This window comes from Schistocerca americana, chromosome 4 (genome assembly GCF_021461395.2).
Source record: "Schistocerca americana isolate TAMUIC-IGC-003095 chromosome 4, iqSchAmer2.1, whole genome shotgun sequence".
In the NCBI taxonomy this organism is placed as follows: Eukaryota; Metazoa; Arthropoda; class Insecta; order Orthoptera; family Acrididae; genus Schistocerca; species Schistocerca americana.
Genome location: NC_060122.1, coordinates 493,618,872 through 493,679,819, shown reverse-complemented (window position 1 = coordinate 493,679,819; position 60,948 = coordinate 493,618,872). Strand labels below are relative to the sequence as shown.

The 60,948-nt window shown below is 41.7% G+C and overlaps 1 protein-coding gene across 1 annotated transcript; it reads left to right on the top strand.

Annotated features, from left to right (window-relative positions):
- Window positions 1-346: 346 nt before the first annotated feature.
- LOC124613006 (aurora kinase C-like) lies at window positions 347-23,535 on the top strand. The gene is made up of 7 exons (XM_047141560.1): window positions 347-626; window positions 718-810; window positions 1,657-1,848; window positions 1,921-2,055; window positions 2,166-2,324; window positions 15,045-15,276; window positions 23,138-23,535. The coding sequence occupies exons 1-7, from the start codon at window positions 541-543 to the stop codon at window positions 23,234-23,236; spliced, it is 996 nt and encodes a 331-aa protein (XP_046997516.1). The 5' UTR covers window positions 347-540; the 3' UTR covers window positions 23,237-23,535.
- The last annotated feature ends 37,413 nt before the right edge of the window (window positions 23,536-60,948 follow it).

Here is a 60,948-nt window from a genome sequence, read left to right as displayed (position 1 = left end):
CAGAGGGGTTTTGCCTGTAGCGTCGTAACAGTTGGATACAGGCTTCACGTAGTGAGTGTGATTGAACCCAATCATCATCTCCTGCTTGAACACGAAGGATCGATGTGCTAGAACCTCCAGGGTGGTCATCGTCTTCAACGTCTTCTCGAGTCTCGACCCTCTTTGAAAGTTTGAAACGTTTATACAAGTAAACTCTTGTGTTAGGCCGCGATAGACACAGTTGTTAGACTGTGGTTCGACCATAGGTTCGACTTGTTGCATTGGGTACCTTGCGGTAGCCAATTAGGTGTGTATAGACAAATGACTGTTGCGACACAGAGCCAATAGCAAACAGGCGCAGTTTCCCTTTAAATGCATCTGGGTTTAAAACACTCTTCTGTCAGATACATGTGGTGATTGTAGAATAGTAAGTTTCGAAGTATTTGGCGCGTTTTGTAAAAGCTGGTACCGTGTAAGAAGTTGCATGATTTAAAGGTACGCAGAGCACGTGTGCTTGTCGAAACAATTCAGTTTTAAGTGTTAAGTAGGACTTACCGTGAAATGTCAACAACAGTGAAAGAAACGCGTAAGAAAGTTATTAAGATCCTGGACATCAAAACTTCTGAAAAATTACGGAATCCACGAACGTAAATATTTTACTGAAATAATTACTTTCTTTTTCAATATAACTATAATCATAAGGAGCAATATCAGAGGTACACTTGGTCATGTTTTCAGTGAGAAGCCGGAAAAGGCAGCTGGAACGGCTACTCAGAAGGCGCCTAATGTAAAACTTAAAGAAGAAGCTGCAAAAGATGCGCGGGCCAGCAGGTAATTTTTTTTCCCTGCATAACCTCCCATTGTTTACGTAAACAACTATTTATGTATTTATTTAATGAAATCGTGGGTTACGTTTATGCTACATTGTTTGTACACTTGAGAAGAATTTCTTGATTCCTAAATATGATAATGGTTTTTATATTAATTTAGTTAGTGTTAAGGCATATGGATAAGGAGAACCCTGTACATTTGTGTATTTTAGATTTCTTAACAGTAGCGTTATTCGAATGCCTTTTATTTCACCGCATTTCTGGGACCAGATTCTTTTTTTAAAAACCTTATGTTGGGTCATTATTTATGTTCTTAGAGGGGTAGTTATTGGTGCTATAGATAGGTGATAACAACAAATATCACAGTCATTATAATTACAATTCCTAGACTTGCACCCTGTAGTAGGCCCATATATGCAACCATGAAAGTTTTCTTATATGGAACATGTTAATCATATAATTACACTGTAAAAATTCCTTGTCAAATATCTTTTAGAAAAGAATGGTTATAAACTATTTGATGGTACCTATACTGTGGTATTTCTTTATAACCTTCATAAAGTGTTTCTAGCTTTTATTATTAAAAAAAAAAAGGTTGGCGAAGTACTTTTCCAGTGCAATACGGGTCATATGGTGTCAAAAATAGTATTAATGACCAGTCCCATTTTGAAACTGTCAGTAGTATGGTAATAAAGGGTTGACGGCTACTTAGACATTTTAGGAACATTGACTGTTCAAATGTGACAACTTTCATATTACTTCGACTTTTTGATTCCTTTGTTGACCTTAGCAAATTTCTTTCTCTATATAAAACTATTAATAGAGTAAATGATAAAATTTATTTCAGCAAGAGCTGGACGTTGTCTGATTTTGAAATTGGGAGAGCACTGGGGAAAGGGAAGTTTGGGAAGGTTTACCTCGCTAGAGAAAAAAATTCGAAATATGTAATTGCACTTAAAGTTCTAGTCAAATCCCAGCTGGAAAGTGCGAATGTTCAGCACCAGCTAAGAAGAGAAATTGAAATACAGTCACACTTAAGGTAAGTTGCAATGACTATACTCTGCAGTTGCAGCATAAATACTTACTTCATAATGTTTCTCAAAATTTGCAGGCATCCAAACATTTTGAAAATGTATGGTTATTTCCATGATAAAGCAAGAGTATATCTTATTTTGGAATATGCTCCTAAAGGAGAACTTTTCAAGGAAATAAAATCTCAGCCACAACAAAGGCTAGATGAAGGAAGGTAAAATTCAGTGGAGGGTTAATGTACACAGATGCAGATTATTTTGTAAGAACTGAAATTAAATGTGTTGTTCTGCAACTTTTTCTGAAAATACCAAAAATAATTTTCAGAACAGCTACCTACATAGCACAGTTGGCTGATGCTCTTCTGTATTGCCACAGTAAAAGGGTGATTCATAGGGACATCAAACCAGAAAACTTGCTTATTGGTGCTAAAGGTGAACTGAAAATTGCAGACTTTGGCTGGTCAGTCCGTTCACCCCATTCAAGGTGTGTATAGAACATGATTCTAGAGTTAATTTTAGCTATCTAGCATAACTGAATCATATTTATTTAACAAAGTAATTTACAATCTATAATTTTGTATCAGCAGCTGACAGTTTTGCAATAAGTTTTGTCATCGTGTCTGCTTGCATTTGGTCTATATGCTCCTCCGCAGTGACTTGGGTTGATTTCCCCATTCCCTGCTCCCCTCCTAATTGTAAAGTGATGTCAACCCTTGCAGCCATTTGTCCTAGAAAAGTGAGTTGTCATTTTATGTACTATAAGATGCACCACAATTTTTAAGCAACTTTTCTTAAATGGAAAAACATTTTTACAATTTTTATTATTAGATTGCAAAGCCACCTAAAAGCTTCCAGTTTACAAAACCGCACTGACCTTTAAAACCCTTTAAATTTGCTGTCTGAACTTCCATCATCCACCTCTTCATATATAAGGCGATCTTCATTGCCATGGAGACTATTACTTAAGATGCACTTCTTGGGGAATTTAACAGGGTCTGTCCTCACTGTAGACCATGACTATTTTTTTACACACACACACACACACACACACACACACACACACACACACACAGATATATATATATATATATATATATATATATATATATATATATATATATATATATATATATATATATATATATATATATATATATATATATATATATATAAAAATGACTAGGACATTTTAAAGCTCCCTTCAGTGTGAATTCATGTTGGGTTTCATCCATTATCTGCTTGTTCCCCTCCCCTCCATGAACCATGGACCTTGATGCTGGTGCGGGAGGCTTGCATGTCTCACCGATACAGATAGCCGTACAGTAGGTGCAACCACAATGGAGGCATATCTGTTGAGAAGCCAGACAAACATGTGGTTCCCCAAAGAGGGGCGGTGGCCTTTCCAGTAGTTGCAGGGACAACAGTCTGGATGATTGGCTGATCAGGCCTTGTAGCATTAATCAAAACTACCTTTCTGTGCTGGTACTTCAAACAGCTGAAAGCAAAGGGAAACTACAGCCATAATTTTTCCCAAGGACGTCCAGCTTTACTGTGTGGTTAAATGATGATGACGTCCTTCTGGGTAAAATATTCTGGAGGTAAAATAGTCCTCCTTTCTTATATCTAGGTGGGGACTACTCAGGAGGACGTCTTTATCGGAAGAAAGAAAACTGGTGTTCTATGGATTGGAGCATGGAATGTCAGATCCCTTAAGGGGGGACGGAAGGCAAGTGGGCTTCAAAAACTCGATTTTTAGATTTTAGCATATTTGAAATGCCTGGTCTTTCCTGTGTGAAACAGTTTTTCTTTTATATAAATACGACATTTTTGTGACATGTAATGGTTTTCCTGACACTCTGTGCAATCTGACATTTAAATGCCACACCTTCCTTTTTGCGCCATGCGGAGATAATGCACAGCATTCTTATACTCCTTGTATATTATTTCATGCTTCTATTGTTTTATCGCTTCAATGTTTCCTACTCTGTATCTACTATCAATACTAATTTTTTCTGATAGTGTTTGTTATTGTTTTCAAGCGTCAATCATTGTACTTAGTGAAGTTTGTTGTGAGTGAAGTACTTGTTGATTTGTGTTTTCTTTGGTTCTGCATGTTTTCATAAAAATGCTACGAATAAAGAAATTCTCGTCTAAATTAAAATTCAGAGGAAATAAATCCGTAAAGGTAAATGAGGATAGTGGGTCAAAGGACACAAGACTATCAGACATGAAGAAAATCGAGAAAGAAATTGCAGTGTCTTCAAGGCATTTCCTCCCAGTCAGCTCGTGGAGATGAACTTTCGTTTGGAAATATTATGATGAACCTTAGAATGATCTGGGATTTCATTTCCAAAAATACTGTCTGCAGAATATGTGGTGGTGACTGTGAGGTAACGGCCAAATTGTGGCGCCCCGAAAATATTCTAAATTCAGAGTTCGCATGTGCCGCATGGCGGACCGGCTGCGTGGTGCCGGAGTAAGAGTGGTCCAGCACAAGTGCGTGGCCGGGAATTCCATGGTGACGCTGTGTTGATGAAAGATACTTGTATGCCAAGAGTGCCAAAGATGGCGGACTTTGTGAAACCATCGTGGCACAGTTTGTATAGAAATTAATAGTAGCCAGATGAATCGTGATACCTAAAAAGGAAACATGTACATTACTATTATTTGCACAATGCTTCTGATGGTGTAATCAGATTTTCAATATCTTTATTAGTTTAAAGTTTAGTGTCTGACGGTAACACCTGGCAACAAATTTTTAAAATCTAAACGGTTCATCAGATTTCGTCGGTCAACATGTCTTTAGAAAGCTGTTAGTGTAAACCTAAATTAGTATAAATTGCAGGCATGTAACTTGAATAGTACATGAGTTGTTGGAGGACAAAGTAGCAGATTACTATCAATCGCGTCAGGCCATAAGTACTCCGCAGTTACACGAAAAAATGGTAACAGCATGCTTATAAATATAATTATTAATCTATGTCTTTGTTTATAACTGGCCGGTGTGGCCGTGTGGTTCTAGGCACTTCAGTCTGGAACCGCGTGACCGCTACGGTCGCAGGTTCGAATCCTGCCTCGGGCATGGATGTGTGTGCTGTCCTTAGGTTAGTTAGGTTTAATTAGTTCTAAGTTCTAGGCGACTGATGACCTCCGAAGTTAAGTCACATAGTGCTCAGAGCCATTTGAACCATTTTGTCTTTGTTTATATCAGATACATCCTATTCATAAAGAAATTGGTTAAATATTTACTTTGTTGTAGAATGCAGAGACATTAGACTACTGGCCTACCTTGCTTGCTGTTCCTTTGATAAATGTTTGTTTAATTTGTTTATGTATGTAATGTGTGTGTTAGTGTGTTTATGGTCCAGCCGTAGGAATATTTATTTAATTTCAAGTTATTTAAATGTGAATCCAGTGTTTCGAATGTGTTTCTCAATGTGCGTTGGCTTGAAGACATGGTGGGAGCGCTCGAGCCAATTGCAGCACTCATGAATGGGAAGGCTGGCTGGAAGTGGGAGAACAGTACGGGAGAGGTCACAGAGAGTCCGGGACGGTAAGGCACGATGGACGCACGGTCGTGAGAAAGACTTGGAGAATGTGGAGCAGTTTGTGCGTGGTCGCGGCAGATAGAAATATTTCAAGAGTGCCGACTTGTGCACTTGTGAGATTTCTGTGGCTTCTACAGTGAAGACGTGGTGTGTGTTTAGAAGTGAATGTCCCGTGAACTATGTCGTTCATAACTAATTACGTGCCGTAGGAATCTATTGTTTCCCTATTGTTCAACTTATATTTTATTTAATTGCTGGACCATCAACACCAATAAGTGTTCTACAGTAATAAAGGGCATTCTTAAAGGTACTTCTGCTATTGTACCTATCATTTAAAGTTGTTAAAATAGTACCTGAAGAATTTCTTTAATTGCAATCTTTCATTTATAAATTCCTACATTACAGTAGCAATTGCTGAGTGATAGGGACCTTTGACCATTCGACTCGTGTGTATTCTTATAATACAGGGTGTTACAAAAAGGTGCGGCCAAACTTTCAGGAATCATTCCTCACACACAAAGAAAGAAAATATGTTATGTGGACATGTGTCCGGAAACGCTTACGTTCCATGTTACAGCTCATTTTATTACTTCTCTTCAAATCACATTAATCATGGAATGGAAACACACAGCAACAGAACGTACCAGCGTGACTTCAAACACTTTGTTACAGCAAATGTTCAAAATGCCCTCCGTTAGCGAGGATACATGCATCCACCCTCCGTCGCATGGTATCCCTGATGCAGCCCTGGAGAATGGCGTATTGTATCACAGCCGTCCACAATACGAGCACGAAGAGTCTCTACATTTGGTACCGGGGTTGCGTAGACAAGAGCTTTCAAATGCCCCCATAAATGAAAGTCAAGAGGGTTGAGGTCAGGAGAGTGTGTAGGCCATGGAATTGGTCCGTCTCTACCACTCCATCTGTCACCAAATCTGTTGTTGAGAAGCGTACGAACACTTCGACTGAAATGTGCAGGAGCTCCATTGTGCATGAAGCACATGTTCTAGCAGCACAGGTAGAGTATCCCGTATGAAATCATGGCGGTGAATCGAGGAAGTACAGTACATACTGGCGAAACTAAAATGAGCTCTAACATGGAAATTAAGCGTTTCCGGACACATGTCCACATAACATCTTTTCTTTATTTGTGTGTGAGGAATGTTTCTTGAAAGTTTGGCCGTACCTTTTTGTAACACCCTGTATACTGTAGACTCAGCAGTATTTGGCTTGTAATGTGGCAACTATGTATCCCACCCCTAGACAACGAAACCAGCCAAAACTTTTAATATTTCAACACTGAGTCAAAGTATACGTAGTTGAGGTCCACCACACCATTCCATCATTTTATTTGAAAGCCCACATGACGTATCTTCGGGTGAGAGTTGGTGTCTTTGTAAACAGGATTTTGTCAAACTTGACATAGAGTTGCAAAAAATGTGGTGCAGTTGTTACGATGACATCAAAAATGGCAAATAATAATTTATATGAGAACAACATACGGCTAGTTTATGGTCTCAGATCTATTGCAACAGAACATACCCACGTGCATTACCTGACTTTCCAAATCCTGCAACATTTATGACTTAAAACAATGTTACTGAAGTTTGTGACGTCTCAATGAAGGAAGCAGTTGAAGAAGCACTCAAGAAAAGTAATGACAGTGAAAGTGGTGATATTTGTGCATGTTTTGATGGCAGCTGGTGGAAACATGGACAACAGTTCACTAAATGGTGTTGTGACAGCTACATCATTTGATACTGGCAAGGTAATTGCTGTAGATATTCTAAGCAAGTACTGTGAAACCTGTGGCAGTGAACTGAGAAAGAGCATGAACATAACTGTCAGATGAATTATACTGGTCCAAGTGGTGGCATGGAAGTAGCAAGAGTTCTCAGGATTTTTAATCATTCAGTGGCAAACAGAGGTGTCAGATACACAGCATTTAGGGGATGGTGACAGCAAGGCTTATGACCGGTTATGTGCAGAACAACCCTATGGTCCTAATGTCACAATTTCTAAATTAGTGCATTGGGCATGTCCAGAAGAGAATGGGGTCGAGGTTGAGAAGATTCTTGAAAGAAAGGTCAAAAATAGTATTGGGAGATGGTAAGAAGACATGCGGTAAAGGTCACCTGACAAATGTTGAAATAGATAGATTACAGAATTATTATGGCTTGGCCATAAGAAGAAATGTAGGGAATTTCGAAAACATCAGTAAAGCTGTATGGGCTATCTTTTCCCATAAGCTTTCCAGAAATGAATATACAGTGCATGGTCTTTGCCTGAATGATTCTGACACTTGGTGCAAGTACAGGAGAAGTGCCAGATATGACCACAAACATTCTTTACCTGCAGCAGTAATGAATGAAATTAAACCGATATTTAAAGACCTTTGTAAAGGAGAAAATATAAAAATACAGTAAATGAAGTAGGCAAAAAGGAATGGAAATGTCTCAAAAATGAGATCAACAGGAGGTGCAAAATGGCTAAGCAGGGATGGCTAGAGGACAAATGTAAGGATTTAGAGGCATATATCACTATACAGAAAAATTAAGAGACTTTCGGAGAAAACAGAAAGACTTGTATGAAAATCAAGAGCTCAGATGGGAAACCAGTTCTAAGCAAAGAATGGGAAGCAGAAAGGTGGAAGGAGTATATAGAGGGCTATACAAGGGTGATGTACCTAACAGCGATATTACAGAAATGGAAGAGGATGTAGATGAAGATAAAATGGGAGATAGGATACTGTGTGAAGAATTTGACAGAGCACGGAAAGACCTGAGTCGAAACAAGCTCCCAGGAGTAGACAACATTCCATTAGAACTACTGATAGCCTTGTGAGAGCAAGCTCTGTCAAAACTCTACCATTTGGTGACCAAGATGCATGAGACAGGCAAAATACGCTCAGACTTCACGAAGAATATAATGATTCTAATCCCAAAGAAAGCAGGTGTTGACAGGTGTGAAAATTAATAAACTATCAGTTTAATAAGTCACGGCTGCAAAATAGTAACATAAATTGTTTACTGACGAATAGAAAACCTGGTAGATGCCGACCTCGAGGAGGATCAGTTTGGATTCTGTAGAAATGTTGGAACACGCGAGGCAATACTGACCCTATGACTTATCTTGGAAGATATATTAGGGAAAGTCAAACCTACATTTCTAGCATTTGTAGACTTAGATAAGGCTTTTGACAATGTTGACAGGTATACACTCTTTCAAATTCTGAAGATGGCAGGGTAAAATAAAGGGAGTGAAAGGCTATTCACAATTTGTACAGAAACCAGATGGCAGTTATGAGTCGAGGGGCATGAAAGGGAAGCAGTGGTTGAGATGGGAGGTAGACAGGGTTGTAGCCTATCCCCGATGTTATTCAATATGTGTACTGAGCAAGCAGTAAAGGAAACAAAAGTTTGCAGTAGGAATTAAAATCCATGGAGAAGAATAAAAACTTTGAAGTTTGCTGATGACATTGTAATTTTGTCTGAGACAACAAAGGACCTATAAGAGCAGTTGAACGGAATGGACGGTGTCTTGAAAGGAGGATATAACATGAACATCAACAAAAGAAAAACGAGGATAATGGAATGTAGTTGTATTAAATCAGGTGATGCCAAGGGAATTATAGGAAATGAGATACTTAAAGTAGTAGATGAGTTTTGCTATATAGGGAGCAAAATAACTGATGATCAAAGTAGAGAGGATATAAAATGCAGACTGGCAATGGCAAAGAAAATGTTTCTGAAGAAGAGAAATTTGTTAACATCGATTATAGATTTGTCAGAAAGCCATTACTGAAAGTATTTGTATGGAGTGTAGCCATGTATGGAAATGAAACATGGACGATAAATAGTTTAGGCAAGAAGAGAAAAGCAGCTTTCAAACTGTGATGCTACAGAAGAATGCTGAAAATTAGATGGGTAGATCACGTAACTACTGAAGAGGTACTGAATAGAATTGGGGAGAAGAGGAATTTGTGGCACAACTTGACTAGAAGAAGGGATTGGTTGGTAGGACATGTTCTGCGCTATCAAGGGATCACCGATTCAGTATTGCAGGGCAGTGTGGAGGGTAAAAACCATAGAGGGAGACAGAGATGAATACACTAAGCAGATTCAGAAGGATGTAGGTTGCAGTAGTTACTTGGAGATGCAGATGCTAATGCAGGATAGATTAGCTTGGAAGCATCCATCAAAGCCATATCTGGACTGAAAACAACAACAACAAAAACTACTACTACTACTACTACTACTACTACTTGTTCCATTCCTGTGTCATATAAACTTTAAATTATTTATTTATCGAGACTTCAAGAGGTTGCAATTGTGATGCAAGTCCTCCCGTAATAACAACAAATTATGTATTTCCCTGTCTTCTCTTTCAAAGAATTTTACAAATGTCTACTAAACTGATCTATCACAAGAAAATAACTCTCCTATACTCTGTTAAGCCAATAATTATATGGTGATGTTTTGAGTACAAATAGATGTAGAAATTAGTTAGCAATATGAAAATTAAAATGAATCGTTGCAGATTATGACAGTTTATCATGCAAAACAATCCATGGAACATGAAACTAATTAACTCCATAGTTTCACACCGGGCTCTTCCATGCAACCCTTGTTATACATGATCAACACCACCTGGCGGTATTTCAGAAAGTATTGGCATTGTCTTGCACTTAAAAATTATCATTGGATTAAGTTTAGCACCGGGAGCACAATATTAAAGGACAGCAGTATCGCTACAGTTATAGCAACTTTAATGGAAACTGTTCTGTTACTCGACATATTCACTATTTGACTTTGTTCCACACTGGTTTTCTTTTGATGTTGAGTAATAAAGTTATGGAAAGGTAATAATTTCTCTTCATACTCCTGTAGCATTTCACAAGCCTGTAGCACCAGCCAACCCCTCCCTTAATGTCTGTTAAAGTTTCACTGTAGCACTAGCTTAAGGGCATGTATTTGAATCATTTTTGTATTAATTCTGATGCCATTTTGATGGTGTCTTTCAATCCATTTCAATACACCATCTTCTAGTTCTGGCCATTTTGCGTTCAGTTCTCTATTTCCACATTCTTCCTCATTTCTTTCTAAGTTCTTCTTTACTGACCTGCCAATAACAAATGGCTTTCTGTTGTTGGAGGGCCAAAACTCCACCATGTTGTTCTGCATATGCTATTACTTTAAGTTTATAGCTCGCATCATATGAATACCTTTCACTGGCACCGTAGACAGCAATGATGCATCATAGGCTATACAATGTTCTGGGTTCCAATGGGGAGGGGGGGGGGGGGTGCAAGAGGCAAGAGGGAGACAGTGTTAGCAAGCTTATGAATCCCCACAACTCATGTTTGTCTCATCGATGCAGTGTTGCTGCCAGTTGAATCCAGTGTTAAATAAGGATAGCTTTCCCAAGGCATCAAATATATGGCTACTTTTAAAACTGGTGGTTGGATTTTTAAATCACACTGGACATTTTATATTAATTTAAAGTAAAAGGAGCGCCAGAATTTTGGAGGCAGTTTTTTGAAGAAAGTGTTTTATAGTCTGTAAAATATGGTGGTAATTCGTAGGATTGTTCTTTGTATTTGGAGAAATTTCACTGTTTAATCTTTGAAGTTCCTGGAATGCTGAAGCCAGGACAGTATATTCTGAAAAAGCAGTGGATGAGGCTGCTGTTGGCACAATGCTGCTTCTTGGTTTAAACAGGTGTCTTGTTGTCAATTTCTTGTTCTAAGAGTTCCTGGGCCAGTGTGCATCTGTGACCTATTATGTGGAAGTTCTCAGCTTTAGCTTTATAGTCTACATTTTAAAGATCAGCTAAAGTCCATTTATGATGGTAAGCAGGTGTTCCACTGCGTGCTGCTGATGTCAGTTTTTTTCTATTGATTATAGCCAATGAGCTTTAAAATATAGTAGTCAGTGAAAACTGCTGATTCTAATGACTTGTTGTGGTGGAAGATACAAATTGATTACTTTTGTTTGCAACTTGGATAGCTAGATATTGATGATTGTTGATCTGGCAAATATGGATTATAAGATTGGTTAGTAGTTTTCATATTTGCTTCATGAATTGTACATTTCTCAGAATGTGACAGTACTACCTTGCATATTGTTTCATATTCCATTGTTTCATTGGTTATGAGTAGAAGTCAATATATGTGAGTGCAAGAAAATTGTGCTGATGGAATGATCTTTCCACAAACTTTGTGGGATATATTCAGAATCTCCAGATTTCTGAAGTGATGTTTAGGTTGGAACCTAAGAGCACAGTTTATATTTTAAGAAATATTCTGTTCTATAAAAACAGCATTCTGCACAAGAAGTATCCCATTTCTCTGCCATGTAATTTCATACAATCATTATGACTTTTGTCTAACACTAGTTCCTATCTAATCATCATTCATAAGTTGTCATGTTCACTTCCCATGATGCATCTTCAGTTATCAACTGCAGCACAGAATGGAAAAGTTGGTCTGTAGATTCCTATTGTTTTTGCCTGCAGCAGTTAGTGCTTCACAGGTAGAAGCTATGAGCAGTCAGGGATTGTCTTACGCCACCTCCACTATAGTCTTAAGAACTTCTTACAAAATGATGTTACAATGACCATAGTTAAAAATTACATTGTTTTTCTTGAAACTAAACATACTGAAATAACACCCCCCCTCCCCCGCTCTCTCCCCTGCTGATCATGCTGGTCACTTACCAAACCTACAAGACATTCCAACATAGCTATTGTATTAAGCATTAATGATAACATATGGTGCAATCATGCACAAATGTCATATAAAAACATAGCAATTTCCTGCTTGTTTGCATGATGTTCTTGGTTTCTATGTATTGGACACCACTTTTGAATTACAGCCAATTTAATTTGTGGCCTGCCTCAAATTGCATAACACTTAATTTGCAGTAGGAATTTCATGTACATGTAAGCACAGAAGCATTTGGGACAAGTTAAAGCCATCGGGCAACACTTGCTGACATAATTTGTGGTTGTAGAGTATATTTAGTTCTGTTCTAAATAATTGGTTTTAATCAAAATTGTTGTTGCTCTGGATCAAATTTGAGACAAAATGTAATTTGTGTTAATTTTGTAGTTCCATTCCATTCTGACTAATTGTTTATGGATGTGACAGCTTCATTATCTAAAGTATTTTTACATAACCGGTTTATGAAAACTGCTGTCAATTAAACTAGTTTCACAACATTCTGTAATGCTACATTGAACTTGGGAATGCGAGACACACAATTTGATATCCTCATTCACTACATTGTTCTAGTGGATTCAGTCTTAGTAATTTTCTATGAAATATCTCCAAGTGATATTCCATAACCACAAAAGGACACCTTGGAAGCTAGCCATGTGTTTGTAGATGCTGCAAGCACCAGCATCCTTTCAGGGAATTCCAGCCACTGCCTACAGCCACCTGCCTAGGTACTCAGTGCTCTGCTATGCCCAGGCTTACAAAACTTCACCTCACTGTTGCGCTACATTCCCAGGTCAAACCAAGAATCAGCCATGCTTATAAATTTAAGAGGCCAATCTTCATATATTGGATTTAGCTTATCCTAAGCTACTTTAGCTGTAGAGTAAGAGGTATTCTGCAGCTGAATTGATGCCTACAGATAGATGGAGATTATATTTTGGCTCTTACTGTGGACACTTTAATTCCATCGGTTAATTTGTCACAGACACAATCTCACTGTCGGTTTTCCACGTATGATTACACATCAAATCGTCACTTACTGTTCAGTGTCAAAAGACCGTAGCACCAGTTCTCAAACAACATAATGTTCCACAACATAAGCTGTAAGATTATGATTTCTGTAAGAGAATGAATGTGTGATATCACTGCTGTACAAGTAAATGGCATTAGAGCACCGTAAAAACATTTTTTTTCTCTCTCTCTTCAAAATGATCAGCTAACCAACCAAATTCCCATGTTGTTTACAACACTGTGAAACTGTACTAAAAACCAGGTTAAATTTTACTTTGAATAACGCAGGGATATAAAACACTAGACTTACAGTGTGAGATGTGGAGTCTACTGTCAGTGTTTTACTTGGGGCAGATAAGATTAACTTCAGTATTCTGCTTCATGTTTGTTTGAAACCAGAAGTAAACCAAACGTAATTGCCATCTTACTGCTGGAAAAACTCCTAAGTGGCTTATTGGTTGTAGTCTTGCCTGCTGTCTGAATTAAAAGTGGCTCCCAAAACTGTCTGTGGCTGGAAGGATTTGTTTACTTCATTACAGTCACTAGTAGCACGCCTTAAGCGGTACTACATCAGTAGTGATACGATGTAGTCTTTGTAGTTGGTAAATGTGATGATTAAATAAACGTTTGCAATGTATACTTATTGTATTACTTATTTCCCATATTTTTCTATGCTTAGGATTGCTGTTGACATGTTATTAGCTTTTCAGTTAATTAATGTGAGAGAGAAATCTTCTGGTAAAGAAGTGGAGAGGTCCTAGGTGTTACGTTTCGAATTTCCCGTATCTGTGTCTTCTCTTGTCTTCATTATGACAGTGGTTCCCTCTCAACTTGGCACTTGAATGAACTGTCCTTCAGACCTATCCATCTTTCATGTCTGAGGAAGAAACTAAGTTTTGAAAGCTGGGAATAGCTTTTTCACTTACAAATGTGTCTATCGGCTGTACTGAAATTTCCCTCCTGCTCTGATCTGTGTTTCTATTGCTTCTAATGGAAATTCAATCTTCTACAAGTATTGGCCAGTTCCTTAGTGATTTAAAATCTGTTGATACAGTTACTCCCCAAGTGAGTGTTGTGTGACTGCTGATGGATCAAACTTGATACAATCAAGGGGGCCAAAACAGAAAATCCAAAGAGTAAACAAATAAGACAAAGAATAAATCTAAAACATAATGTGAAAGACCAAGGTTTAAAGATGTTTGGAAAAGTGAAGTCTATGGAAATGGTGCCCATTCGAAACCCACAGAGGCAAGCACAACTAGAAATTTTGAGTGCCATCTTGTGACAGGTGGAAGATTTTGGTCATAGATGGAATAGAATCATAATGGTATGTTTCTTTAAATTGATATTCATATGTATGTATAGTTTGAATAAACGTACATGTTGTTTGACACTTCAAACCTTGAAACTGAGTTCCTGCAATCTCGTCTCTCAATACCACACACAAACTTCCAGCAATTGATAATGTGCCTGTACAAAATGCCAGTTAACCAGCAATGTTACTGTAATGATCAGCAGCTTACCTGGTACAGTATCACTTACAAAATGGGCTGGCCACGACTGGTTATAGCTGACTCCAGCGTGAAACAGTATTGGCATCTGTACTTGTCTGTCTGAGCTTCCGCTGTAGGACAGTTGGGAGATGTAATCCAACAAGTCATTTCAAATGCAATATGGTCTGCAAACTTAGCTATTTTAGAACTTTGAATACCCTACATTCTGGTTTCTAATATGTGCTGATAAAATCGTGAAAGGCCAAAGCAGTAGGTTCTTCTGGACAACGGAAGAACGCCATTTGGTGTTTCAAGGGACACAGTAATATTGAGATAATTAATCATGATTTCATTGTGCCTTTAAGTGTGTTCATATTTGTTAGTTTGCACCTTGTTTGTGGCACATGAATTCCTGACATCTTCACTTTCAGGAGGACTACATTATGTGGGACGCTGGATTATCTCTCTCCTGAAATGATCAAAGATCATCCTCATGATGAAAATGTTGATCTGTGGAGCCTTGGAGTCCTTTGCTACGAATGTTTAGTTGGCAAGCCGCCATTTGAATCTGCTGTTTATGATGATATGTGTCGCCAAATAAGCAGAGCTCAGTATTCATTCCCACCATTTGTTTCAAATGATGCAAGGGATCTTATTGCAAAGGTGACCTTATTTCATAATTATATTAAATAATTCATTATATTAAATAAGAAATGTTGGTATAATAAAGAATACACATTAAGTTGCAGACATGCACAGTACCAGCACCTCAGGCCGGAATGCATTCCGGCTCGAGATGCTGGAGGTGGCGGTAATGTATGCATGAGGTGTGCGTGCTTGTGTGTATGAATGGTGTGCGTTTCTCTTTTGCTGATATAGACTGTGGCTGAAAGCTTTATGTAAGTGTCTTCTCAGTTGCAGTGTCTTCTTTACGGTAAGTAGCAATTTATCTTTTCCTACATTGTTGATATTTCTACATGAAGTTCTCATTGTTTGAAATGTTACAGAACAGAGAGAAATTTTTCAAATTCTTATGAATTCAAACTTAGCTTCATGACAAATGTGAAGCACCAATACCTTTGTTCTCACACAGACAGTATTTTATTTGAAACAGTAACATTCCGTACATTCCATTATGAGGGGATGTTTATACAAATTTGAAACTTAAGGTGAAACAAAAATAAAAATTTTAAACTATGAAATCTGTCAATTAGTTGAAGTATTTTAACTCTTGTTGTTTAACAGCTGTGTTGTCAGAATATTAGTAGGATTCCCATTGCTGTTTAAGTAATGTTTTTTCCTCTTTTTTTCCAGTAGTGTGCCACAATTCTGTTTTGTTTGGATAAACAGATATATTTACAGTTGAGCGACTTTCGAATTATTTTAGTGAGGGGGGAGCAAAACGGTTGGCAATGATAGCTTTATGAAAGGTGGTTGTACTATTACACGAAAGTAGTATAAAGCACCTGGATTGACAGTTGACGTATTGGTAGAATAGCCATTTGAAACAGTACCTAAGCCAATAATGTGGAGATTACATAAAATTAAGAGCGTGCAACAAACATAAGACAGCTTGAACTTTATTTTGTCAGTTATAACTGATTTGCTTTACGTGCTTAATTGTTCTTGGTAGCTGGAGTCTCTCCTTTTGGTCATTGTGACAGGCTGAAAACTGTTAGTGCAGAAGGATAATCCCAGTAATGTAGCCCACACAGTATGTAATGCCAAATTTTATCACTCTTAACAACACATTAGAAGTATTAGCAATTGACAGCCAGTTGAGATTTCATAGTTCTTCTTTAAATGCTATTAAAGAAATGTTACATACTGCGGTTAGTCACAGTTCTTTCTATCTGATTATAGTGCAGTAGACCTACACTTGACAAAAGAATCAGCAATTGTCTAGCGTGGCAAAATACAGTCAATATGTCACAATATTAGTAACTATGTTGGGTGACCGAATACTTTAACAGGTGTAACACACTATTTTTTTCCCCCCCAGGGGGTCCACAACTCTTTTGTGGATACGTGCGTATCGAGCACGGGACCCCGAGCTAATGTGGCCCTCCTTCCTTTCCGGGCTGCATACCCTCCCTTTCCGCATCCTTCCCCGTCCCCCATCTTCGCCCCCCCCCCCCCCCCTCACCCCTGGCTCTTTCTCCCCCTCTGGGAGTATGGTTTGTGCCTAAGTCCGGAGACGGACGCTCGAAACTGTTGCAAGTGTAGAAAGCAAGGAATTTGTAAGTCTTCGTCCTTCCTCTGTCCTTCTCTTTTCCTTCCCTCTTCTCTTTGCCCTTTTCTCCGCTGCGGCATTTGAGACCCCTCTTCTTTCCTTTCCCTTTCTCTTTTTTTCCTCCCTGTGTGTGTCTGAAGGCCGACCCACGCACTTCCATGCGTAGCCGGTGACGGGGTAACGCGTAATTCCCCGCCCCGGGTAGACAGGTAGGACACGTACGTACCCCCTGGTAACGGCCAGGCCCAGGGAGGGGTGATTACCCGAGCTAATACCTTCCGAAAGTGCCGATTGGTCCCTCCGTCCGTTTGTTGGGAGGTGTGACCTGAGGTGTGAACAATCACCTAAGGTGGGAGTGCCCTCAGAGAGGGCCCCCACAAGGGAGGAGCGCGCCATCGGAGACGCCGGTAATCTTGGGGGATTCTTCCGCAATGGTTTCTTCACTATCCACTATGTCTGCTCACAAGCGTAAGTTCACTGAGTCTCAGCCACAGACAGTTCTTCCATCGTTGCCACAGTTCCTTGTTGTTTCACGGTCTGACGAAGGTCACGACTTCTCCACGGTCAAACCTTTCATTATTCAGAAAGGTGTCGACGCAATTGCAGGTCCTGTAAAGTCTTGTTCCAGATTACGGAATGGCACGCTGTTGTTGGAAACAGTCAGTGCCCTCCAGGCACAAAAATTGCTGCGTACCTCACTACTACACACCTTCCCTGTCCGGGTGGAACCGCACCGTACTTTAAATTCCTCACGTGGAGTCGTTTATACACGCTCCCTCGATGGATTGTCTGACGAAGAAATTCAGCACTACCTGTCTGACCAGGGCGTAACGGCTGTTCATAGGGTTATGAAAAGGGTTGACACGAACATCATTCCAACCTGCACTGTCTTCTTGACATTTGACAAAGTTCAACTCCCATCGAAAATCAAAGCAGGCTATGAGATAATTTCCGTTCGCCCTTACGTCCCAAACCCTACGCGTTGCTATCGGTGTCAGCGGTTCAATCGCACCAGCCAGTCCTGTTCCAATCCGGCCAAATGTGTTACGTGTGGCAAGGATGCCCATGAGGGTGCGTGTCCACCTCCATCCCCTCGCTGCATCAACTGTATGGGTGACCACGCTGCTTCCTCTCGAGATTGCCCCGTTTTTAAGGACGAAAAGCTCATCCAGGAAATCAGAGTGAAGGAAAAGGTGTCGACCTTTGCTGCTCGAAAATTATTCGCCAGTCGACAGCCCACCGTGCCTCAGACAGGAAAGTACAGCACTGTCCTTGCTTCTCCTCGGCCAACAAAGGAGGCGGCCACGCAGACTTGCGACCTCACCTTTAGTGCCACGGTCGTCAGATCGGCCAGCGCAAAGATCGCCCGTTCAACCTCACCACTTTCGCCTGCCCACTCTCTGGCTCACCCTTCGTCGAGTTCTGCTAAATCTCGAGCCCAAAAGTCAGACACCAAGACTTCGAAAAAGAGCATACTCGTGAAGAGTTTTTACGTACCGCAACTTCCCAACCATCGGTTCCTCCTTCCTCTAAACATCATACTTCCAAGAAGGCTACAAAGAAACCCAGTTCCTCTCCTTCTCCGCCAAGGCATGTCCCATCTACAGCACCACCTGGCGGAAATCGCCCTCGGCCGTCTTCTGTGTCGCCAAGGCGCATTGCTGGCGGCCGATCGCTGGTGGCAGGAGCTGCTCCTGACCAACCTATGGATCAGGATCTTCTGCCTTCGGCTGAATGCCATTCCATGCTGTCGGTCACAAGCTCTGACCAGTCGTTGAGTTGACAGCGACCTTGGTCACAGTCCTCCATTTTCTGTTCACACTATGTCCATTATCCACTGGAATATCCGCGGTATTCGAGCTAATCGAGATGAATTGTCGATCCTCTTAAGATCCTACTCGCCGGTCATCTTCTGTCTTCAGGAAACAAAGCTGCGTCCCCATGACCGCTTTGTTCTCCCTCATTTTCAGTCTGTCCGATATGATCTCCCCTCTGTTGAAGGCACTCCAGCACATGGAGGACTCATGATTCTTCTCCATGAAACTCTCCATTATCACCCAATCCATTTAAACACTTCCTTCCAAGCTGTCGCCACCCGTCTTTCTCTTTCCGGATACACGTTCTCTCTTTGTACTGTATACATTCCATCTTCCACACCAATGGCACGAGCTGATCTCCTTCATCTTCTTGGTCAGCTTCCACCCCCATATTTGCTGGTTGGGGACTTCAATGCCCACCACCCGCTTTGGGGATCTCCACATTCTTGTCAACGTGGCTCACTATTGCTAGACGTCTTCCACCAAGCAGATCTAGTTTGCCTCAACACTGGGGTCCCTACATTTTTGTTTGCCTCCACGACAAATTTATCTCATTTGGACCTTGCGCTCGGTACTGTTCCGCTAGCTCGGCGCTTCGAATGGTTCGCCCTTGATGATACACACTCGAGTGACCACTTTCCATGTGTCCTTAGACTGCAGCCTCAACTGCCCTACATGTGCCCGCAACGCTGGGAAGTTTGCCCAAGCTGATTGGACACTTTTCGTCTCTAGCGACATTCGATGACCGTCACTTTCCCAGCGTCGACGATGAGGTCACACATATTACAGACGTTATTCTTACCGCTGCGGAACATTCAATACCACGGACCTCCGAATTGCCCCGGCGCCCCCCAGTTCCTTGGTGGAACGAGGCATGCCGTGATGCAATACGTGAGCGGCGACGTGCTCTCCGCGTTTTCCGCCACCACCCTACTTTGGCCAACTGTATCCGCTATAAGCAGTTCCGAGCGCGATGCCGTCGTGTGATCCGCGATAGCAAGAAGGCGAGCTGGAAATTCTTTATTAGCTCATTTAACACCTTCACTCCCTCCTCGGAAGTTTGGAGTCGGCTTCGACGGTTCTCAGGTGCGCCTAGTTTCTCCCCGGTCTCTGGGCTCACTGTTGCGCATGACACATTAGTGGACCCCGTCGCAATTTCTAACTCGTTGGGTCAGCACTTTGCTGAGATTTCGAGCTCTTCAAATTACCCACCAGCATTTCTCCCGAAGAAACGTGCAGCGGAAGTGCGACCTCTTGTTTTCTCCTCTCAAAATCGCGAAAGCTACAATACTGTTTTCTCCATGCGGGAACTCCAACATGCACTCTCTTCTTCTCGCTCCTCCGCCCCAGGACCGGATGGTATCCACGTCCAAATGTTGCTGCATTTATCAACCCATAGTCTGCGTTACCTCCTTCGCCTTTGTAATCTAATTTGGACAGACAGTACTTTTCCCAGACGATGGCGGGAAGCTATCGTCGTTCCTATTCCGAAACCTGGAAAGGACAAACATCTCCCCTCTAGCTATCGCCCCATTTCTCTCACGAGTAGTGTCTGTAAGGTTTTGGAGCATATGGTGAATTACCGTTTAGCGTGGTGGCTGGAATCCCGCAGTCTTTTAACACCTGCCCAATGCGGATTCCGAAAGCATCGTTCTGCAGTTGACCATCTTGTTGCTCTCTCCACTTATATCATGAACAATTTTCTACTACAGCTCTCAACGGACCAGCCTTCTTGAACGACGTCTTCAAGGATGTCTCGATCGCCTCCACTCTTGGAGCATCGAAACTGGCTTCCGTTTTTCTCCCAGTAAGACAGTTTGTGTTAATTTTTGGCGACGTAAGGAGTTTCTTCTGCCCTCCTTACATCTAGGTCCTGTCAACCTTCCGTTTTCAAATGTCGCTAAATTCTTGGATCTTATGTTTGACAGAAAACTGTGCTGGTCCTCCCACGTTTCCTATCTTTCGGCTCGCTGTCTGCGATCCCGTAACACCCTCCGTGTCCTGAATGGTACCTCCTGGGGAGCGGGCCGAGTGGTCCTTCTCCGCCTCTATCGCGCCTTAGTGCGCTCAAAATTGGACTATGGAAGCATAGTCTACTCCTCTGCTCGGCCGTCTATTCTTCGGCGTCTCGACTCTATCCACCACCGTGGATTACGTTTAGTGTCTGGAGCTTTTTACACCAGCCCTGTGGAAAGCCTTTATGCTGAGACTGCTGAACCTCCGCTGTCCAATCAGCGAGCAGTCCTTTTGAGTCGTTATGCTAGCCATCTGTCTTCCATGCCTGCTAATCCAGCCTATGATCTTTTTTTCGACGCCTCCTTTGATGTAGGGTATGCAGGTCGCCCCTCCTCCCTACTACCACCGGGAGTCCGCTTCCGTCAACTGCTCCATTCTCTTTCCTTCCGCTTTCCTAAAACCTTCTTGACAACTTGGGGTACAGCACCGCCTTGGCTCCGTCCCCGGATCTGCCTGCTCCGTGACCTTTGTCGATTTCCCAAGGATGGTACCCCTTCACTTGTTTATCGTCGGGCATTTGCTGCTCTATGTGCACAAATGACGGACGCCACATTTATTTACACTGACGGCTCGAAAACATCGTTAGGTGTGGGGAGTGCCTATATTGTTGGCGACACCCCAAATCACTTTCGGCTTCCCGACCAGTGTTCGGTTTATACTGCGGAGCTTTACGCTGTTCTCCAGGCTGTCCACTACATCCGCCGCCATCAGCGGATACAGTACGTTATCTGCTCAGATTCTCTCAGGTCTCTCCTCAGTCTCCAAGCTCTTTATCCTGTGCACCCTCTGGTCCACCGGATTCAGGACTGTGCGCTTGCTCCACCTGGGGGGCGTCTCAGTGGCGTTCCTCTGGCTCCCGGGACACGTTGGTATCTGTGGAAATGAGGCGGCCGATATTGCAGCCAAGGCTGCAGTCTCTCTTCCTCGGCCAGCTATTCAGTCGATTCCCTTCGCCGATCTACGGAGCGTTTTATGTCGACGTGTTGTTCATTTATGGCACACGCATTGGTCAACACTTACCCATAATAAATTGCGGGACGTGAAAGCTCTTCCTTGTGCTTGGACCTCTTCCTCCCGAACGCGGCGTCGGGAGGAGGTAATTTTAACTAGACTCCGGATAGGGCACTGTCTTTTTAGCCATCGACATCTTTTAAGCGGCGATCATCAAAGTGAATGCAAATTTACAGTGTGAAGTAATTGCAAGATACCGTCATTGAGTTAATAAATGACAGAATATAATATTTGACTTGAACACATTACATTTTATGAGTTGTTATGACTGTAGTGAACTTTCCTGCACGGACTGACATAGTAATTTCTTCTATGCTTTCTGGCCACTGCCCCCTTTCAAATAGGTGATACACATTACATATTTGAAGCTGGTCTGGTGATTTTAGGGTTGGGTGGACTATTTAAAGAATGGCATGCAAATATTTGTTGTGAGGAACTACATAATGTTTCAACAATCGGTTAGGTTAGATTTTGGATGGATTATAGGATTTCAGTTACCAGGTTTACGAAAAATGTTGAAGGCTTGTAAAGTGTAAAAGTAAAATTGTTATGCTTCTATGTTGGGAATACTGTAACTAGAAGTATGACATCCAGCTTGAAAGTAATTTTACGTTATGATAAATCATGCAAAATTTTTGTTAATGACCTCATCAATTAATAATGGGGTATCATCTGACTTAGAAAAAATATAGTAAGAAAGTACAGTGTCGAAGTACACTGCACTGAGGCAAAATGGGCAACTGAAATTATGAAGGTTTGAACTTTTGATGTCAGGTGTTTTTTTTTGTTTTTTTTTTAGTTCCAGGTAATTAAAGTATACTGGCAAGAAGAGTGAATTGTCAACTTTCAAAGGAATGGTAACACCTTTTAAGATTATGCCTATCATGTCACAATGTTTGTTTTTTGCTATGTGCTGTTTTATAATTGTCAATTTGTTTTAACTTTTAATTATGTGAACATGTAAAACTAATTGCATCATTGTAATGGGGAAGATCAATATAGTGAACTAGTCAATACATTGAAATAGAACTTTGCCTAAATAACAATTTTACACTTTCATGTACACATTACATAGAACATATGCAACTGCACTAAAAATAGAAAAAAAATTATGCATGACAGTAAAACATAACAGATGGAAGAGTTCCAACATTTTACCTATCACAAAGAACTGAGTATAAGCTTTAATTAAAGTCGATGAGATGAATATTGTCTTGCAGTAATGTGTGATATGCTATGTGTCAGAAATAGCTATTCATTGGGTTATTATATAAATCAGCTGATGATTGGCAACCTTCTCTCATTCTGATCAGTCTGACATGTCTTAGTTTGCCTCATGTAAATTTTTTAAATTTTGATATTTTTATATTTTATTTCTATTGGAATTGAATGGTTTACTGGCTGTAGGTTAACATCTGAGCTAACAAAGTTCATCTCTTCTTTGCAGCTACTTGTGGTTGTGCCACAGAACAGACTACCTCTGCAAGAAGTATTGAAACACCAATGGATTCTTAAAAATGCTGTTACAGAAAAGAATGTAAAATAAGATTTATGCTGTTGGTGCAACAAGTGAAAGGCACATGAATCAGTTACCTGTGAACAGTACAGTCTAGATACTGAATGGATCTAGAACACTGAAACTGCACTGAATTACTGTGATTAACAACAAATCCCTTTTTATGTGATTTATTGATTGTTTACTTAATAACTTTGTAATTTTCTGACTTTTGTTTTTATTAATAATATTTGGATGTGATGTTGATCCCAATTTTGTTTGTTTTCCTACAGAGGTAATAGTTTCTTCAGTTCACCAGATTAACTTCCTACTGTCGAAAGATTTTAACTTTCAAGCTGATTTTTTTTTTTTTTTTTTTTTTTTTTTTTAAAAAAATCATGTATACAAATGTAAGATATCAATTAAATGTAAATTTTGTTAAAAGTATTTATTGAATTATTCATTGTGCAGATGTTGGTTTTAAGTTTGATTTGTAATTTATTGAATTCATTGTATTAAAAAAATCTAACATTTTGCTGGAATGATTTAATTCATGAAGTCTTCCCTGCTGTCCCAACTGCTCCTTCCCACTAAACTCTGGAAAGCTTTTCATTTCATTTCATTTTATTATCTTCCTGTAAATCATTTACATGATGTAGGAATTGTCACAACAAAGTTATCATACTAGTACTACACACATAATAATGGAATATCACTTTCAAGGCATTTTTAAAAGTACAAATTTAGACATATAAATTAACATTTTTTGGCAATAAATTTACACACAAAGTACTCATCTACGTCATAGAAAGTTTTGCTTAAAAGTTAAAATTTAAGACTGAGCTTAAAAATTACTTCATCTATTATTGCCTTCATGTACACTGGCAGAGCATTGTAGAGTTTTATTCCAAAATAACTTACATGCTTTTGGGTTTGTGTTGCCCTTACCCTTTCTACATACAAATTCTTACGAGTTCTACTATTATAATTATGGCAGTCCTCATTTGTACGTAGATTTTTCACATGTGCTGTTGTACACAGAATGCTTTTAAAAATATACAGTGATGGTATTGAGTATTTGCAGTTCTTTGAAAAGGGGCCTACAATGAGTTCTTGGAGAGTTACGTGTTATGATTCGTATAACTCTTTTCTGAAATTTGAAGATATCTGTTAAGCTTGATTTAGTTTTACCCCAGAACACTATGCCGTAAGACACGATGGACTGAAAGTAAGCAAAAGTCTAGTACAGTCTGTGCTGCATACTCTAGATAATATCCTCAATGCAAAACATGCCGAATTGAGCCTGTGGGATAAGTTCTTGAGATGGTCTTTCCAGCTTAAGTTTGATCAATGTGCATGCCCAAAAACTTTGTGGATTGTACACTCTCTATCTTCTTATCCATTAGTTTTAACTGGAGGTCCATATCTTGAGTTGCTTTGCCATACTGTATATAATTTGTTTTACTTAGATTGTTAACTCATTAGCATTAAACCAATGTTCAATATATTTCAGGACTATATCAGTTGTGGTGGTCAATGATTTTTTTATCATCACTCACAATAATGCTAGTGTCATCTGCGAACAACATTATTTTGGTAGAAATATTAGGATTTTTTATGTCATTTGTATAAAGCAAGAATAATAAGGGACCAAGAACACTGCCCTGTGGGACACCTATTTCCAGTTTCTTTGCATCTTGAGACCCACTTGATTATCCGATTTTTATGTTCTGCGATGATTTCTACCACCTGAGTTCTATCTTGAAGGTAAGATTCAAACCACTGCTTCACAACACCCCTTACACCTATTGCCTCCATCTTGTTTAACAGAATTTTGTGATTTACTGTATCAAAAGCTTTAGATAAATCTAAGTTAATTCCCACTACACATATTTTAGTGTCGAGACTCCTGACAGTCTCTTTGGTATAGGCATGGATAGCTGATTCTGTGCTGTGGCCCGAGTGAAAGCCATGTTGATTGCAGTTTAGAAGTTTGTGAGCATCTAAGTAATTTATGAGTTTGGTATTCATTAATTTCTCTAGAATTTTTGAAAATGGTTGGAGAAGGGATATTGGTCTATAATTTTCTACCTTGTTTGGATCTCCTTTTTTAAACAGAGGTCTAACCTTAGAGATTTTCAACCCCAGGAAACACACCTTCGCTGAAAGACAAATCGGCAATATGTACCAGGGGCTTTATAATTTGTTGGGCAACTTTTTTTTATTATTGAAACAGGCACATCATCCACACCTGCAGACATTTTTGATTTTAGACCCTTTATCACCTTTAATATTTCATTATCATTTGTGGGAGTTAACAACATACTACTGTCTACTTTTGGGGCTGTTAATTTCTCATGTTTAGTAAAGTTTTTACTTAATGACACTGGTACACTTAAAAAGTAATTATTAATGTAATTTGCCAGAGTTTCATCTTTTAATTCAATATTTTCACTATTTTTGAGTACTATTTCCTGATCCTTGAGGCCCTTACCTGTTTCCCTTTTCACAATTTCCCAAATAGTTTTTGATTTATTGCCTGATTTTCTTATTAATTTATCATTACTTAGTAATTTTGCTTTTGTAATTACTTTTCTATATATTTTTTTGTAATTTGTTACATATTCTTTAAACTTTGGGTCAGTCCAACTTTTCAGTCTATAGTTAAGCATTTTCATGGTCCTGGAGGAATTTCTAATACCTGTTGTGATCCAGGAGTTAGAATGTGTATGCCCGTATGTGTTTGTTTTGACAAGTTTCTTAGGAAAACACATTTCAAAATTCAACATAAACAGGGAAGAAAAAACATTATATGCAGTGTTTGTGCTAGTTTGTAACAGTACTTCTGCCCATGATTGGTTAGTCAGTGTATTTATGAAGTGACTGCAACTATTTGTGGAGAAGGTTCTTTTGTACATTTGGTATGAACTATTTTTGGTCATCTACATCTACATTTATACTCCGCAAGCCACCCAACGATGTGTGGCGGAGGGCACTTTACGTGCCACTGTCATTACCTCCCTTTCCTGTTCCAGTTGCGTATGGTTCGCAGGAAGAACGACTGTCTGAAAGCATCAGTGAGCGCTCGAATCTCTCTAATTTTACATTCGTGATCTCCTCGGGAGGTATAAGTAGGGGGAAGCAATATATTCGATACCTCATCCAGAAACGCACCCTCTCGAAACCTGGCGAGCAAGCTACACCGCGATGCAGAGCGCCTCTCTTGCAGAGTCTGCCACTTGAGTTTGTTAAACATCTCTGTAATGCTATCACGGTTACCAAATAACCCTGTGACGAAACGCGCCGCTCTTCTTTGGATCTTCTCTATCTCCTCCGTCAACCCGACCTGGTACGGATCCCACACTGATGGGCAATACTCAAGTATAGGTCGAACGAGTGTTTTGTAAGCCACCTCCTTTGTTGATGGACTACATTTTCTAAGCACTCTCCCAATGAATCTCAACCTGGTACCCGCCTTACCAACAATTAATTTTATATGATCATTCCACTTCAAATCGTTCCGTACGCATACTCCCAGATATTTTACGGAAGTAACTGCTACCAGTGTTTGTTCCGCTATCATATAATCATACAATAAAGGATCCTTCTTTCTATGTATTCGCAATACATTACATTTGTCTATGTTAAGGGTCAGTTGCCACTCCCTGCACCAAGTGCCTATCCGCTGCAGATCTTCCCGCATTTCGCTACAATTTTCTAATGCTGCAACTTCTCTGTATACTACAGCATCATCCGCAAAAAGCCGCGTGGGACTTCCGACACTACCTATTAGGTCATTTATATATATTGTGAAAAGCAATGGTCCCATAACACTCCCCTGTGGCACGCCAGAGGTTACTTTAACGTCTGTAGACGTCTCTCCATTGATAACAACATGCTGTGTTCTGTTTGCTAAAAACTCTTTAATCCAGCCACACAGCTGGTCTGATATTCCGTAGGCTTTTACTTTGTTTATCAGGTGACAGTGCGGAACTGTGTCGAACGCCTACCAGAAGTCAAGAAAAATAGCATCTACCTGGGAGCCTGTATCTAATATTTTCTGGGTCTCGTGAACAAATAAAGCGAGTTGGGTCTCACACGATCGCTGTTTCCGGAATCCATGTTGATTCCTACGTAGTAGATTCTGGGTTTCCGAAAACGACATGATACTCGAGCAAAAAACATGTTCTGAAATTCTACAACAGATCGATGTCAGAGATATAGGTCTATAGTTTTGCATATCTGCTCGACGACCCTTCTTGAAGACTGGGACTACCTGTGCTCTTTTCCAATCATTTGGAACCTTCCGTTCCACTAGAGACTTGCGGTACACGGCTGTTAGAAGGGGGGCAAGTTCTTTCGCGTACTCTGTGTAGAATCGAACTGGTATCCCGTCAGGTCCAGTGGACTTTCCTCTGTTGAGTGATTCCAGTTGCTTTTCTATTCCTTGGACACTATGGGCTATGGGAAATTTAAGGATAAGTGCATTGTGATCAGATATTCCTAGTTCAACATTTATTACATCTATATCTATGGCATCTATATTTGTGAAGATATTATCTATGAGACTTTTTGAAGAGTTTGTTATTCTTGTAGGGTTAGTTATATGTGGATACAAATTGAAGCTGTGCAAAACATTCAGGAACTGATCTTTGGATGCACCTTCAGTCAATAAGTTGACATTAAAATCGCCACTTATAATTATTGTTGATTTTGAGCAATGCCTCTAACTTATTTCTAAAAATTTCAGGATCACCACATTGTGATCTGTACACTGACATTATTATTGCATTAATCTTCGGGAAAGCGATGAATGTTATGGCGGAAGTAATAGTTTTGTGGTGCAAAGTGAAGTGTCACCTGCCTTTTGTCATAAAGGCATCAGCTGTATGGTGTCAATGTAATTTTACACTTCAGTCCAATGTTGCAGACACGGTATTTAAATGCATGAGAAAAGGCAAAACTGATAGAATTAGATAAAGGATGATTACTGCACATAATGTTCTTGATAACAGATTGTCAAGTAGACCAAAATAATTGCCCTGGAGTAATGCAGAATTTAAATACAATTTCAGCATTATTAAATCCTTCCTCCCGGCCTGCAAATTAGTTTGCACTCATTTAATAATTCTCTCTTCAACGTAAATTGGCTGTAAACACCAGCACTTTCTTCTCATTGTATAAAAGTAAAATGTAATTCTTGACACATTCCACCTTCATCATACCAAGTCACACACCTACTCACGTTCAAATGCAGTCGTGTATTCATATATAAATAGTCTCTGCAAATTTAATCACATCTCCATACATACTTCATAACTAATCAGCAGATACAAATTTCAATGAATCATTTACATGGAGAAAATGGGTATGTAGGGATGTAACTCGGTGGAGTTGCCCAGAACTCTTCCCTGAGGTAACTTGACTAACCTCTCTGGACCTGCAGCTAGTTCGTTCTGATCGATGTTTGTGATACAATGCTTTGTACCTTGTTGGACAATAAAACATTTATATGGAATCGTATGACCTGCTAGTTGTTGCATATAACAACTATGAGTACTGTACTTCCTACAGTGGAGACCCTGAAATTTTAACCATTTAAAATGAAAAATCTCTTGCACCAGTCCATTGCCCTGCAATGTCACAGCTACCTCCAGCTCAACTGTTTCCTGCTCCAAGTGACATTGACCTCACCTCTTTGCCAACGCCTGTGAATGCTGAGTGACTGCCTAGCAATTCTGCTAAAACAAAAGTGATTCTGGGCAAACATTGGCTTCCTGTCACCCTATTTATCAGTACACGTAGTGCTCTGAGCTTACAAGTGGGAAGTAATGACACTTATTCCCATGGACACTTCTTTAGTGCCAGTGAATCTACATGCATTAACATTCCTTGTGTTTTGCAAAACTATAAAGATACCCACCAGATTACTGCAATAGTGGGTCAACAGTGGCCCTGTGAGACTATCCTCAAACCATTTTCAACTACTTACTACCTCCTGGACAAAATTAAGATGGGTTACAGTGATCTTTCTGGACATAAAAGGAATCTGTCTGACGTGGATTATGTGGTTGTGCAGCATTTGCCCATATCATCATCATTGCGACTGCCCCGATGCCACCTTAGTGACTTCACATTTGTGCCACCTGCCCCGAGTTCGCTTGCAGCTGCAACCACTACGCACAACGCGCACAGACTGCAACTTCTCCATGCGTGTCTAATGTCTGGATTCAGCATCTGGCAGCTCCCGTGGACCAGCACGACTTACCACATACTGCTGGTCATGCCCACCTTCATGCTCGGCTCATGTCTAAAGCGCTGCACATACCTTCATCACACACCACAGTAGGCATGGAAGCATCGGAATGCAATGCTTCCATGTCTACCGTGCTGTGTTTCTCTTCAATGCTTTACAACGCACTGCTACCCCATGCTTCCATGCGGGCCACGCCTACCATACTGCATATCTCTTGGTCGCTTTACAACATACCATTCCGCAACACCTCCACTTGAGTGACGCCTCTGCTTCTGCTGCATCTACTGTACCAGGCAATACTCGCCTAATGATGGTGCCAGCCTCACATAACCATGGCTCTTACCACTCCACATGTCCTTAGCTGAAACTCCCTCTGTAGAACATGAACTGGCCTATGCTACTGTTTACGCTTAGGGAATGCATAATGCAGACCACTGGCATCACTTAGAACAACTACAAATTTGCAGTGCTTCTCAACCACATTGATGATAACGTTGATCTCAATAGCGACTTGCTGTTTGATGTGTGCACTTAAACAAGTATGAAACTCTCAAGACACTCCTACTTAAGTGCCTGTCACACTCACCAGAGCAACAGCTTCATCTAGTGATAAGTGAAACCTCACTTGGTCACAGCATGCTTTCCGCCCTGTGGCCTACTCCTGGATTGTGCCCTGTGGACTTTGTGGCTATTAAAACTTCAGAGAGCATTCAACAGTGATGCTTGCATACAAGGATGCTCCAGTAGATTTCAAACTATGCCTGGTTGACAGAATATTAGAGCTCGCACAGCACTGCTCATTGGTTAATTCTCATCATGACCATGCTACAGCTGACAGCATCCCCACCTACATCGCCGACATCACACAAGCCTAACGCCCCACCTGCACTTTCGGCCACTACTGCACACCTACAGCACAGACGCAGGCCACACGATGTGTAGCGGAACTCACCAAAATGATGAGCAGCCACCCGCTACTGCTCCATGGGGTCTCCAGGGTGACAAACATATAAACAAACACCTACAGTGCAGACTACAAATGGTGCACCTCTGCCCGGTCACTGACCCATGCATGCCAGTCGTAACAATGCGAGTCGGCTGGGCCTACGCCCAGTCACGCACACCACCTATGCGGTTCCAAACTCACTTTGGCTCCAATGAGCTATGTTGCAGACATCCTTGCTTATACCCAAACTGACCTTGCAGCCTGATACTTGCACACCAGGTTGCTCGTCCTCTTCAAGTTGTCGCAATTCGTGATAGCATCCACAGGTCTCATCTACGACTAGATGGCTCTCACCTCTTTGTTTGATGCCCAACTAAAGTCTCATCTTCTAGTCGACACCAGAGCCAACATCAGCACAATTCCACCGCCTCTCGCTCCCACTACACTTTCACCGTCGCCAGTGCAGTGCCGTGCAGCTAATGATTCCGTGATAGCGGTGGTTGACACTGCCGCCACCACTTTCGATTTTCGATCTTGGCAACCACACACACACCTATGCTCTGGATGTTTTTGGTGACTGAAACGTTGGAACCTGTCTTGGCAGCTGACTTTCTCGGGCACTACCGTTTACTACCTGACCCAAATTACACTCTGTTTCTGTACCACTACGGCCAACGGTCAATCAGTGGCAAGATCAGCATCTCCCTTCCTGCCAATGATATGCCGCCATCTCCTACTTCGCAGTCAAGACGAAATGTGAAGTGCTACTGGATGATATCTGGCATGTACTCCAAACTCTGGCGTTCCAACTTGAATATGGAAGGAACCAGCGACATTTCCCACTCAAGTATTGCCAAGATATTTACCAAGCTTTATATGGCTCAACAGCAAGTCACCATTCTGCAACATCTGCACCCACTGCCTAACAACGAAGACCTTATGTCAGCCTCAAAATGGATCAGTCAATTGCCATTGCCAAATTGTACTCACCCGACCACAGCCAGTGTTATTGACTGTTCCTCCATGACCAGTTTCTCTGTTGAAAATGATGTTGCAATAACACATATCGCTGTGCCCTCACCTCCACTTCATGACAGCCCATCGGGTCAAAGACTACTGTGAAACCTCTCTTAGCAACGATAATTCATTCGACAATCTTGCTCACCATGCGAAACACTCATTAAGTGAAACATTTATCCCGTATAAAATAATGTAAAATATGATGATGTGTTCCATCCAGGAAAAACTACCAAAAGTTTTCTTATTCATGCCATTTGTTCAAAGAAAATTATACATATAGTACAGGGTGTACATAAAGTTTGGGAACAGTTTCAATTATTTATTGCGCAAGAACCAGACATCATACATACGTCGTTTTGAAGAGAAACCCTGAAAGTTTTTTGTGTGTATACCGCCACAGCATAGTTTGATAATTTGCTGATGCTCAGCACTAGTTGCAAACGTGGCAGGTACATGTGCGGAGCAAGCTTTCTGTGTGTTGGAGGTCGACAGAAACAAGTGTGCTACCGCTGTTCAACAGATGTTTAGAACCAACAAGGAAGGCCATTTACTACTGGCATAAAAAATTCGTTACAACGATTGCTTGTGCCCGCCAAAGAGAAGTGGACATCCCAATGTGAGTGAAGTGAATGTGGAGTGCGTACAAGTGACACACATAATGAGTCCAAAGAAATCGGTATTTCGTGCATCCTCTGAACTTGAAATGGCTCCAATGACAGTGTGGAAAGTTCTGCGACAGAAGCTGTCTATGAAACCATTCAAATTGGAGCTAGTGCAGAAGCTCAATGATGATGACAAAGACAAGCGTTTTGAGTTTTGTTCACAGTTGCAACAATTGAATGAGGATGGGGATGGCATTGTTGATCGCTTAATTTTTAGTTACGAAGCCACTTTTGACACTAGTGAGAAAGTGAACAGGCATAATTGTCAAATGTGAGGTACAACGCAATCACACGAATGCATTGAATTTGAGCACGATTTCCCAAAGGTAAATGTTTTTCGTGCCTTGTCGCATTGAAAACTGTACGGGCCATTCTTCTTTGCCGAGAGTACTGTCACTGGAAATTCCTACTTTGACACGCTGCAGAGGGGCTGATGCCTTAAATCCAATCGGAATCTCCGTTCATCTTTGAACACGATGGGGCCCACCCCATTTTCATCGTGAAGTTTGTGGATACCTGAACATGAAGCTGCTGCACTGATGGATCGGCCGTGCTACAGAAGGGGACAGCTATTTTATGAGATGGCCTCCCCGATCACCAGATCACACTCCGTGTGACTTTTTTTTGTGGGGACACATTAAAGATGTGATGTATGTACCTCCTCTACCATGTGATGTAACTGAGCTCTGGGAGAGAATATGGGAAGTGACTGCCACAGTCGACGATGCCACGCTGCGACGGGTATGGCAAGAATTAGATTACCGTATTGACGTCTGCCGGGTCACTCATGGTTCACCTATCGAATGTTTGTAAATAAAGCTTTCAGAGTTTCTCTTCAAAATGCAATATGTATGACATCTTGTGCAATAAATAATTGAAAGTGTCCCTGGACTTCATGTACACCCTGTATTATGTACTTTATTATTCCCGATAAATTACGAATTCTTTTTTACTAGGAAGCTATCTATAGTCATTTATTTCTGCTGATGCTTCAACACTTGGCAAAAAAGCAACACAGTATTATCACCAAATAAATAAGTAGCGCATGTAGCGACTGCTTTGTGGGGTTGATAATTTTCAATGTACAATGCAACCGTTTCACATGCTTTCAGCATTTCTCTTATTGCACCAGAAGATTGCTGCTTTGCTGTTATCGCCTCCTCCTCCTCCCCCTCCTCCTCCTCTTCTTCTTTTGAAGAAATCTTCTCCACAGCTTCCTGCTGTGAAACACACTGCAACACCTTAAGCTCTTTCGGTGGTCATTACTTGGCTGTGATCTTTGACAAGCTCATCAATATCATTGTTATCCACTTCTCCTAAGCTACTGACTCAAATGCCTCAGACTCACATTCGACAACACACTCTGGCCAAAGTTTCTTCCAAGCAGAAGTGAGAGTTCTCTTGGTAACCCCTTCCCACGCCTTTTTGATCATCTTGACGCAGGCAACGATGTTGAATTGATATTTCCCAAACTCTCTGAGAGTGAGATCGGTAGCTTCAGTCAACTCAAAGCAATGCTTGAAGAGTGCTTTAGTGTAGAGCTTCTTAAAGTTAAAAATAATCTGCTGGTCCATAGGCTGGAGTAACAGAGTGGTGTTGGGAGACAGAAATTGAATCTTCATGAATTTAAATTCTTCAAGGAGGTGGTCTTGTAGGCCTGGAGAATGTGCAGGAGCATTGTCCATAATGAGCAAGATACGGAGTGGCTGTTTCGTCTCAAGCAAACATTTTTTCACTGAAGGACCTGACACTTTGTTGATCTAATCACAAAAAAGACCATGTGCACACAAGCCTGTTGTTGGGCTTCCACATCACATTAATCTCCTCTTTTGGACTTTGCACTTCTTGAAGCCCGTGGAGTTTCTGAAAGGTAAACAAGGAGTGGTTTAAGTTTCAAATCGCCGTGTGCATTGGCACAGAATAGCAGTGTGAGACCGTCTTTCATTGGCTTGTGATTGGGCAATGCATTCTCCTCTGCTGTTATAAAGGAACAGATGGTACCCATCTCATCACAATTAAAAAAAAAAAAAAAATGTGGGGCAGATAACCATCAAAATTTATGAGCATCTTGAAGTTGCTGATTAAGTTCTCTGTTGCTTTTGTATCGGAGCTGACTGCTTCACCGTGCCTCCAAACGCTGTGGATGCCGGTTCTTCTGTTAAACTTCTTGAACCACCCACTACTTCCCTTAACAGTTCTTTGGCTTCTGATAATCCTGGCATTTTCTTAACGACATTGGCGAAAATTATTCTCACCTTCTCACACAAGATGATACCATTAATAATGTCACCTTGCAATTGCTTTTTGTTTATCCATATAAGGAGCAACCTTTTGACATCACAATATGAAACCATTTTTTAGATACTCTTGTCACTCCCTTTTAAGTATCTACCTCCTTAACCTTGTCCTTGTTCTTGAGGATAGTACAAATAGTTGAGTAGACCGAATGTATGTGGGTGGTAAATCAGCAATGCCCACACCATGTTCTCGTTTTTCAATGATTTTATGTTTCATTTCTAAGATCATTTTCTTTCTCTTATGGTCATCCTCTTGTGGCTTCATGTTCAGGGGCATTTCTATGGAGGTTATTAAAATTTTGCACTCAAAAAACACACGGTGAACACAAGTCAAGAAAAATGTGTGATCACAAGCTGCACTAAGATGATAGCAGAAAGTGCACTAAACCCAGACTGCAGAATGTACTAAAGACATTGTCCATATGCCACTGCCGACAATGAATGATGTTCATATTGTTGAACGTCCACCCACCGTGCACGAATAGCTGGTGACATCCCATGAAATCGTCGTCACTTGTTATGCAAAACATCACTCCTTAACGGAGTAATTTATTTACAATTTGTTTTGCTCATTATGTGAATTATGCTTTATGGGAGGTGCTCACTAAGTGAGGTTCCATTGTACTTGTACTGTCAGTGATGGGACAGTTCATCGCATCAACGCCAACCCTAGTCTGACATCGCCCCACCTCCTACCTCCCAACAAATGCAAAACGGCAAAAGCCGCCATGGATGAACTCTTGCGTGCTGGTATTGTACAGCCATCTGACAGTGCCTGGGCTTCTATCAAGCTCGTACTCAAAAAGGATAATACTTGATGATTTTGTGGCGATTATTGGTACCTCAATGCCTGGACTATAATAGACGGCAACCCTCTACTGAACTTCCAAACTACGCACACAAACGTGCTGGTGCCACTACATTTAGTGTTGTTGACTGTAAAATGGCATATTTACAGATACCTATGGCTGACAAGGATAAATAAAAATCTCCAATAATCATGCAATTTGATCTGTATGAGTTTTTATTTATGCTGTACGAGTTCAAAAATGCAGCCCAGACCTGGCAGAGGTTTATTTATGGTCTCTTATTTAACATGTTCTTCTGCTCTGATTTCCTAGGTGATGTGATAATTTTCTTGCAGTCTCCCGATGAAAATGAGATTCATTTACACACCTTGATGAACAACTTAGCTGCACACAGCTTCATAATTAATAACGACAATTGCCAATTATGGCAATCATGTGTCATCTTTGTTGGACATTTGGTTGACACTTCAGGGATTCGCCGCACGCCAGAGTAAAGGGAACAAATCCATGTGCTCCCTCCCGCTCCCCACCCCTCGGGCTATCAAGGGCTATGATGTTTCTTTGGAGTGATCAGTTTTTACAGGTGGCATCTACCATATGCTGCTGAAATGCTCTTGCCTCTTACTGAACCACTGCATGGGAAGAAACCACCTGCAAACAACACCTGATGTGGACACCTGAAAAGCAAATGGCCTTAAACAAGATTAAATCGACCTTGCACAGACTGTCACCCTCACCCTTCTGTCCCTGGACACACACCTTGTGATCGCTGCAGACACCAGCGACCGCATAACTGGCATGTTACCAACAAGAGATGGCCAACGTAACACAGTTGCTGCATTTCTTCTCTCAAAAGTTTACCAATACTCCAAAGAAGTGGTCAGATATTGATAGAGAGCTCTTGGCCATCTATGAGGTGGTCCGCTGTTTCCAGGTGACATTGGAAGATGCCCTCTAACCATTTATACTGACCACAAGGCTCTTGCAGATGCGATCCCCTGTGAGGGGGGGAGGGGGGGGGGGCACCTCAGTTGGATTGAGTGCGCCATTGGAGACACTGGCAATCATGGGGGATTGGGGGATTTTCTAGCAATAAGCCAATCATCAACTTCTCACTCCACGTCTAACAAATGTAAATGGAATGAAGCTCCCAATTCAAAGACGCTTCCAGCTATACCATGGTTCCCCGTAGTTTCACATACCGAAGATGGTCAGTCCTTTGCAACAATAAATCCAATTCTTATTTAGAAAGGTGTTCATGCGATTGGCGGCTCTGTAAAATCCTGCTCTCGTTTACACAATGGCACTTTGCTTTTGGAGACTAATACTGATTTTCAAGCACAACTACTGCTTGCCACTGCATTTCTCCATGACTATCCTGTTTGTGTTGAGGCCCATAGGACTTTGAATTCTTCCCGTGGTGTTATTTACACTAGGCTGCTCGACAGTCTGACTGACGCAGAAATTAAAACATACCTCTCTGGACAGGGTGGCATTGCTGTCCATCAGGCGATGAAAAAGGTAAATGCATCCCTAATGCCCACATGCACTCTTTTTCTCACCTTTGAGAGAGTGGTGTTTTTGTCCAGTGTCAAAGCAGGCTATGAAGTTATCACAGTCTGACCATACGTTCCGAACCCAATGCACTGCTACCAGTGTCGTCATTTCAACCACACTCGAATGTATTGTCGACACCTGGCCAAACCTGTAACCTGTGGTAGGGATGCACACGAGGACAACTGCCCACCTCCTTCTCCCCACTGTATCAACTGTAATGTGACCATGCTGCCTTCTCTCGAGATTGTCCCATGTATCTCAGTGAGTGGGCTGTCCAGGAGATCTAGGTAAAGGAAAAAGTGCTTTACCCGGTCACTCGAAAGTTGCTGAAGAGTCACAAACCCTGCATTCTACCATCTGGCACCTACAGTACTGTTCTTGCTGCATCTCACTCCATGAAGGGCATGGCCGTGCAGACACATGCCCTCAGATTCAGCACTGCAAGTGTAATATTGCCCAGTGTCATGGTAGCATCGCCTTCTCCTCATCGAGCTGTACAACAAGCCACCAAAAATTCGCCTCCCAGGGTGAAGTCGCCTAATACACAACCGGCAGGCCAGAAAGAGTACTCCCAAGAAGACTTCCTATGTCCCTCCAGCCAACAAACATCTGAGTCTTCCTCTGCCAACCGTAAAGACTCCAAGAAGTCAAACAAAGATAAACGGTCTTCTCTTTTGCCGACTCAGAGATCCTCTTTGACAGTGTCACCTCATGATACCGTTGCCTGGCTGACCTACATGTCACAGGTGCGCACTGCCCACCGTTTTTCTGCCCTGGACCCCACAGATTGGCAGAGGGAGAAATGCCGACACCTCTGTGGATCTCATGGAGCAGGATCCTCCAGCCTCTGTGCCCTGTAGCAGTGAGTCTTCAAAGGCTGATGTTCGGAAGCAACCGAGGTAACACCCCTTTATTTTTTCCCTCCCCCCTTTCTTCGTTATGACTCTTCTTCAATGGAATGTCTGTGGTCTTCAATCAAACAAAGAGAATTTGTGGCTGCTGTTAGACTCACAGCATCCACTTGTTCTCTACCTCCGGGATACAAAATTGCACCCTTACAACCGCTCTGAGCCCAGTCCGGTTTGGGCACCCCCCCACCCCCATCCCCTGAGGATGGCATCCCATCTCATGGGAGAGTCATGCTTCTCATATGGGATGATTTTCATAGTCAACCCATCTCCCTGACTACCCACTTTCAAGCTGTTAAAGTTCGCTTTTTCCTTCCTCACTTGGCCTTTTCCCTTGGTACCCTCCATCAGTCGATGTCACTAGGGTAGACCACCTCCAGCTTATTGGGCAGCTACCTCACTCCTTTCCGCCGGTAGGTAACATCAATGTGCACCATCCCCTTTGGGTGTTAAGGCAGAGGAGGTTAAGTTGATTGAGTGGGTCAGCCAAGAGGACACCTCTCGGACAGGTTCCTTTTAGACTCCACGCACACCTATTCCCATTTGGGCCTATCCTTCTGCGCTGCCCATCTTTCCCATCACCTCAAGTGGTCTGTTCTCTCTGACGCATAGTCGAGTGACCATTTCCTGTTTGCTGACTCCTACCCCACCTACGTAAATACCCAAATGGCAGCTTACTAAGGCCAACTGGAGGCTTTACTCCTCCCTGGCAACCTTCAATGAACATTGCCCCAGTTGGAATGACCAGGTAGAATATGTCACAAACGTTATCCTTACCGCTGCAGAATGTTCCGTTCATCGTGCCTCTTCTTTACCACACCCTCTCCTAGTCCCTTGCTGGACCGAGGTAGACCGCAACACAATTCGCTCATGGAGACGTGCTCTCCGCATTTTTAACTGCCATGCTATGATGGCATACAGCATTCATTATAAACAGTTACATGCACATTGTCATCATGTACTTCAGGATAGCAAAAAAACTAGCTGGATTTCATTCACTAATTCTTTTCACAGTTCCACTCCCTCTTCAGTCATGTGGACCAACTTCTGATGGCTCTCTGGGACCAAGATCCATTCCCCAGTTTCCAGTCTGACAGTTGCAGACCATGTTGTAGTGGAGACTATTGCTGCCTCCAACACCCTGGGCCGCCATTTTGCAGCGATTTTGAGCTCCTCCCACTATCACCCTGCCTTTCTCCATTGGAAATGAGCGGAGGACGCTAGGGCAATACCCTTCTCTTCTCAGAATCGAGAGTGCTACAATACTGCCTTTACTATGAAGGAGCTAGATCATGCTCTCACTTCATCCCGATCCTCCACACCAGGGCCAGATGCTGTTCACACTGAGATGTTGCAGCATCTTTCCTTTGCAGGCAAGCACTTTCTCCTTCATACAGGAAACCGCATCTGGGCAGACGGCATGTTTCCCAGAGGCTGGCATGAAGACACTGTCATATCCCTACCTAAGCCTGGTAAGGACAAACACTTTCCTAGCTGCCACCCCATTTCTCTCACCAGCGGTGTTTACAAGGTGATGGAACATGTGATACATGCCAAGCTGGTATGGTGGCTCGAGTCTCGCAATTTACTAACCACTGCACAGTGGAAATTTCGAGCGCGCCATTCTGCAGTCGACCATATTGTCACTTTATCCACCCATGTCATGAATGGTTTTCTGTGGAAATCCCAGACTGTCGCCATGGTTTTTCAATTTGGCGAAAGTCTGCGACACCTGTTAGAGGACTGGTATCCTCCATACTCTCTACATGTGGGGCTTCCGTGGCCACATGCCCCGTTTCCTTCAAGAATTTTTAAAATACCATGTTTTCAAGGTACGGGGGGCTTCTGCCTTGTTGGACACCTTTATCCAGGAAAACGGTGTGCCGCAGGGTTCCATCCTGGATGTTGTCGTTTTTGCTGTCGCCATTAATCCTATAATGGCCTCTCTCCTGCCGGGCATCTTTGGCTCCCTTTTTCGTTACCATTTTGCCATCTATTGCAGCTCTCCATGGATGTGTCTCATTGAGGGGCATCTTCAGCAATGTCTGGATCTTCAACATTCATGAAGCATCAACATTGGATTTCGTTTTTTCACTGACAAAACCATTTGTATGAATTTCTAGCGGTGCAATTGTTTTTTCCCACTTTCCTTACATCTTGGGCCTGTTGCTCTTCTGTTTATTGAAACTACAAAATTCCTGGGGCGCATGCTCAATACGTAACTTTCTGGTCCTCTCACGTGTCTTATATGGCAGCTTGCTGTATGCGTGTCCTCAGTGGTGCTTTGTTGGAAGCCGATTGAACCACCCTCGTCCATTTGTACCAGTCCCTTGTCTGTTCAAAACTCAACTATGAGTGTTTCATTTATGCATCTGAACATCAGTCCCTCATATGCTGTCTCAATACTATTCATCATTGTGGCATCCAATTGGTCACTGGGGCCGTTTACACTAGCCCAGTGAAGGGTCTGTATGCAGAAGCTGCCAAACTGCTGCTGTCCTATCGCCGTGACTTTCTCCTCAGCAGATATGTGTGCCGTTTGTTTACCATGTATGGCCACCCCTCCTAAGCCTCCTTCGTCAATGACTCCTTTGATCACCAGTGTGGGCCATGTCCCTCTTCTCTTCCACCTCCTGGAGCTCCCTTCTGGCTCTTGCTTGGGCAGCTTAATTTCACACTACCTGCCACTTTCCTGATGGGTGTGAACCCTTTACCGCATTGGCTTCGCATGGCGGCCTGTGTTCACTTTGGCCTTCATTCGCTTCGCAAGGACACTACTCCAGCCTCAATCTATTGCCTTCAGTTCCCCAACCTTCGCACGGGACTTTGTGATAGTACCTTTGTGTACAGTGATGGCCATCAGACTGAATGTGGTGTCGGGTGTGCCTTTGTCACTGGCACCAACGTTTTTCAGTATTGGCTTCCAGAAAACTGCTCAGTATTTACAGCAGAGCTCTTCGTCCTGTATCAGGCCACGAAGTACATCCAGCGACAGGCTTTTCAATTGTGTCATCTACTCTGACTCTCTCAGTGTCCTTCAAAGTCCCTGTGTCCTGTATACCGTCCTTCCTTAGTGGAATGGTTCCTGGAAAGCTGTCACTTGCTCACTCTTGATAGATCCACTGTAATATTTATGTGGGTTCCTGGTAACATCAATCTGGGGGACTGGGGGAGGTGTAGCAATTTTCACTGTTAATGAAAGTAATTTTAATGTCATTGATGTGAGTGCCTTCTGCTTGGAAGGAGTCTCAGAATTTGCTGCAATAAACCTAATATGGGGTAGAGATAACATAACAGTTATAGGTGTTTACAGGCCACCTGCAGCAGATACAGATATCTTTTTTCTTTTTGTAAATATTTCTGACTTGCTTGTATATATAGAGACAATATTTTCTGGGCCTAATGGTCATGTAAATATTATAGTTACAGGGGATATAAATATAGATTTATGAACTGCTGTTACATCTCCTGTGTGAATTTAACCTGACGCCACTCATTCGGGACCGACTAGAGAAATTAGCAATAGTAAAACATGTCTTGATAACATAATAACAAACATGGCCCACCTATTCCACAGTGCATCTGTTTTAAAACTAGCCATCTCGGATCACCATGCAGTACAGCTTAAATTGGAGCTCCATGAGGCCCCCACTGTCACCACAAAGCAACAATTTGTAACTGAAAGAATAATGTATAATGATAACATAAATAGACTAAACTGCATGCTAGCACATATAAAATGGTTTGAAAATAACAGATTTTCATATGATAGCTTTGCTGCTGACTTCTATTATTGCTTTGATACATCATGCCCAGTCGTAACCACAAAAATGAAGCATACAAAAAACATAAACAAAAATATTTGGATAAACAGTAATGTCATTGAAGTTAGGGAAAAATTAAAACTACTCCAAAGAGCAATGCTGAATAATAGATAGATTTCTGAGCTAAAGGAAGCCTTCAAAGTACATCAAGCCCACTATAAGGACTTACACAAACCAGGAGGAACTATGTTGCAAATAAGCTTCAAAACTCACACAACATAACTGCTGGCATCTGGGCAATCATAAACAGCTTTAGAACCTGCAGTGACAAATTCTGTATGGACTTTACTATTAACCACAATGGCATGCTCATAAAAGACCAACTGGAAATTGTAAATATTTTTAATTAATACTTTTCTTCTGTATGAAGGAAATGACAAACATAAAAACATGCACTACAGTTTTAAAGGTAATGCATGTGACCATAGTATATATCTAGCCTCACAAACTATGCAGAAATAATGGACATCATTAACTCTCTAAAACCCTCCAATTCCGCTGGGCATGATGGCCTAAGCATTAATGTTTTAAAATCGTGTAGCCAAAATGTCTCTGTACCTCTGTCTGTAGCAGTCAACAATATAATAGAATCAGGCACCTTTCCAGATAGACTAAAAATAGCACAGGTAACACCCATTTTTAAAAAAAGGTGAAAATAACAAAATAGAAAAGTACAGATGAGTCTCGATCCTTCCTGTCTTTTGCAAAATATTTGAGAAGGTTATATACAACAGGATTATAAACTTTCTTAACAAACACAACCTAATGTTTGAAAATCAAAATGGATTCCTAATAGGTAAATCAACTAGCACTGCAGCTGCTCAACTAATTGAAGAGGTGTAAGGGGGGTATCGAAAACAAGGAACATTTGCCGGGTGTATACCTAGACCTGGAAAAAGCCTTTGATTGTGTGAATGTTGACATCCTCTTAGACAAGCTATGGAACATGGGCATTAGAGACGCTGCTTATGACCTAATAAAGTGTTATAAGAGCAATAGAAAACAGTTTGTTCTGCTTAAAATGGAAAGTGGTGTCTACAAACCAGAGATTACTTACATAAAATATGGCGTGCCCAGGGCACAGTGTTGGGCCCCCTTCTGTTCTTGATCAATCTAAATGATATTAAATACTGTACTATAAATTCCTAAATTGTTCTGCATGCCAATAACACGTCTACATCTACATCTACATCTACATTGATACTCCGCAAGCCACCCAACGGTGTGTGGCGGAGGGCACTTTACGTGCCACTGTCATTACCTCCCTTTCCTGTTCCAGTCGCGTATGGTTCGCGGGAAGAACGACTGTCTGAAAGCCTCCGTGCGCGCTCTAATCTCTCTAATTTTACATTCGTGATCTCCTCGGGAAGTATAAGTAGGGGGAAGCAATATATTCGATACCTCATCCAGAAACGCACCCTCTCGAAACCTGGTGAGCAAGCTACACCGCGATGCAGAGCGCCTCTCTTGCAGAGTCTGCCACTTGAGTTTATTAAACATCTCCGTAACGCTATCACGGTTACCAAATAACCCAGTGACGAAACGCGCCGCTCTTCTTTGGATCTTCTCTATCTCCTCCGTCAACCCGACCTGGTACGGATCCCACACTGATGAGCAATACTCAAGTATAGGTCGAACGAGTGTTTTGTAAGCCACCTCCTTTGTTGATGGACTACATTTTCTAAGCACTCTCCCAATGAATCTCAACCTGGTACCCGCCTTACCAACAATTAGTTTTATATGATCATTCCACTTCAAATCGTTCCGTACGCATACTCCCAGATATTTTACAGAAGTAGCTGCTACCAGTGTTTGTTCCGCTATCATATAATCATACAATAAAGGATCCTTCTTTCTATGTATTCGCAATACATTACATTTGTCTATGTTAAGGGTCAGTTGCCACTCCCTGCACCAAGTGCCTATCCGCTGCAGATCTTCCTGTATTTCGCTACAATTTTCTAATGCAGCAACTTCTCTGTATACTACAGCATCATCCGCGAAAAGCCGCATGGAACTTCCGACACTATCTACTAAGTCATTTATATATATTGTGAAAAGCAATGGTCCCATAACACTCCCCTGTGGCACGCCAGAGGTTACTTTAACGTCTGTAGACGTCTCTCTTTTGATAACAACATGCTGTGTTCTGTTTGCTAAAAACTCTTCAATCCAGCCACACAGCTGGTCTGATATTCCATAGGCTCTTACTTTGTTTATCAGGCGACAGTGCGGAACTGTATCGAACGCCTTCCGGAAGTCAAGAAAAATAGCATCTACCTGGGAGCCTGTATCTAATATTTTCTGGGTCTCATGAACAAATAAGGCGAGTTGGGTCTCACACGATCGCTGTTTCCGGAATCCATGTTGATTCCTACATAGTAGATTCTGGGTTTCCAGAAATGACATGATACGCGAGCAAAAAACATGTTCTAAAATTCTACAAGAGATCGACGTAAGAGATATAGGTCTATAGTTTTGCGCATCTGCTCGACGACCCTTCTTGAAGACTGGGACTATCTGTGCTCTTTTCCAATCATTTGGAACCCTCCGTTCCTCTAGAGACTTGCGGTACACGGCTGTTAGAAGGGGGGCAAGTTCTTTCGCGTACTCTGTGTAGAATCGAATTGGTATCCCGTCAGGTCCAGTGGACTTTCCTCTATTGAGTGATTCCAGTTGCTTTTCTATTCCTTGGACACTTATTTCGATGTCAGCCATTTTTTCGTTTGTGCGAGGATTTAGAGAAGGAACTGCAGTGCGGTCTTCCTCTGTGAAACAGCTTTGGAAAAAGGTGTTTAGTATTTCAGCTTTACGCGTGTCATCCTCTGTTTCAATGCCATCATCATCCCGTAGTGTCTGTGTCTGGATATGCTGTTTCGAGCCACTTACTGATTTAACGTAAGACCAGAACTTCCTAGGATTTTCTGTCAAGTCGGTACATAGAATTTTACTTTCGAATTCACTGAACGCTTCACGCATAGCCCTCCTTACGCTAACTTTGACATCGTTTAGCTTCTGTTTGTCTGAGAGGTTTTGGCTGCATTTAAACTTGGAGTGGAGCTCTCTTTGCTTTCGCAGTAGTTTCCTAACTTTGTTGTTGTACCACGGTGGGTTTTTCCCGTCCCTCACAGTTTTACTCGGCACGTACCTGTCTAAAACGCATTTTACGATTGCCTTGAACTTTTTCCATAAACACTCAACATTGTCAGTGTCGGAAGAGAAATTTTCGTTTTGATCTGTTAGGTAGTCTGAAATCTGCCTTCTATTACTCTTGCTAAACAGATAAACCTTCCTCCCTTTTTTTATATTCCTATTAACTTCCATATTCAGGGATGCTGCAATGGCCTTATGATCACTGATTCCCTGTTCTGTACATACAGATTCGAAAAGTTCGGGTCTGTTTGTTATCAGTAGGTCCAATATGTTATCTCCACGAGTCGGTTCTCTGTTTAATTGCTCGAGGTAATTTTCGGATAGTGCACTCAGTATAATGTCACTAGATGCTCTGTCCCTACCACCCGTCCTAAACATCTGAGTGTCCCAGTCTATATCTGGTAAATTGAAATCTCCACCTAAGACTATAACATGCTGAGAAAATTTATGTGAAATGTATTCCAAATTATCTCTCAGTTGTTCTGCCACTAATGCTGCTGAGTCGGGAGGTCGGTAAAAGGAGCCAATTATTAACCTAGTTCGGTTGTTTAGTGTAACCTCCACCCATAATAATTCACAGGAACTATCCACTTCTACTTCACTACAGGATAAACTACTACTAACAGCGATGAACACTCCACCACCGGTTGCATGCAATCTATCCTTTCTAAACACCGTCTGTACCTTTGTAAAAATTTCGGCAGAATTTATCTCTGGCTTAAGCCAGCTTTCTGTACCTATAACGATTTCAGCTTCGGTGCTTTCTATCAGCGCTTGAAGTTCCGGTACTTTACCAACGCAGCTTCGACAGTTGACAATTACAATACCGATTGCTGCTTGGTCCCCGCATGTCCTGACTTTGCCCCGCACCCGTTGAGGCTGTTGCCCTTTCTGTACTTGCCCAAGGCCATCTAACCTAAAAAACCGCCCAGCCCATGCCACACAACCCCTGCTGCCCGTGTAGCCGCTTGTTGCGTGTAGTGGACTCCTGACCTATCCAGCGGAACCCGAAACCCCACCACCCTATGGCGCAAGTCGAGGAATCTGCAGCCCACACGGTCGCAGAACCGTCTCAGCCTCTGATTCAGACCCTCCACTCGGCTCTGTACCAAAGGTCCGCAGTCAGTCCTGTCGACGATGCTGCAGATGGTGAGCTCTGCTTTCATCCCGCTAGCGAGACTGGCAGTCTTCACCAAATCAGATAGCCGCCAGAAGCCAGAGAGGATTTCCTCCGATCCATAGCGACACACATCATTGGTGCCAACATGAGCGACCACCTGCAGGTGGGTGCACCCTGTACCCTTCATGGCATCCGGAAGGACCCTTTCCACATCTGGAATGACTCCCCCCGGTATGCACACGGAGTGCATATTGGTTTTCTTCCCCTCTCTTGCTGCCATTTCCCTAAGGGGCCCCATTACGCGCCTGACGTTGGAGCTCCCAACTACCAGTAAGCCCACCCTCTGCGACTGCCCGGATCTTGCAGACTGAGGGGCAACCTCTGGAACAGGACAAGCAGCCATGTCAGGCCGAAGATCAGTATCAGCCTGAGACAGAGCCTGAAACCGGTTCGTCAGACAAACTGGAGAGGCTTTCCGTTCAGCCCTCCGGAATGTCTTTCGCCCCCTGCCACACCTTGAAACGACCTCCCACTCTACCACAGGTGAGGGATCAGCCTCAATGCGGGCAGTATCCCGGGCAACCACAGTCGTAGTCCGATCAGGGGATGCGTGGGACGAGCTGGCCGTCCCCGACAAACCCCCATCCTGACCCCCACAGTGATGCCCATTGGCAACAGCCTCAAGCTGTGTGACCGAAGCCAACACTGCCTGAAGCTGGGAGCGAAGGGATGCCAACTCAGCCTGCATCCGAACACAGCAGTTGCAGTCCCTATCCATGCTAAAAACTGTTTTGCTAAGAACGTCTGAACTAATCTACAGAGAGCGCAAACAAATCGACAAAATTTAAACGGTTATTAAAATACAAGATTGCCTAGTAAATGCAGTAATGCTGCTACTTGCGCACTGCTGACACTGCTCGGCGGCGGAAGGAGACTAAGCGAAATTACACTATTCAGGTACTAAAACACGATGCTACACTCTCAAATACTATAACACGCCCGAAATTTATGAATTAAACAATGCAAGAACCAAAAACACGCAAAGAAATTAAGAATTAAACTATGTAACAAATGAGTGAGCTAGGAGTATACGACTTGCTGCTCAGCTGCTTATCCAACGGCGGCAGGGAGCACACTGACTGCGACCAACCGACACTGGCCGTTCAAAACAAAACAGTAGACAAACGACTACGCGAATTTACACTATTCAGGTACTAAAACGCGATGCTACAACTCTCAAATACTATAATACGCTCGAAATTTATGAATTAAACAATGCAAGTACCAAAAACACGCAAAGAAATTAAGAATTAAACTATGTAACAAATGAGTGAGCTAGGAGTATACGACTTGCTGCTGCAGCTGCTTATCCAACGGCGGCAGGGAGCACACTGACTGCGACCAACCGACACTGGCCGTTCAAAACAAAACAGTAGACAAACGACTACGCGAATTTACACTATTCAGGTACTAAAACGCGATGCTACAACTCTCAAATACTATAATACGCCCGAAATTTATGAATTACACAATGCAAGTACCAAAAACACGCAAAGAAATTAAGAATTAAACTATGTAACAAATGACTGAGCTAGGAGTATACGACTTGCTGCTGCAGCTGCTTATCCAACGGCGGCAGGGAGCACACTGTGTGTGAAAAGGAATCATGTAATGAACTAGAGGCTGAGTGTAATAATGTGACAAAAGAAATTGTTCAGTTTTTTAGTGAAAGCCATGTGGCGTCGATAGTTTGTATCGACCATGAAACATAATATCTGTGAACTCTAAGTGCTCTGTCAAGCCTCCATCTTAACTTTACTTTAGTCAGTTCTTTGTTATACTTCATTCTGTACGGACGCAGTGTCAAGTGTAAATATATACGAGCTATGACATATATGGGAATTAAGTTTTCTATATCCTGATTACCGATCCCATTCCCATAGCCACTTAAATGTAAGCACCAGTAAAACATGTTTGATGGAGTTTAACAAAAGTAGTTTGAATAATGAAATTATCTTATACATTGGCGACGAATTGGTAAAGAAAGAGTCTAGTGTAAAATTCCTTGGCCTAACAATCTAAAGCAACCTGAAATGGGACACACATATTGACTCCCTAGCAACTAAGTTATCAAAATAACATATTTGCAATCAGTACTATTAGAAAGTTCTGTAAAGACACTGTAGTCCTAAAGACTGCATACCATGCTCTTTTCTCCTCTCACTTGAACTACGGTGTTGAAATGTGAGGGGCAACAGCCAAAGCTAATCTAAATAAGCTATTCATTCTTCAAAAAAGGGGTGAGAGAATAATCTGTGGAGCAAAATATAAGGAATCTTGTCGCAAATTGCTTACAGAAACAGGTGTTAACTGTTATAGACACATACATTCTAAAAGCCATATTGCTTGTGAAAAGACTGCACCCAAACACTTATTCAGTTTTCCACCAGTACAATACTAGAAATAAAGAAATATTTTAAATCGGCAGCCACAGAACAGCACTTTACGAAAAGGGGCCTCAGTACACAGGTATAAAATTAGTTAATGCACTGCCTAGTGCAGTCATGGCTCTTTCTACAAGAAACTAAAACATCAGCTTAATAAATTTTTAGTAAAATACCATTTCTACACACTAGAAGAACACCATACTTATATGAAGAACAACAAATGCTTTGTGAAATTATGTAAATAGAAATCAGTAAACATCTTATTGTAATTTTGTTGTAAATTAATGACATATTCAGAAGAATGTGTATTGTACAAATAACTGTATCATTACTGTTTCATTGTACATGTTCAGTGTACCATTTGATGTTGGATAAAGCTATTATTATTATTATTATTAAATTTACAGTCAGGACAAGTGGGATAAACACAAGAGTGTTCCTGGTGTCGTATAAAATTGTACCCCGGACCATAACTCCAGGTATAGGTCCAGTGTGTCTAGTAGGCAGATAGGTTGTTTGCAGGTCCTCAACTGGCCTACTTCTAACAAACACATGGGTATCACTGGCACTGAGGCACAACCAGATTTCATCACAAAACACAACAGACCTCCATCCTACCCTCCAATGGGCTCTCGCTTGCACACCTGAAGCTGCAAATGGCAGTTGTTTGAGGTCAGTGGGGTGCATACTAGAGGGCGTCTGGCTTGAAGCCGTCCTTGAAGTAATCAGTTCGTAACAACAGTTCACTGTGTCACTGCGGTGCCAACTGCTGCTCAAATTGCTGCCACAAATGCAATATGATGTGCAACACAATGTTCTTCCCTCTCAATAGTGCCACATAGCTGTCTAGAGCTCAATCTTTTGTGACCATACGTTCTTGTGACTACCACTGCCAGCATTCACGTACAGTGGCTACATATCTATCTAGTCTTTCTGCAGTATCACAGAAGGAACATCAAGTTTCTCGTAGCCTTATTACACGACCTTGTTCAAACTCGGTGAGGTGTTGACAAATGGCATGTTTGTCTATGTGTTTATTTATTAGCTGTTCTGCATGTTTACCATGCAATTGCCTTCATCAAAATACATTTTACATATTCATAAAAGTATGGTTTTTACTAATTTTTACATCTTTTTAGTAGTTAGTAATATTTATATTTTACACTCATCATCATTTTACATATACACATAAATACATAAACTTCTTGCTAATCGGAAGATTTCAGTAATAATCATTATATGATTATAGAATGAAGGCCTTCATGGCAGGTGTTGTCATCACTTAACATTTCCGGGCTGAGATGCCATGGTCCATTCATAAAACTCTCCCCTGACGTTTCGCCTTCGACTGCAGAAGGCATCCTCCGAGGGCAAATGGCAAACTACAACGGGAGCGCACCTGCACAATTGAATGAGGAAGATAGCCTCGACTGGTAGCGAAGTACTAGCGCAACAAGGCGCTTCACCTTCTGGCATGACGGTTTGGCTAGGGAAATTACATGGCTTTATCGTGCTGCTTGACTCTTTGTGTGTGTATATTATATATATATTTGTGCTATGATCTCTGATATTGCCAACTTTCTGAATTGAAATTAGTCGATTGTCACGCTGTTGCTGCAATGTTGATATCCATATCTTATCCAGCTTAATGCCTTCATCTTTTATATTAAAATTAGTGCCGTGTTTGACAATCTCAATGGCCTCTCTGTACATTCGTGCATAATAATGCGACGTCTTTGTTATGACGGTCATCTCACTAAACTTTATTTCATGATCACTTTCCTGAAACACATGTTCCGCTACAGCCAATTTATCAATATTTCCGAGGCGGCAGTTTCTTTTATGCTCACCCAGACGGGTGTTGACGCTTCTTTTTGTTGCGCCTACATAGACCTTTCCACAACGGCACGCAATTTTATAGGCACCTGGTGTAGCTAGAGGATGTCGTTTATCCTTAGCAAATCTGAAACATTCTTTTATTTCCGTGGTGGGTCTGAAAACAGTTTCCCCATCGTACTTGCTTAAAAATTTTCCAATGCGATCACTGACCTTAATGATAAATGGTAAGAATACTTTCCCCTTGGGCTGGTGTCGATCCTCGTCCATCCTGGTTGTCAGACTAGGGCGTAATGCACGATCTATCTCACTGTTGGAATACCCATTCTTCTTGAAGGTCGGTCTAAGGTGTTCAATCTCATCATCTAAGTGAGCTGGTTCACATGTTTTGGGCGCCCTGCCTATTAATGTTTTAATCACCCTTCTTTTATGTCTTGGGTGGTGGTTATAATCTTTCTGCAGGTAACGATCAGTGTCTGTGTCTTTTCTGAAAACTTTATGACCCAATGATCCGTTCTCTCATTTGATTACAGTCACATCTAAGAAGTTCAGGTGACCATCGATTTCCTTTTCCATAGCGAATTGAATTCTTGGATTAATATGTACCGAAGGCCAATGAACCTGATTGTTGTCCGCAGCAACACACTTCGGCAAGATGGACTTTGTTTGCCCGCTCTCTGCCACCACGCATGCGCAAACCTCATCCCTCGATGCTTCCATATCCCTCTACCTCAATCTGCGGAAACGCCATCCTACGTGATGCAGGCTATAAGCAGAGTTCCTCCCTTGAGTTAGTAACATTAAATTATTGTCATATCAAAACCATTAAATGCTCTCGTTTCCAATCGGAAATTGTCTCAGGTTTTTAGATGTTATCTCTCTCGTAATCTTCTCTGAAACAAGGTTGAATAGTACTGGTCAAAGACAATCACCATGCACTGACTGATTTTGATTTTGAAAACTTCTGCCATTTAAAACTCTGATTCTAGCTGAGGTGTCAGATAAGCACACTTTTATGAGGTTCCAGAACAAGTTTTTTAAACAAACCAAAGTCATCTAGACTTTTGATCCTACTCTCTTGGATGCTACCGAATGCATTTTTCAAGCCAACAAAGAAAACATGAGGTTCATGCCTAAATTATAAACTTCAGGATGGATATATAAGAAATATACTAGGAATGTTGAGAATTAACGCAAGCCACCAAAGTTAACGCAACCACATATACTAGTTTGAGAATGAATGTAGCCCCATTGCCTGACAGCCATACAAGAGAAAGACGAAAGATGACGAGAAGTGCGGAAGAGATGCCAGAAGTATTATTGCAAGATTGTTAAAAATCATGGAAGGGATAAAGATTTGAAACAAGTGAAGAGAGTAGTCACACTGTGCACAATGCAAAAAATGTGTCTGCCCACTTTATTATTCAGGAACGCTCTAATTGGTTGCTATCTTTATCCAAAAGTCCACTCATTAACTCTTAACCTATTTGGATGATCCTCATTAAATCACGAGAGTAGTGAAGCTTTAAAACAAGTGAAGGAAGCAGTCACATTCCGCAATGCCAGCAACAAGTGGGTCTGCTTACATCCTTATTCAAAAATGCATTAATGGGTTGGTACCTGAACCATAAACTTACTCATTAACTTTTGTTATCTATAGATAATCTTTTAATTCTTTTCATGTGTAATTTCCTTATTTTCATACTATCTATGCTGCTATTAATTATTGTTGTACAGCAGTAATTGTTCAAAATGTGCGTGAAATCCCTAAGCTTACAACTACTTAACCTAAATTATCCTAAGGACAAACACACACATCCATGCCCGAGGGAGGACTCAAACCTCTGCTGGGACCAGTCGCACAGTCCATGACTGTAGCGCCTTAGTCCGCTCGGCTAACCCCGCGCGAGTAATTGCTTGGCTGCATTCTGGCTGAGGAAAAAAAAAAAGAAGAAGAAGAAGAGGGAGGAGGGAAGATACATCCTTCAGATCCTAGCTTGATCACAAAGATGTACCTAGAGAAGGAAAATGGCGTCCAGAACTGCCCAGTATACAAAAACCGTCAATACTACATTTATATCAGACAATGGAGCAGATCTAATAGGTATATAGGCGGGAGAACTTGCAGTCTCTTTACTATCTTGTTTTGAGCAAAAAGTATCAGGTAAGAGACAAGTATTGTCAGCAACAAAAGAAAATGTGATAATTGCAGAACTAGTTGATAGAGCTGGTCAGACAACAGAAGTCCTGACAGTACCTGAAATTCCAACAGACTCATCTGCCATAGAACTCACAGCTTATGTACCAAGTCAATGGAACTAGGAAGAAGACAAGAAGAATAACCAATGAAAGAAAATGTATCAGTAGGCTTAACAGTACTATAACAGATAGTGGAGCTTGTCCGACAACAGCAGAAGTTCCAACATAAAAAATCTGTCTCCAAGCCTCCAGTACAATGTCTGCCAGCAGGGAATCTGCCAACAGAGAAAAGAAATTAACCTAGCTCTCCCAGCCTAAGACAGACCAAATGAGAATATTGAGGAGATCATCAGCATCATTTCTCTACTACCGATGTACTAGCAGGGGAGAACAACCACGAATTACAACTCAGAGTTAAATCAAAAGTAAACAAGTGAATTCTGAGTAATCTTCCATTGATTGTATCAATACCTGTTTGTATTCTGATATATTGTGTAATTTCGAACATTCGCGAGTGCCGCGAGAAAACAAGTACTGTTATCGTCAACTAAACTGCGCTTTTTTTATTTCGGAACAGTAGGCCTATCTTCGTTCAAAACAATCGCTCTCTTATTTCATTGTACGATTACGTGAGAAATAGGTAAGTTTGAGAATTTTCGGTCGCTTACAAAACTACATTACTGTAAGTTACCAGTACGAGTGTTGGGGATGCGTCATTTATTTTCTAGCAAATTAGCGACTGTGGTTTACAGTTCAGCCAAAGAATACATCACTGGTGAATTTCAGTGTATATCAACGCAAATGAACGTGCATTTTTCAGAATTTTCAGAAGCTTCCTTTGTCCTTTGCATAATCTACGAGCAATCTGTAGCAAATCAAAGTATATGATTTAGTTGTTCTACAGATTTTCTAAACAAAATATTGCGTTACATCTAATTTTCGCTTACAGAGGCGTAGACCTATATAATATCTGTGTTTATCGTAAATTAGCTCTGTTTTCGAGTTTGCAACAACTATAATTAACCTCAAGACGTTTTAGGAAACTAGAAATTTTCACCACTGGGTCTTGTGTTGCCTTAATGGAAATCTCGTTTTTGTGTATCTGCTTCTACATCTACATCTACATGGGTACTCTGCAAATCACATTTAAGTGCCTAGCAAAATGGTTCAAATGGCTCTGAGCACTATGGGACTTAACATCTGTGGTCATCAGTCCCCTAGAGCTTAGAACTACTTAAACCTAACTAACCTAAGGACATCACACACATCCATGCCTGAGGCAGGATTCGAACCTGCGACCGTAACAGTCGCGCGGTTCCGGACTGAGCGCCTAGAACCGCTAGACCACCACGGCCGGCTAAGTGCCTAGCAGAGGGTTCACTGTACCACCTTCACAATTCTCTATTTTTCCAATCTCGTATGTTGTTGTTGTTGTGGTCTTCAGTCCTGAGACTGGTTTGATGCAGCTCTCCATGCTACTCTATCCTGTGCAAGCTTCTTCATCTCCCAGTACCTACTACAACCTGCAACCTTCTGAATCTGCTTAGTGTATTCATCTCTTGGTCTCCCTCTACGATTTTTACCCTCCACGCTGCCCTCCAATACTAAATTGGTGATCTCTTGATGCCTCAGAACGTGTCCTACCAACCAATCCCTTCTTCTGGTCAAGTTGTGCCACAAACTTCTCTTCTCTCCAATCCTATTCAGTACTTCCTCATTAGTTATGTGATCTACCCATCTAATCTTTAGCATTCTTCTGTAGCACCACATTTCGAAAGCTTCTATTCTCTTCTTGTCCAAACTATTTATCGTCCATGTTTCACTTCCATACATGGCTACACTCCATACAAATACTTTCAGAAATGACTTCCTGACACTTAAATCTATACTCGATGTTAACAAATTTCTCTTCTTCAGAAACGCTTTCCTTGCCATTGCCAGTCTACATTTTATATCCTCTCTACTTCGACCATCATCAGTTATTTTGCTCCCCAAATAGCAAAACTCCTTTACTACTTTAAGTGTCTCATTTCCTAATCTAATTCCCTCAGCATCACCCGACTTAATTCGACTACATTCCATTATCCTCGTTTTGCTTTTGTTGATGTTCATCTTATACCCTCCTTTCAAGACACTGTCCATTCCATTCAACTGCTCTTCCAAGTCCTTTGCTGTGTCTGACAGAATTACAATGTCATCGGTGAACCTCAAAGTTTTTATTTCTTCTCCATGGATTTTACTACCTACTCCGAAATTTTCTTTTGTTTCCTTTACTGCTTGCTCAATATACAGATTGAACAACATTGGGGAGAGGCTACAACCCTGTCTTACTCCCTTCCCAACCACTGCTTCCCTTTCATGTCCCTCGACTCTTATAACTGCCATCTGGTTTCTGTACAAATTGTAAATAGCCTTTCGCTCCCTGTATTTTACCCCTGCCACCTTTAGAATTTGAAAGAGAGTTTCCAGTCAACATTGTCAAAAGCTTTCTCTAAGTCTACAAATGCTAGAAACGTAGGTTTGCCTTTCCTTAATCTTTCTTCTAAGATAAGTCATAAGGTCAGTTTTGCCTCACGTGTTCCAGTGTTTCTACGGAATCAAAACTGATCTTCCCCGAGGTTGGCTTCTACTAGTTTTTCCATTCGTGTGTAAAGAATTCGTGTTAGTATTTTGCAACTGTGACTTATTAAACTGATAGTTCGGTAATTTTCACATCTGTCAACACCTGCTTTCTTTGGGATTGAAATTATTATGTTCTTCTTGAAGTCTGAGGGTATTTCGCCTGTTTCATACATCTTGCTCACCAGATGGTAGAGTTTTGTCAGGACTGGCTCTCCCAGGGCTGTCAGTAGTTCCAATGGAATGTTGTCTACTCCGGGGGCCTTGTTTTGACTCAGGTCTTTCAGTGCTCTGTCAAACTCTTCACGCAGTATCATATCTCTCATTTCATATTCATCTACATCCTCTTCCATTTCCATAATATTGTCCTCAAGTACATCGCCCTTGTATAGACCCTCTATATACTCCTTCCACCTTTCTGCTTTCCCTTCTTTGCTTAGAACTGGGTTTCCATCTGAGCTCTTGATATTCATAGAAGTCGTTCTCTTATCTCCAAAGGTCTCTTTAATTTTCCTGTAGGCAGTATCTATCTTACCCCTAGTGAGATAAGCCTCTACATCCTTACATTTGTCCTCTAGCCATCCCTGCTTAACTATTTTGCACTTCCTGTCGATCTCATTTTTGAGATGTTTGTATTGCTTTTTGCCTGCTTCATTTACTGCATTTTTATATTTTCTCCTTTCATCAATTAAATTCAATATTTCTTCTGTTACCCAAGGATATCTACTAGCCCTCGTCTTTTTACCTACTTGATCATCTGCTGCCTTCACTACTTCATCTGTCAAAGCTACTTCTTCTACTGTATTTCTTTCCCCCATTCCTGTCAATTGTTCACTTATGCTCTCCCTGAAACTCTGTACAACCTCTGGTTTAGTCAGTTTATCCGGGTCCCATCTCCTTAAATTCCCACCTTTTTGCAGTTTCTTCAGTTTTAATCTACAGGTCATAACCAATAGATTGTGGTCAGAGTCCAAATCTGCCCCTGGAAATGTCTTACAATTTAAAACCTAGTTCCTAAATCTCTGTCTTACCATTATATAATCTATCTGATACCTTTTAGTATCTCCAGGGTTCTTCCATGTATACAACCTTCTTTCATGATTCTTAAACCAAGTGTTAGCTATGATTATGTTGTGCTCTGTGCAAAATTCTACCAGGCGGCTTCCTCTTTCATTTCTTAGCCCCAATCCATATTCACCTACTACGTTTCCTTCTCTCCCTTTTCCTACACTCGAATTCCAGTCACCCATGACTATTAAATTTTCGTCTCCCTTCACTATCTGAATAATTTCTTTTATTTCGTCATACATTTCTTCAATTTCTTCGTCATCTGCAGAGCTAGTTGGCATATAAACTTGTACTACTGTAGTAGGTGTGGGCTTCGTATCTATCTTGGCCACAATAATGCGTTCACTATGCTGTTTGTAGTAGCTTACCCGCATACCTATTTTGCTATTCATTATTAAACCTACTCCTGCTTTACCCCTATATGATTTTGTGTTTATAACTCTGTAGTCACCTGACCAGAAGTCTTGTTCCTCCTGCCACCGAACTTCATTAATTCCCACTATATCTAACTTTAACCTATCCATTTCCCTTTTTAAATTTTCTAACGTACCTGCCCGATTAAGGGATCTGACATTCCACGCTCCGATCCGTAGAACGCCAGTTTTCTTTCTCCTGATAACGACATCCTCTTGAGTAGTCCCCGCCCGGAGATCCGAATGGGGGACTATTTTACCTCCAGAATATTTTACCCAAGAGGACGCCATCATCATTTAATCATACAGTAAAGCTGCATGCCCTCGGGAAAAATTACGGCTGTAGTTTCCCCTTGCTTTCAGCCGTTCGCAGTACCAGCACAGCAAGGCCGTTTTGGTTATTGTTACAAGGCCAGATCATTCAATCATCCAGACTGTTGCCCTTGCAACTACTGAAAAGGCTGCTGCCCCTCTTCAGGAACCACACGTTTGTCTGGCCTCTCAACAGATACCCCTCCGCTGTGGTTGCACCTACGTTACGGCTATCTGTATCGCTGAGGCACGCAAGCCTCCCCACCAACGGCAAGGTCCATGGTTCATGGGGGGGGGGGGGGGGGGGGGCAATCTCGTATAGCGCGCGGAAAGAACGAACCTATATCTTTCCGTACGGTCACTGATTTCCCTTGTTTTATCGTGATGATCGTTTCTCCCTATATAGGTCGGTGTCAACAAGATATTTTCGCATTTGGAGGAGAAAGTTGGTGATTGGAATTTCGTGAGAAGATTCCGTCGCAACGAAAAACACCTTTCTTTTAATGATGTCCAGCCCAAATCCTGTATAATTTCTGTGACACTCTCTCCCATATTTCGTGATAATACAAAACGTGCTGCCCTTCTTTGAACTTTTTCAATGTACTCCATTAGTCCTATCTGGTAAGGATCTCGCACTGCACAGCAGTGTTCTAAAAGAAGATGGTCAAGCGTAGTGTAGGCAGTCTCCTTACTAGATTTGTTACATTTTCCAAGTGTCCTGCCAACAAAACGCAGTCTTTGGTTAGCCTTCCCCACAAAATTTTCTGTGTGTTCCTACCAATTTAAGTTGTTCATAATTGTAATACCTAGGTATTTAGTTGAATTTACGGCTTTTAGATTAGACTGATTTATCAGGTAACCGAAGTTTAACAAATTCCTTTTAGCACTCATGTGGATGACCTCACACTTTTTGTTATTTAGGGTCGACTGCCAACTTTCGCACCATTCAGATATCTTTCCTAAATCGTTTTGCAATTTGTTTTGATCTTCTGATGACTTTATTAGTCGATAGACGACAACGTCATCCGCAAACAACCTAAGACGGCTGCTCAGATTGTGTCCCAAATCGTTTATATAGATAAGGAACAGCAAAGGGCCTATAACACTACATTGGGGAACGCCAGAAATCACTTCTGTTTTACTCGATGACTTTCTGTCAGTTACTACGAACTGTAACCTCTCTGACAGTAAATCACAAATCCAGTCACATAACTGAGACGATATTCCATAGGCACGTAATTTCACTACAAGCCGCCTGTGTCGTACAGTGTCAAAAGCCTTCCGGAAATCCAGAAATACGGAATCGATCTGAAATCCCTTGTCAATAGCACTCAACACTTCACGTGAATAAAGAGCTAGTTGTGTTTCACAGGAACGATGTTTTCTAAACCAATGTTGACTGTGTGTCAACAGACAGTTTTCTTCGAGGTAATTCATAATGTTTGAACACAATATATGTCGCAAAATCCTGCTGCATATCGACGTTAACGATATGGGCCTGCTTTTTACCGGATTACTCCTACTACCTTTCTTGAATATTAGTGTGACCTGTGCAACTTTCCGTCTTTGGGTACGGATCTTTCATTGAGCGTACGGTCGTATATGATTGTTAAGTATGGAGCTAATGCATCAACATACCCCGAAAGGAACCTAATTGGTATACAGTATGGACCAGAACACTTGCTTTTATTAAGTGATTTGAGTTGCTTCACTACTCTGAGGATATTTACTTCTACGTTACTCATGGTGGCAGTTGTTCTCGAATTGAATTCTGGAATATTTATTTCGTCTTCTTTTGTGAAGGCATTTTGGAAGGCTGTGTTTAGTAACTCTGCTTTGGCAGCACTGTCTTCGATAGTATCTCCATTGCTATCGCGCAGGGAAGGCATTGATTGTTTCTTGCCGCTAACACACTTCACATACGACCAGAATCTCTTTGGTTTTTCTGCCAGGTTTCGAGACAAAGTTTCGTTGTGGAAACTGTCATAAGCATCTCGCATTGAAGTCCGCGCTAAATTTCGAGCTTCTGTAAAAGTTCGCCAATCTTAGGGTCTTATAGGTAATTAGCAATGTTTTAGCTCAACAGACTAAAAGCTAGTCAGTGGACTTAATTTAAAGTTATTTGTTCATTGCCTTGCAATACATTGCACCAGCCAAAATGCTGCCCCACTGTGGATGATGTTCTCAAACACGAGATGAGTTGATTGACGCTCATAAGCAGATGGAAATCGCCCTGGCTACTGGCTGCTCCGAATCAGTGTGCTGGAAGAGCTTCCGAGAATCGTGTACCTGTGATACCTGTGCCAGAGACATCTCAAGCACTATCCTCTTCTGTGGATCCTGTCTCCTCTGCAGAAAGTACAGGATCTGTCATTACCCATTCAATTGACTGCAAGTGGCATGTCACTAGTAGATCCAGGCGTCCTGTACGGGGTGGATGGGGACTAGGGAGGACTCAGGGTGTTGTACCGACCCCCTAACCAACAAGTTAGAGGTGCTCTCTTTCATTAAAACTGAAACTGAGCCATTGGGACTCACTTCATCTGTTTTGATGAAATCTGTTTTGTCCGGTGTCAGGAGGAGGAAAACACAAAAGGGTAGGGGTCTATTAATCATTGGCAGTTCAAACATATGACAACTGATGATACCTCTTAGGGAAATGGCAAAAATGAACAGGAAAGGACACCAGGTGCACTTAGTGTGTATGCCTGGGGCCTCATTCAGCACGTTGAAGAAGCTTTTCCAGCAGCCATTGAGAGAAAGGGTGCAATCAACTGCAGATTGTGGCACACCTTGGAACAAATGATGCCTGTCGTGTGAAGTCTGAGGTCATTCTTGGGTCATTGCAGCCACTGGCCTCGCACGCGGAGTGTCAACGAAGCTTACAATTTGCAGCATTGTCCCCAGAATTGATCATGGCCCTTTGGTTCCGAGTCGAGTGGAAGGATTGAACCAGAGACTTTGAAGATCTTGTGACAAGCTAGACTGCGATTTTCTGGACTTGCGCCTTACGGTTGGGAACTGTAGGGTTCCCCTAAAAAGGTCAGGTTTAATACACATCAGAGGCTGCTACTCATGTAGCGACTGTGTGTGGGTTGCACACAAGGCTTTTTTCTCGATTAGGCGCCTCTCCATCCAACTCAGATAACGATAGCTGTAGGAAACCCAGAAGCATCAGGTGAGGGTATTAAAATCCTAATGGTAAACTGCCGAAACATTCGCAATAAAATGCCAGTTTGAAGTGCTCATGAAAAGCAGTGAATCTCACATAATACTAGGTACAGAAAGCTGGTTGAAACCCGAAATTGATAGCAGTGAGATTTTTGTGAAAAATTGAAGTGTATATTGAAAGGATATGCAAATGGGAAATGGGGGTGGTGTATTTGTCGCAACAGACAAGACACTCAAATTCACTGAGTTAGACATGGAAACTTCATGGGAGATTATCTGGGCAAGGCTCAGTATAAGAAATGGGCATAAAATGATAATTAGACCCTTCTATCACCAACCAAACTCATCTCCTGATGTAAACAAAAACTTCAGAACAGCTCACTTGTAGATAAGTCCTCTAATCATACTGTAGTCATTGGTGGAGACTTCAATCATCCAACAATCAATTGGGAAAATTACAGTTTTGTTAGTGGTGTGAGTAATGAGATACCCTGTGAAACCTTACTAAATGCTTTCTCTGAAAACTTCCTAGAACAGAATGCTAGGACTCCTACTCACAATGGAAATACGAGGTGCATTAAAATTCTAAGGCCTCCGATTTTTTTTCTAATTAACTACTCACCCGAAATCGATGAAACTGGCGTTACTTCTCGACGTAATCGCCCTGCAGACGTACACATTTTTCACAACGCTGACGCCATGATTCCATGGCAGCGGCGAAGGCTTCTTTAGGAGTCTGTTTTGACCACTGGAAAATCGCGGAGGCAATAGCAGCACGGCTGGTGAATGTGCGGCCACGGAGTGTGTCTTTCATTGTTGGAAAAAGCCAAAAGTCACTAGGAGCCAGGTCAGGTGAGTAGGGAGCATGAGAAATCACTTCAAAGTTGTTTTCACGAAGAAACTGTTGCGTAACGTTAGCTCCATGTGCGGGTGCGTTGTCTTGGTGAAACAGCACACGCGCAGCCCTTCCCGGACGTTTTTGTTGCAGTGCAGGAAGGAATTTGTTCTTCAAAACATTTTCGTAGGATGCACCTGTTACCGTAGTGCCCTTTGGAACGCAATGGGTAAGGATTACGCCCTCGCTGTCCCAGAACATGGACACCATCATTTTTTCAGCACTGGCGGTTACCTGAAATTTTTTTGGTG

Excerpts from the sequence above, each read along its gene's own strand:
- LOC124613006 (XM_047141560.1), top strand. The coding sequence starts at position 541 with ATGTCAACAACAGTGAAAGAAACGCGTAAGAAAGTTATTAAGATCCTG. Across the intron at positions 811-1,656 it reads AAAGATGCGCGGGCCAGCAG|CAAGAGCTGGACGTTGTCTG; the intron begins GTAATTTTTTTT and ends AATTTATTTCAG. Across the intron at positions 15,277-23,137 it reads CAAGGGATCTTATTGCAAAG|CTACTTGTGGTTGTGCCACA; the intron begins GTGACCTTATTT and ends TCTTCTTTGCAG.